Source organism: Thermobia domestica, chromosome 12, assembly GCF_964235325.1.
Source record: "Thermobia domestica chromosome 12, izTheDome1.hap1.1, whole genome shotgun sequence".
Classification (NCBI taxonomy): Eukaryota; Metazoa; Arthropoda; class Insecta; order Zygentoma; family Lepismatidae; genus Thermobia; species Thermobia domestica.
In genome coordinates, this window is record NC_137465.1 from 169847248 (window position 1) to 169919336 (window position 72089).

Consider the following 72089-nt stretch of genomic DNA (forward strand, 5'->3'; position numbering starts at 1 on the left):
AATAGTGTGGAAGATGCTATTTTGTCCATTTGATATTCCATTTTAATGCTTTGAAAAGACAAGAAAGAAAAAAAAATCAAACCAAACTATTTTGTAGAGTAAATAATTCTCTTTTACACACAAACATAGGTTTTGCCAATGCGTTTCACTTCTTTGTACATTTTTAAATTTAAAAAAGGAAAAAAGTTCAGGAATTATTTCTCAACCCAATATAAATATTGCAGGTTATTTAAATAGTATAATATCTCCAACAAATACGCTGCTTTCCACAGAACTTTTATTGACAGGAGGACTTTTTTTTTTCAGCTCCTGTTTCAATGTTTTACTGGTAACTGGTGACCATAACTAGTGATTTCTTCATGAAACAGACGGAACAGCCAGTTTCCTCCCTTTTGTGCATCTCCAAGTAAGACTTACACAACCATTGCATTTTCTAGGGGGAAAAGTCCCATCGCTGCCTTACTTATTTAAACTCAATATCTTCTGTTCTGCAAGGGTGCACGCCGTTCAACATTCAGTTGTTATCAGTAGTGCTAGTAATGTTTTCTTCTGAATAAACCCGATTAGACACGAATATAGCAAGGAACGGTGCAAGCCAGGGGAAACTGTGTGCCTAACCTGTTCCATCCACTGTATTGGGCATAGTGGAATCCAGCGCTTCATACAGTTCAGTTTGTTTATGTAATTTTAATTTCCTAATGAATAAAGGAATTTTTTCATCTTCTTGTATATCGTTATATGTGATATTGTATCACTTATTTTGATACGAATTTGGAAGGCTTAGGTTTCCATACTGTTAGTTCAACTTGTACAAATAAGGCAACAACGGAACAGGTGACTGATAGTTATTCTAGGTTCGCGAATTCGGAAATTTCGTCTTGCACAGAAATGAACCAGTCAGTGTATGGTCGAGCAATTGAAATTGTACCCTTTTTGTTCACTGATGTTTATGATAATGTACGGTTATTTTAAATGGTAGGCCTATCCCTTACTTCACAGAATTTAAAATAAAAATAAAATTTCACACTAGGCATTTTTTAAGCCGTCACCATAATTCTACGAAGTGGTTAACTGAGCATTCATCAAGTCATAAATTGTCATATTAGTCATGTTTATTTTGTTAGAGAAAAGGCGTTTGGAATGTCTCAGACTTGTGATCATTTTTTATGTAAATAGTGGGTGTCATGAATAGTTCCAAAACCATTTCCATCTAAGTATTGGGTAAAGACATTCGATTATACAAGGATTGACGGTCAAATAGATTATCAATACCTCTAGGAAATATTTAAAAATAACAAAAACGTAAAAGCAAACAGAAAAAAAAATCTAATTAGTGCCCAGGGTCTGTTTTAGCAAGAGCAGGAATTTGATTGTAAAAGACATAGAGAAGGTAGCAAGTCAATGAACAAGAGCAACTACATTGAACTGCTGAATTTTATTGTAAGATATGATTAGAGAGTTGCAAACCATTCGTTGGACGCAACTATGTTTGCTAGAATTTCCAATAGAATTCAAATTAACCTAAGTACTCTGTAACAGAAGAAAGTTTAACTAAATAAAGCATCAAATTTTTAGTTCTCCGTTTGTCGTAATATTACTTTTAAAAAATCACAGGCGCACCAACTTTGAATTCTTACAGCTGGAAAAATAATTTCCATGATTCTTAGATGTTACTGGAAATCGATCAACCAGAGTATTAAAAGAGTATTGTGCAAAAGTAAAATGAAGTCTTTAACGTCCCACGTTACGCCATTTAGGCTAAAGAAAACGGATGGATATGAAATAATTCATGGGATAACAATGTAGGAGGAAAAAGGAGAATTCCGGGAAAAACTTATGAACATAATGTTTTCCACGTTAAACGCATGCAAATATTATCTTGTGTTTGACAATGCCAAAGAGTGTATTACTATCCATGACTTGTTGCCCGATCGGAAGCAGCACCGCACGCTACTGGTGAGCATTGTTGTTAATTTATTAGTTAAGTCATGATGATTCCCTTGTTTCTCGTTCCGAAAAGATGTTCAAAATTTCTTGCCGTTCCAGCATTATAATAAATGCTATAAGAGTCAACTACAATTCCAAGGATATGTTTACTAGAACTTTTTTCTTGTTTCTTTGACACATTATCACTGACGATCATAAAACAACTTGGAAGTCAACTGCATAATTGCTTCCACTTTCCGACGTATTCTTTTTATCTTCGTGGGTCTTTGTTGATATTTTCTAGTATGCAAATTACTCGCACGTAGAAAAGAAGTTCTCTCATCTAATGAATAAAAATTGTCACTCGGAGAAGAGTTATATTCTCTCTCTCTCGTATTATGAAACGATCATTTATTTTAGATTTATTATTACCTATATTAGATCGTCGAAAAACTCATGATGTACAAAGTAACCAAAAGAGTTCTTGCCGTCTTAACGTCCTATTTGATGAAGTGCTCCCACAAAAGAAATGAAGTGATTTACGAACCAGAAAAGCGATAGGAAGGGAATTAGTGTGACTATTGTCCTGCACCAATCCAGGCACGTTGCGCGCACACAGAAATCACTGTTTGTTCAATGTCAGAGAGAAATGTAGGTATTGAAGCAGATCGTTCGTGGTTGTTTGCTGTTGGCTTTACAGTGGACTTGTCAGCAGTTGCATCAAGTCGTCGAATGCATCAGGCATTTCGAAAGGATGCCTTCAACGTACGCACTGCCAGGGATTAGTTTCAGAAATTCAGGTAAAAAGATCTGAGCCTTTGTAGGCTCCGCAGCAGGTGACCACAGGTGTTGGAGGTCCTGAATGTAGCCATAGAGAACACCGGTGTGGTAAACTTGTCGAACGTTTCCAGGGTTCTGAGAACCACAATGCTCTAGTTGAGCAAGTGGGTACTTCATACATTGGTCGGCAGCCCACAAGGAACAAGTGATGCTGTCTCGGTACCGCAACATACTCATTTTTGATCAAGTGCTTACGAGTGATGAAAAGCTATTATGACACTTACAAGTGTATTAGACATTAGTTGCCACCAAGTGACCATTGACTTACCGCCAAGTGGTGAATTACGAGCTCTTATCACTAGGCCACATCATCACTGCAAGCCTGTATTCGCTGGAGTTACAATGGATGCAACATGCATTGCAGTAAAAGGAGGCAGGGTTAGTTAATCATTGTCCTGGAAAGAAAATGCGAGGCCACACATGGTAAGGATGCATGGTTGGGAGAGACTGTGCCATCCACTATACTTGCTGATATGGCAATACATTCCATTCAACCTCCAGCGAATTTTAACAAATGATCAAACTTAGGCGTGGTTTCGCGTTGTCGAGATGGAACACAACTCCTTTATAATTAACAAACTCTGGACTTCTTGCATGATGGATTCGTTCAAACAGTACAATTACCAGACATTACATTAGTCGAACTAATTGTCTGGTTCCTTGGCAGGAGATATAAAATGAATCCTTAAAATCCCACCACATTGAGAGCATAATCTTCCTCTGATGAATGTCTGCTTCTGATGTCGTTGGACGCGAATTATCACATCAGGACCAAGACCGATTGCGCATCATATTGTAGTGGTAAACAATATGTTTCTTATCTCCAGTTATCAGTCACTTCATGGTACAGTTTTCCTCATGTTTAACGAACAAAGCGCAGGTGTTCATTAGTGCTGTTAAATGAACTCTGAGCTCGTGAAAATCCAAAACATCGACCTTGTTTGTATCCTAGTTTCAAGTAGGCTTGAACACCTGTATGATTGATTTTCAGTGTTTCTTCAGTCCCTCGTGTTGTGCATCGTGGATTTGTTTCAATCAATGCGTTTATTTTGTTATCATTAATTTAACTTATACTCTTGTATTTCTACAGCAGAAGTACTATTATTTATCAGAAGACAAGGATACAAACCGAGCACTTAAAGTTCCTCTACTTTCTTTATGTAACAAGTACACTGCATACAAGTCACCAAAAGCCGAAAATTCATCAACAAATCGAACGGTTATGGCATCCGAATATAACTTACAGTTTCGCCTTTGAAACTCACAGTCACACTGAATTCTCTCGGGAGAAACAATAATTTTCTTACAGGATATAATCTTACTACATGATCATAATCATCATCATCATAGGTATTCTGCTATTATTGGCAGGCCACTTGCTGCAGCTGAGAAGCTTCCACGCTCCACGGTCTTCCGCTAACCTCTTCGTCTTCACGTATGATTTCTCTGTTTTGATATCGTCCATTAATTGTAGTCTCCTTCGCCCCCTTTCTCTCTCTTTCCTGTGACCGTACCCTCTAAAACATCCCTCATGATATAGTTCCATCTTAGACAATGTCCCACGCAGTTTCTCTTCCTCTTCTTAATAATATCTACAATTGTTTACTCCCCCACCATTAAAATTACTATTACTTACTAGGAAACACGCACATAAATCAAACACTTTAAGTTTCTCTACACCCTTTAACCTTTGTGTAACGAGTATACTGCATAAAAGTTCAGAAGAAGAAAATTCATCAATAAATCGCTGGTGATGCATTCCAATAGCTTTACAGTACTCTTCTTCACACAACAATACGATATAGAACTCACTGAATAAATAAACCAAACTGTTTTACAATTGAAAATTACGGGAATGTGACAAAAGGGATGAAAATAAAACGCAAATACTTAAAAATAACTGAAAAACTATTACATTTATTACATTATAGTAAATCTATTACATACTACATTTATTTTATTTTACAGTAATTTTCTTTTTGCATTTATTTTAATCATTTCAGTGTATTGCTACAAAATTTTATACAAGAGATAGGACCGCTGAGTGTTTACCCTAAATTTTACTAATCTATGACGTATTTTAAAATTTGATTTCATATTCTGTTCTTTTGGGAACAACATTACTACTACCGTAATTTCTAAATAAAATCCTATTTTATTTAGAAATTAAACATTTCTTTTAGATACAAGTATCTCTTTCTCTCTCTTGACGATCAATTGCAAGCAATTTCCTCTAGATCTTAAGATCGATGTTAAGAACCTATTATTTCGTTAATAATTTCGACCTGGATAACTTAATCAACATACAAAATTACATATTTTGCTAATAATCTTTATTTGATCTTTTCGTTGTAAGACACACTGTGCTTAATTTTCCTCCCCAATTTCTCTGCTATACCGCCAAAACATTGATGTTTAGTTTATTACCACCACCGTCATTTCGGCTTTCTAATTGGCTGTTCATTATACAATCTCAAATTAGGATAGCAACGTACGATGGATTCGTTTATGTTCCCATTAAGTTTGGCAGGTGATTTTACCGAGAAGATTTAGCAAGTGAAAATCTTATTTTATAGTTTTGCTAGTAAAATTTCTAAAAGAGTGCGAAATACAGCTGCGGTCAACAGAAAAGCCACGTAATTACTACCTATCGCTCTAAAATTTCTTTGTACACTATTTGTGCAGAAGAGAACTATGTTTCAGTGACAATTTTCCTGCAAAACTAAGTTGATTGATTGATTGATTTTTGAGTTTAACGTCCCTTTCAGCAGCGAGGCTATATGAGACGTGGACCTACTGATTAACGTGGAATCCGAACCACATGGGCTCCCGCCGGGAATCGAACCCGGGTCTCCCACGCCAAAGGCGCGTATGCTAACCGCTTAGCCACGGAGGAGCTCCTGCAAAACTAAGTTGTAAATCTGGGTAGAGTCAAGTGCTAATGGTCGCCATATTGTCAAGATACTCATGTACACTTGATGTCAGGTAGAGGACCTCAATTTGGAAATTTTCTTTATTCTGAGATAGACTGAAAATATTTTTATTAGTACTATTATTAGCATCAACGGTAATCATTTAAAATTGGAATTTTGACCAAAATAGCAATTTTGAAAGGATTTCGTCAGGTATCTTTCTGCTGCCTTTGAAAACCCTGTTGTTGCATCAGATTTATTAAAGAAGCAAGTTTTGTAACCAGAATTTCTCCAAAAACAATTACAATTACAAGTCTACGATAATTTAGATACCCTATGAAGACATTTTTATAATTGAACATTTCCTATCCGTTCTTTTGCCATATCAACGTTTACGTTTTGGACCCCGGCGTCACCCCGTTGTAAAAAAAAAGAGAGCAGACTAAGGTAATAAGAAATCATCTTTATTCTGAACAGTATTTTGCTACCGGTACTAACCTATTTGTATGCATTTGATTGTGGTGAAATATTTTGAAAATGTCAGCACTTAAGACTGACCACGTCATTTTAACTACGTAGGCTGATCTCTTTCCGCCAGGGGATTACCATGACGTATCTGCACCTTAAAACATAGTCTTTAGTCTTCCGCTCGCCCTAATCTAAACTTACGTCCTATATAAAAATGACACTTAAATTTTAGGCACCAGTTTTCAATTTTGATATTATCTTTGCTTCGTACTTCGCATTTGCTTTTGTTTACATTTTGATGATTATTTGTTGGAATTTGCGTCTCCCATTTTGGTATTCATCTTAACCTAATGGCTATAGATAAATTAAAGTTTAAAGTGATTTATTTTCGTTTCATTTAGATATCGTTCAAATACTTCCCGTTTACAGTGACATTTGCAAGGTCAGTACATTGCTGCTTTCTTGTTTTTTCATCATCAGTACAGTGACTTTCTGTATTCGATACCCTATCAATGCTTTTCTTATACCAGTTGTGTGTGTTTGTGGTATGTAGTGTCGATATTTATTTGTGTCATGTGTATCTGTACACACATAGTTGACTCTATTTAGTGATTTACTGAAATTGCGCCTTCATGCTACTTTGTAATGGATTGGAGCTTTATATATAGTTGACTTTGGGTAGGAAAACAACTATTTCCGATTATTTTACTTGCGATCCATTTAAATTTTTGAAATATGGATGTTTATGTATATGCGAAAAAGAGACTGTAATTCCATTGCACACACACAAATACACACGTATCACCAACTTTCTACTTGAAGTTTTAATTGACAAATTGCTATGAAAGTTATATGAATAGTGGAATGAAGAGTTAGTTTGCCCAAAGACAAGCCTGTAAAGCCAACTGTAATTTTAATTTAATCGACATTTGTACTAAAATGTTTACGGTATCAATCTCTTGGAATTTGAGAATTCATCTTGCATTCAGAAATTAGATGATTTTAAGTGAAGAACACTATATTTTGTCCGTATAAATGGCTTCACACATGAACTATGATATCAAAACATACTTTTCATGGATAATTCAATGTAATATTTAGCTAACAAGGCGAAGCAAAATCAGTTGTTCGATATGAATTTATTCACTATTTTGGTTCCTCTTTCTTTCTTCAAATCGTTATACAATAAATACTGTTCTGTATACTCGATTATTATTTAAAGAAATCGAAACTGAATTCCCCTTGTTGAGTTTAAGTAATGTATTTGTTTCAGCATACGAGCTTTCGTTTATTTTTTTAGAGCAGAAAGTAGTTGTTTCTGCGTGCCGTAAGTACGACTGCATTGTGTAAATATTAAAAATGTGGTTCATATATGATCAATTTCGCGCCTTCAAGGTCCCTGATCCAGTAATTAGAATGTTTTCTAAATTTGATTACTTTGATTTTTCTTTTGCGTTATCCAATGCTTTCTTTTAAACTTACTTACGCTTGCTCTTGCGAACATCGGACATATTTTGACATTCACTGTAGTGGTTGTATATGTTTATTTTTTGATATATTTATATAATTTTGAGTTCCTTCAGCATTTGTTTTGTTCTATAGTTTGGCCATTTGTATTACGAACTCAGTATCATTTGTGTAAGTAATCCAACAACGTAAATAATTACAAAATGTAGTCATTTTACAATTAGTTAACTTTTCAATACTTTGACAATAATTTTGTAACCCGCGCTGATAGATACTTTGGCGATTGGTCAGGCTTCGCATCAAAGCTACAATCTGTCAATGAATATATGTTTATATTCTTTCACAGTGTATTTACACTATATATATATTTTTTTTTCTTTCTTTCAACTTTTACACATTCAGTCATTTTAACATTGAAACAACACAACATACACACAAAAGGACATCCTCCAAAGCCATTTTCAGCAACACAACAACCTTTTTTCGACTGCTGGAATATAGTTCCGGGAGAATGCAGAGAACGGCGTATGAAGTGACATGTAGCGACGAAATGCTTCCTGGATCTCTTCTGGTGTAATTGGAGGAAATCCTTCAGCCATAAGACTAGTATCGCTCTGAAAATAATATATATATTACTTGCTTAAGCAGCTGAAATATGAAATCTAACTAGAAGTTACATTTCTACGCAAATAGGTAAGCAATTTTCCTAGTCTATCATTTAAATAAAAGAATTTAACATCAACCTTGTCACTTTTACCTGGAAAATTTGTTTAATTATTTTATTCAATAATCCCGGACAAAGGAAGGTATTCTGTTTAAACCTCTCACTACCTCTTAATTTTTCACCTCGTGCGATTTAGTGACTCTACATCACCATCATCAATAGTTTTTTGCCTGATGGCTACTTTACGCATGCAGCTTCCATGCTCTTCTGTCCTCAGCTCTATATTTCGTCCTCCAGTAGCCCCCATCAACTTTTACACTGTCCAGCAAATCATACCGCTTCCTTCCGTCTTCATTCTTCCTAGAATCTTTCTTCCCACTGTTTAGTTATTGAATATTTTCTTCGCAAGAAGTAGCTTATCCAGTTCTTTTCTTCTGTAAATGACGTCCAGTATTGTCTTCATTTCTTTACTAACTCTTTCCAGTGCTTTCTCACTCTTAATGCTATCACGCTAACTGATTCTCTCCATATCTACATCTAAAATGCCTTCAGACTTTTTTCCTCTTTCGTCAACGTCCAAGTCCCTGTTCGTAAACAGCAACATTGCATACAAAAGCACTCTGCGAGTCTTTTCCTAAGATCTTTGTACAATGGGCGTGCAACCCATTGTATCCTCGGTCACTCGAAGTGAGTAACGTCTGCAACAATTCCATCCGCATTAAAATGACCTCATGAAGATCGGATCTTATAACACCAGACAACTCATTGTGGGAAATAAAACTACATGTCTCTCATCGTCGAATCGGAACTCCAACTTGTAACCTTCGGCGTACCGTGTCAATACATTAACCCTACGATACCCAGTCTGCTTCCTGGTCTAGTCGTCCACTATTTCACTCTTTGTATATCATTGAATTCACACCTAAAGAGGATTTAGTATGTAAAAGTCCCACTGTTTCCGCCTTTCATAAATATATAATAGGGTGGGCCGATTTTCAACTGTTTTCGAAAATCGGTTCGGCGAAACAGTTAATGGGTGTAAGTGGGCAGTGTGTACTATTTTTTTTTTTTCAGAATTTTTAGTCAACGCCTTCATGTGCCGCATCAAGTTTTTATAGAAAAAGTATGCAACATGCACTACATGGTACCATATTTCATGTTTTTGGCTGTGTAAAATGCATATATATATATTAAAAGATTCAACCTTAGGGAAAGCTTGAACTATACATAATTCACCTTCCCAAGACCCACTTATATGCAGTTCTTCACTTAAATTGGCCAAATTTCAACGCTTGATGCAAGAATGTTACATTTTTTAATATGCATGTATAAAAAATGGATTTATTTTTTTAGCCTAAGAGTAGAGTTTATTTTTTGCCTTAATGCAATTCGCAATTCATTATCAACATTCTCGATCATTTATTCTTTGGCCAAAATAATCCAGAACTCTCACGCTCTCTCGCCCTGTTTAATTTTCTGCCATGCCGTTGTTGTGTCCTCACTCGCTTTACTTTTCTAGATGGCATAGTCTTTTTTCGATCCAAATGTTGGGATTTCCTTGCGAGAAACAAGGCACAGCGTATGAATGCGTCGGAACTTACCAGCCCCCACACATGGATTGAGAAGCTTGCGTCATCAAACGCACCATTCGCTCTACTGCTTGGGTATGGCACGGAAACACAGTTATTTCTCTTCCGGGCTGTCGCACTAATCGCTAGTGCAGCACTTCAAGATGCAGGAGACATTTCAACGGGTCACAAAGACCTTGTTATTGATAAAAATAAGATCAGGAGGGAAAAGAGAAAATTCAGCGCAGCTGTTCAAGAAAACGATGACATAGCCGGAAAATCTGTTAAAAGAGTCTTCTTCGATGGACGAAAAGACCAGATCCTAACGCAAGCGAATAAACAAAAACATTAGCATCGACGGCAAATCGAAGAACACATAGCAATAGTGGAAGAACCAGGCTCAAGATATTTGGGCCACGTCGTGCTGAAGTCTCGTAGTGGAGAGGACATCGCCGCGTCCATGTATGAATTTCTGGATGAAAACGGAATTGATCTGTTAACGTTCGAAGCAGCTGCTTGTGACGGTACACCAATCAACACGGGAAAATTTAACGGGGTTCGACCTTGTTTGAAATAATAATAATAATAATAATAATAATAATAATAATAATAATAATAATAATAAATAAATAAATAAATAAATAAATAAATCGAGAACTTCAATGGATCGTATACCTTCTTCACGCAAATGAACTACCGCCTCGTCACTTAATACAGGGTTCCTATTGATCTGGAGAAATCTATTTCCCTGACTTCTCCCTGGCCTTTGGCAGGAAATTCCCTAACTTTCAAGACAGGTGTTGGATGATGTTTACATATAGATAAGGAATAAACAACGATGAATATTTATATATAAGAACATTTATTCTATAGAGACAAATAATAATCAATTGCTCATACGTACATTCCACTTACCACCCATAAAAATCTGAATGACATTCCATACTGTGATGATTAATAGTTGGTTAAGCTGAAATTGGTGTGCAATTAATGTTAGAACAAATATATTTTATAAAATTTCCTTGACTTACCCTGATTTCCAATCTTTTTCCCTGAGCTTCCCTGACGTGCACCATTTTTCCTCATTCTTCCTCATTTTTCCCTGATTCCCTGCCTTCCCTGACCAGAAGGAATCCTGTGATAAGACATCTCGATGGGGGAATATCGGGTCCAAAAACACTTTCCGGATCCATCGGTAAAAAGCTCGACAAGTATGAGGAAGCGCTCTTGTTAAAATACCAAGTAATAAATCTCTTGACTGGTTGGATAACTTCGTAAAAGTTGAAGACCTCAGTGCAGACCAACAATATTTACTAGCAGAGCAATTAACTCAGGATACTGTTCCTCAAACTTGGCGAACAAGAAATCCGATCCAGCGGTAAAGTGACGTTGGCTCACCACGGCATGTCGCATTCTTTGTTTGTACATTAGCACAGAAGACCTTGGGAGGCATTGGTGTGTCTTGTACAATACATCGTCAAGGTGTACGCCTGGGTGTGGTTTGCCATCAAGCAAAAGTCATCGTCCTGCGTAGGACTGTGGCATTTATGGAATTTGGGACGACTAGCCAATTTTCTACCCACGGAACCTAAGCAGATAGTATTCTCCGTATTGCAGACGAATGGTTTCTTCGCGCAACCGGAAAACTTGCTTCTTGGGATGATCACGGACACTAGTCCGAAAATTAGTACACTTCGCTGGAGGAGGATTAAGAAGGCCTGCCACATAAAAAAGAAAATAATAAATCGGAGAATTCATAGTTTCTAAAATAAATTTTCACGCGAACGATTACTACGACATGGTGGAGCGAATGACCTTGTCCTCAACAGAACCTCCACTCACAAAGATGCTCTCCGACGACGAGATTGAAGAAAATATTAAGTCAGCTGCAATGCCCGGAGAAGAAATAACTGCATTTCCATGCCATACCCAAGCAGTAGAGAGAATGGTGCGTTTGGTGACGCAAGCTTCTCAATAAGTGTGTGGGCCGGCAAGTCGCGACGGATTCATACGCTGTGCCTTATTTTCTCGCAAGGAAATACTAACATTTGGACCGAAAAAAGACTGCGTCATCTAGAAAAGTAAAGCAAGTAAGTGAGGCCATGGCACAAAATTAAATAAGGCGAGAGAGTGGAACTCGAAGTGCAGTCACCTCCTCGTGGTGAGTTCTGGGTTATTTTGGCCAAAGAATAAATGATCGAGAATGTTGATAATGATTTGCATTACAGCAAAAAATAAATAAATAAACTCTACTCTTAGGCTAAAACAAATAAATTCATTTTTATATATACATATAAAAGAACGCACGATTCTTGCCTTAAGTGTTGAAATTTGGCCAATTTAAGCGAAGTGCACATGAGAGGGCATTGGGGAGATGAATTACGTATAATTCAAGCTGCCCTAAGGTGCGTTATGGCAGCAATCCAAGCACAGCAGCTAGGTTGCGGTGCGTTATGTGATCTAAGTAAAGAGGACCGACTTCAAGAGGGAGAGAGTATACGGCTTTTCTCGGTCGCGTAGTGGTTAACGCACCAGCACGGCACGCCGAAGATCCTGAGCTCGAGTTCCGGTCCAGTCACCCACTTTTTCTCCTCTTTGTATATACTTGAAAGTTAGTTTGAAAAGTATTTAAATAGTAGTGAAATATATAGGATTGTATGATCCCACATACAAGTATTATGAACATAGTTAACTGCATCACTGATTTATTTCCAAATCAAGAGAAATTAAGGAAAGGTAAAATAAATTAGTAACTGCTAGTATTTCATCATGTTTAGTACCACTTCACCGTTTGATACATTGATTTTCGATATGGCTAACTAAACTAAAATTAGCACTCTTTCCATAAAGAAAAATAAAATGTAGGTAATTTGACTACTACTATACCTTAAAATGTATACAATCTGATCAATCTACATCTACAAATATTAGTTAATAATATGGAAGGAAATAGCTTACTGGAATTTATACTTGAAATCTGTGATTTATGATCGTGGTCTAATTTTAATGTAACATTGGTAGAGCAAAATTATAAATAAAAATATTTCTCATTCATTTTGCGTTATATGAATGAAATAGTGTGGAAACAGAAACACAGAAACCTAGCATCATCTGGTTGTTTCATGAGCAAAAATTGTTTCTTCTTTTTTTCATTTAATTACAAAACAGCACAAATTATTTAATAAAATGATAGTTCAACACGACCTATCTGTTATTTCTTTAGTATGGAACAAAATTTGCTGTTGAATTTATTATTCGATTTTATTTGTATTTGGCATAAAAATTATTCATATTAAGTATAAGATAGTAGTGGGTTTCTCTAGGGTGTAAAGACGTTCTTCGAATATATCTTCCGAATGGTGAAAAATTATCGATTTTTGTCAGATTTCGAAACTAAAGTACGAGTTGTATTGCATATTTATTTTAATAAAATTCTCTTTAGCATTAGTAGGGACACATTCCCCCATGGTTGTTAAATGGCGGTCCGAAACTAACAAGCATTGCCCCAGTTTCAATCCATTTGTTATTATTATTAATAGTAGTAAAGTAGTACTACAGAGAACATTTTTATTCAACTACAATCACTACATTCAACTAAGAGTCACACTCGTATTTTTAGTTGCATTGGCCTTGTGTATGAAAATAGTTAGTCTATGTATTGAAAAAATGTAATGAGCTTAGGGTAATCTTTGGGGGAACGGTCTCCTCCCCCTCCTCCGAGGATCCACAAGTGAATAGAAATACATAGGGAAGCGATTTTCAATTGTCCATATCTTGGAATCAACTGGATAGATCACGTCTATCAACGAACCTGATTCCTTATCTTTGATCCTCCACATCATGGCCAAAATTGATGGGTATTCACAAAGTAGTTGTTGAGATTTGTGTCTCCCGGACGGACTCTCGGACAGACAATAAATATATAAAGGAGTCCCTGGTAAACCAAACACCTTTAAAATTGCAATTTTTGTTTAAATTTCCGAAAGAATAAACTCCATGGAATAAATACATTAAAGATAAAGACGGTAAGAAAACGTATCGCAAATAAAAATTTGAAACACACATCATCTTATGCTTTCTTTTAGCTAGCAGACGTGTTGTTTGAAGAACCTGAAATGTAACTTTTGGAATCTTTCACTTTTGTCGATGCCAGAAAAGCTGACATTACCTGCCTCATCCATTAACTCTCATGCAATAGCTTGTATAAGATTGCTTTGCTTCTCACCTGTTTTCGTTTCAAAGACTTTCCTTTCGAACTAACACTAGATCCAGTAGCTGCCGGGCTTGAAGGGGGACTACTTCTCATAGTCGCAGGTGACGGAGGACACACATCTTGAGATTTCTAACAAAACAGAAAAATAATAATTAGCAATTAAAAAAAAACGAAAACTGATTTTAAAGATTAATACTTACAAATAAAACTTAGACTTTTAAAATAATAATAATTTTAAAACACCTAAATTAGGTGAAAGTATCAAAAACGATATATCTCATTTATTAATATAGATTTTTCATTAGCAAATCTACTCGACCACCTAATTAGCGGAGCATACGTTAGTTCTCAAAATATAATAACGACACCCAATTCCAAAAAAACTGTGTTTAGCATGCCAGCCATAAAACTCTGAACTTACTTCAAAAGGAACATACTATATGGCACCAACTTTCTCAAGCTGGGATTGTTTTGTCCTAAAAAGGAAGACGACAGTGCGACGTGCGTCCTTTAAAATTTGGAATTTTTGGGAAAGTGCCAGTAGTTACTTTCTAAACAGTGAATAATTCAGTTACTACACTACTGAGTAAATTCCAGCAAATAAATATTGAAAATATGCGAGTAAAATCATTATATGTCTTTGTAGTTTCGATAAGTTGCAATGGAATTAATGCTTATAATAAAATATACAATATATTTTTATTTTTATAAATACAAAAGCACGACAATAAAACGTGTGTCTATGTTATCTTCAATGCACACAAGCTACGTATGTATAATTAACAAAATTTAGTACTTATCATTTCCTTCAATCTTTCGGCGAAAAAAAGAACTAGTAGTGAGTAAGAAGTTACTCTCAGTTAAAGCAGTGTGTGGTTTACAGCAGCCTAACAAGAACATAACATGTGAAACAAATTCCGGGTATCATTTATCAACGATAAAGTTATTCATAAGGTATGTCTGAGACAAAAATATTCATTTCGCAAACAATATAACAAAAATATTATTTTGTTAAACAATATTCTTTTATTTCTCTCTTTATTGAAGGTAAATAGAAGTAGTGGATACAGTAACGAAATGTGCATTATCTGCAAATCATTATTCACTTCCATTCTAATGTTGTAAATAAATTCCCAAAGACGACTGAGAACATTATTAATCCTTGTATATATAAAAACGGTATTATGATAATAATCTAATTCATAGGAACAAACGTCTCGTACAATAGCGTTATTGCAGGTATGACTCTCATGTTGTATAACTCTGAAATTGTTAGTAGGAAATTTGTTCTTTATTAATAATAAATCTTGTCGTTCAGTTTTTTGCAAAACAATAATAACAATAAACAACACTGAGTAATGAGTAAGAATTTTCCGCCGGGCTTCACAGCAACTAATGTAGGGTGTTTTCCAGGTATCATTATTCAATAAAAAGCTATTTTTGTAAATTATCTGTGTTATTTAATGCATCATACGCCCTTTTTACATTTTAAGTTTTGTTTGCTCAAGTTTAGCATAACTTATCAGCACTGATGCTGTATGAGTCGTAAACCTTAAATTTAATCTGGAATCAGTACCATCACAATGTATCACTCCCACCGGGAATCGATCACGTGCACCAGAGATGCACACGTTAGCCACTAGTTTTGAAAATGTTGACTTGTATTCAAGATGGTGATTTTTTTTTTTTTAATCTGCTTTCCATTACTGTTCCTACGTCCGCCAGATGAGTACATGCGTATCGTCCTTAATCAATCATACGATTAACTGTCTGATGAAGCCAAAGTGGATAGTTGGCGAAACTGCTACAAGTTAATATTTTTTTTTTACAAAAAACGTATTGTTTTGCTCAGCGAGTAGTTTAAAAATAATTTTAATTTTAAAACTACCGATATTAAATGATAAGTACATTTCGTTACACGGAGCAATTTTCATTATGTTGAGTTTCATTATCTCTGCTATAAGCAGCCAAAACAAAACAGCCTATCACATATACATCTGAAAAAGATTAAAACTTAGTAAATCAATATACAAAGAATACCCACCGTATACATCTGAACTGATGGATAAAAAGGGTTATAACAAACAGGTGCCATCGCTTTACTTATTGGATCCAAAGATTGTGCATTTGCATCTCGTCTTACTAATAAAGCTAAGTCCATAATCTGTGCTACCGTCTCATATGCTAAGTAGCACAGTATATCTAAACTGAGTCCATTCACTTTCACATCATTCATATCTTTGAGCAACCAATCCTTGAATTTGACTCCATATTGCTTGTTAACAAACGAAGCACACCGAGCACGCGCAAATTCCAAATAACGGTTTTCATCTAATGCCTTCGAAGTTTTTTCTGCTCGGAGGTTTCGTTCATATTTTACTTCGTCAAACAAATTTTCTTTGAACAAACTTTCGTATTCACCCATCTCGTCCAAAGACATCAGATAATCATGACATACTTTTCGTCGTTTCCCTAGAATTCCCATGAAGTCTTCGGTAACTAGATTCAGTTCCTGAGTTTCATGAACACCAGAATCATCCAATATGCTTGAAACGCTGGCCTTCATGTCTTTTACAGCTGTAAGAGAAACGAGACAGACTGCTTTAGTTTACGTACAAAGTCTGTTTAAACAATTAAAATAATCGCCTTTTTAAAAGGTTCTTTAATTTACATTTATGAAGAAACATCACAATATATCTTGGTTTCAGGGTTGGCAAAAACCATGGTTTTTATTAAAAAAAAAACAAAAAAACGGTTTTTTTGGTTTAAACCAGGTTTTTATGGTTTAAACCAGGTTTTTATGGTTTAAATAATTTGCTCTATATATTCATATCATATATGGACAGAAATAAGTTTGTTTCGCCTTGATGTTATTATGCAACAACCGATTATGCTGGAAGGGGTCACAAGCTTAAAGCGGAATAAAAACCGCTTCTCAAGTTACATCCGAGAGAAATTGTCCTCCATTTGAACTCGGAACCAGGACTAATTGGCCACAAATGCGATACGTCTGCCGACTCACTCACGAAGGAATCCTGATAAAAAGATACGTTGCACTGATCTTTACATGCTTCTTAATGTAACTGTCAAAAGTCATTTCAGAAGTACAAAAAGATAAACAGTTGCACAAGTGAAACCATTACACAGAATTACATATGAACAATTTCAAAGTACTACGGAGTACACAAGAACTAATTTAGTTCAAGTTAGTTAACAACGGTTTTTATTGGTCCAAATTAAAGAAATACACCGACTTAATCTGCATATCAATAAGAAAAGTGAATAAAGATACGAATTATTTGAGTCCACTTTGGCTCAGACTCATTTATACATAAATAGATACCAAAGATACTTATTTCACTAAATGCCTCTCGTGGGGTCTGTATGACCCCCCACCCCACCCACACACACAAAAAGTACGGCATTTTCGATGTATTTTATCAATAGTAAACATTGACACGCAACAATATTTAGAATTTTTCTTCGAATGCAATTACATAATAACTACAAAAAATCACAAAATAAACATTTATAAACTTATAAAAAAAAGTTGATTTTGTAGTATAATCTTTTTGAGTAATGAATGGGGAATTTAGGTCTGAATATAATACGAATAATATACAGGAGTGAAACGTGATAACCCACAAATGTGTGTTCATCAAGATTTTACAAACACTTACACTTTTACGAACATTTTTTTGTTTTTTGGTTTAAACCAGTTGGTTTTTTTGAAAAAACCGGCTGGTTTAAACCTTGGTTTAAACCATCTTGGTTTAAACCAGCCAACCCTGCTTGGTTTGTTGTATAATCTACAAATAATACATATTTTCTCATTTATCCTTTAATGACTTGACGCAAATTAAAGATTCATCTAATAAAATTTTTATTTATGTGCTTTTTTTTTTTTTTTTTTTTTTAATAACAAACTACGGAAAAACTTGTTGCTGAACTCGCGAGGAACTTAAACACATATGATCTGCCTGGCGGAGCTGCTCTACTATCCCAGGAATGAAAATCAAAGAAGGGAATACTGACATGATAGTATGAACAAAAACGTATTCACGTTGTTATACAGAGACTGAACGTCTTTACATGCAAAAGGGAAAGAGAGAGAGGAGAGAAAAGAATATTAGAGGTGACAGTCTGGTCTTAATGCCATTGTTATAGACTGACAATATTGTAATTTCATTATTATTTTGTAAGAAAGAAACTAAGTGTTTGTCTCAAAATTTGTAATATTCTGTTCTTATGTAATATGTGTGTGTGTGGATGAGTTAGTAGATGCTCATAGCCAAATTTATGTAACGAAAATTCTTTCTTTACAAACATGTATATGTAAACATTTTAGTTTCCATAAAGAAAAAAATTGTAACACTAAATTCTACGAGCTCCAGTCACAGATGAAAATTGTGACAAACGGTTATAAAACAGGTTAAACACCACAGTTTTTATTTTTATATAAAACCCTCCATTATTAACCGAAATAAAGTAAATTTTAAAAATAGTGAGTTAAAACCATTCACGTCGCAAAAGTTCATAAAACTACTATCGACTCTTGACTTAGATCTCGTAGTCAACTATTACTATTCACTATCTCCTAAGTTAGCCCATGCTAACAATTACTAGTAGACTTGCAGCAAGCTATACTGCTACATGATATATATAAACTAAAAAGAAAGCTAACCGACATCATCGAGGTAGTAGCCTGTAAAACTACAAAAATATTATTCTCATTGTGTGCACAAGTCAGTATTATACTTTGTCCACATATATCAATCAGTGCTATAATAACTCACACATACAAACACATGTTACCTTAGATTACATTAAAAACATCTTAATTAAAGCTTGTATTGTAATTCACTAGCTCTGTTCATATTAACTCATCAAAACTTTACAGACATTCAACCGATAATTGTAGGCTCCATTGGTGGTACAGCCTCTCGTATTTAAATATCCTACATTCTTTTAAGAAGTACCACAACGTAGGATCGCGTGGTGGAGATGGTTTTCATGGCTTACGCCTTTGTAACTATTCCAATTTATAGAACCCAATATAACTATTCCAATTTATAGTAAATCCCTAAGATAAAATTTTAGTCACAATCTACAAACCAGTATAAATACGTAAAATTCGATTAATACAAATAAAAATAATTAAAGTGAAGTCGCAGCACTATCAGTCGTATTGAAAATTGTGTTCTAAGTGTTATGACAAAAGACTATATGGCCAGGTTAAGAGAGAACAGGAATAGAAAAATGGAATCAAATTTTTCAGTTTTACGTCCAACGTTTATGCCGGTTAGGCTAAAGGAGACGGTGATTATGAGAAATGAATGAAAATGGTGGAATGAAGAAAGTGGGAGGAAACGGAAGAACCCCGAGAAAACCCACGAGCACGGTGTTTGTCCACCACAAAGTACACACGGCGCGAGCTGGGATCGAACCAGGGACCCCAAGCACCAGAGGTGAGCCCTCTACCAGTGAGTCACCGCGTCACCACTGAGTGCCTTTACACCATATCCTCTAGTTGTGAATTTAATGAAATCCGAAGAATGAAAAATTACAATTGTGCCGATGATCGAAATAAAGTCTCGGGCTTACTTTGGCAGTGCTCCACATGCGATCCCAACTGAATAAAGTAGTATTTGGAACACTAGCATGGTAGGTAAGATATCTGGCTGTGATACCTAGCTTAGTTGCATTTTTCCACTCTGAATTACAAACGAATAGTTTAAGTTGAATGCGAAACTCCACAAAATGTATATATTACTCAATTTGATATGGATAAATTAATTTCAAATTTACTCACTTTCTTGTTCCTAATAACAGTTAAATACATATGAAAGTAAGTGAAGTTGAAGATAATTGAATGTTTCTTACCCTTTTATTAAGTAATTGAAATAAGTAATTAAGCCAAAGATAAGCGGGACATTTCGCTCATACTGAAAACATGTGCTTATTTGACTGAGAAATCTGAGAAAAGAAACGACTTCTTTATATACGTTCAGAATGTGACTAACACAGCTCTTTCTTTGGGGCGGAACATTAACACTTCTTATTAATAGTTGTTTATGATGAGCATAAGATTTGATAGGCTTTTTTGTATATACGATCTGAATTTTCCGAGCTTACAACTTCAACCTTTCAAGAAACACTAGTCAACATTTGTGACGAATGCAAGTAACGAAGAGTGTTGTTGGGATTAAAAGTAGTCAGAAGTTGTGTTTGGCGTTGTCAAGAATTTAGACTACTGAAGGCAGAAAGTGTTTAAAGTGAACTATTAGCCTCGACTGATATTATCGTTGTGGTTTCGTTCTGTGATTGTTAACTTGGTGTTCAAGAATTATAAATATTGGTCAAAGAGATTTATAGAATGGACAAGTTGGAAAATATCCTTTTATATTATGTCTATCCTTGTGCATAGAATTTATATTATATACTAGCTAAAATGCGTGTTCTTCGCACAGGAAAAATAGAAAAGCATTTGAACCCCTTCTCTTTAGGATATGCATTAGGGATGAACTTGGACGTAAATGACATCCGCTTGTCACTATTCATCTCACCAATCCCGAAGACTATGAATTGGATAGTAATACCGCTTGTTTTCGATTATTTTTACATATGAACTTCCCACCCTCATTCTAGCCTCCTACCACGCCAATGAGGGATCAACTTGGACTTAAAACAGGATCGAGTGTCACTATCTCAGCAACACCGAAAACAATGGACTGGACAGTACTATCGGTCATTTTCGATCAATTTTACACGTCACTCTTTTCCACCGTTACCTTTAACCCCTTGCTGATAAAGGGACGAATCTGGACTTCAACGGCATCTGGAATCCCGAAAACTACGGACTGGACACTAATATCGGTCATTTTCAATTAATTTTTTCATGTTATTCTCCCTTAGCCTTCCACACCTCCAACTTGTTGAAAGTGTGCTAACAACGAAAGTTGGGCCATAGTCCGTTCATGTACCAAAAATCATCAGAATCCGCGCAGCGATCGAGAGTTCTTGAGGAAACATCGGATTTAAACAGAATGAATTACGTATCATACAGGACTAGAGTAGTAGATATGAAAAAGTAATTCCTGTTATTATTTTAGGTTAGGACTACTTAGGAAGTATGTTCGTCTTTGATATCATCGTAAGCTTACTCATGATAAATTGAATACTGTTTAGTCAGTACGCTTAGATGGTGGATTATTCCCTTATAAACTAATAATTCAAACGTATCAAGCAGTGTTCTGTGACTGAACGTTTTAAACAGTCAACACCTACGGCAAGAGATGTACGTCAGCACTACTTTGCGGACGGAAGCCTACAGAAGTACAATGATCGAATCTTTCTTCCTCTCGTAGGAAAAAAAAATAAATAACAATTACCTAAATACTTGAGCAATCTTTGTAACTTTACTTTATCCTTCCTCATAAGGAATAAGAGATCTTCTGCTCCAATACATTTAACCCCTCGTAAATTAGCCCGTTCATGGGCTTGAATCACCAATGAATTCATTTGTTGTCGAACAATTTCCTCTATCATCTGAGCTGATGCCAACAATGGTTGAGAACAGTCACCAAATCCGTGCATCATAGACTGAATTTCTGCAATAAATAAACAGCAATAATATATACAAGTTATATTAAATATTCATGAACTTATATTAACTTACAGCGTAATAATATTGTGTGGTAATATTATTTAATGCACAAATATTTTTTGAGAGACCCAACTGAAAAGAAAGATAATCCCTCTTAGTAAAGGAATCCAGAATGGCTACAAAAATGTAGTTTTACTTGATCTTGTTTCAATATACACATATGAAACTATGATACAAAATTGTACAGTAGAATACATGTAAATGAGAAGAATTTACCAGTTGGGACTAGAAGTTACACTAAAGAAATATGTGATATATCTGTCTCTTTTTCACAGAGCCTTTCAACTTAAAATGATTGGGTAAAATTCCTTAAATTATAAGTTATAACTTATCTATATAGGTGAAACCTGTAAATTTGGCTTTTTTATATGTCAATTTACTTTTTTGTTACTTGCAACGCAAACTGTCCTGGGCTGAATTCCTGATTTTTCTATTGCTTTCGCCGGCGGATCTTCCAAGTCATCCCGCTTTATATATATATATATATATATATATATATATAGAGAGAGAGAGAGAGAGAGAGAGAGAGATAGATAGATAGATATAAACTATGCGCTCTTATATATATTTTGAAATATCACATTTTCCTTTTCAGTATCTGATATGGCTTTTAAAAAAAAGAGAAAAAAAGCAATGTTTGTCCACCAGCATTAAAACACATTTGCCTTCCTGAAGAGTCAATTTCGCCCACTTTTTTCCCATATCTAGTACAAAAAGTCACCACATGCTACGGCCAGGGATGCAAATAAGCACTCGCCTACTCACCTGGGGCGTTCATCGTTGTGGGCGAGTACTTAATATCATACCAAAGGTAAGTAAATGATTTCTATTGTGGGATGTGAGCTAGTAGCTTTTTTCGGGCTAGTAAACTTTTGTTGCTTATTTGCATCCCTGTGCTACGCGAATCAGTTTTCAGTTGTTACTACAGTTTTAGCCAATCAAACGTATATTACATGACGTCATGTCGCAAACGTCATAGTTTTATACAGCTTCCGACTATTCGTGGATAAGTTAATCCTTTCTTACTAACAGTTGCTGCAACGATGTAAGGTTCTTATCCAAAGATAAAAATAATCAACGAATTATCTTATCCGATCTTAATCCTCGATTGCTGTAACTGAGCGTAAGTGTATCTGAATATTGTGAAGTCTCCACGTTGCACAGTGTTGTGATAGCTACTTAGTTTTGAGCCTCCGCGTAATTATAATCATAAAAGAAATATAGGAGTACCATTTTCCTAGATAGTTTAGATAAATATCAATAATAAAGAATCATCAATTCCTGAGAAGCTTATAATTTTGTTACTTTAACTTTAGTTGTACATTTTTACAAGTGCAGTGATCTTATTTTCTTTAAGAAGAACCTTCCTTTATTGAGTAGAATCTAGATATTTGTTAGATCTGTGTACATTATCATTTCTCCGCAAGAAATGATAATGTAAATTTTACCCAGTATTAAGATTTCGATAACTTTGAGATGAATGCATCAATTTTAATAGTGTTCTCCAAACTAATGATAATCTACTATAAATGTATGGCGCTTGCAACATTCATGAAGTATTACTACCAAGTAAATCATCACGTTAATTTGAACAGCTTTCCTGTGCAAACAACAGTGGCCAAAAATAGATATATTTCAACGCTGTATCGTTTACAAGTGTTTTTCTTGAATTAAATTTCTTTTAAGAATAGATTCCCAACGAACTTGAACAATTGCCCTAAACCTCTTTGATCTTGACAATATTGACAGGACTGTTTGAAAACATTTAACGATTAATAACTGACTGGCTGATTCATTGCATGAATCGGTGACAGGATAAGACACAGAAATCTGAGTTCCTTCTCAGCTTTTTTACAAAGGTCAATGTAATCCAAATACCGTACATTTATAGCAGATTATCTTTGGTTTGGAGAACACTATTAAAATTGATGGAGTCATCTCAAAGCTGTCGAAATTTTAATACTTGCCAAGCGTTTTACCTACGTTTTCGTTTCTTGCGGAAAATGTTTCGTAACGTATACAGATTTTAACGAATATCTAGATTTTACACAAATAAAGGAAGGTTCTTCATAAGAAAATAAGATCACAGCACTTGTAAATTGTACAACTCAAGTTAAAGTAACACAGTTATAAGTTTCTCATCAATTGCTAAATCTTTCATTGGTATTTATCTAAACTATCTAAGGAAAACGGTACTCTTGTATTTCTTTTGTGTTCATAACTACATGAAAACTCGAAACTAAGTAGCTATCACAACACTCTGTCACGTGGAAACTTCACAATATTGAAATTACACTATAATTAAATATTTTATCTGGGGTGAAATTAGAACTTCTTAGTAGTTTATTTATCATTGACTATGTTTCATCTGATCTGCGCTGGTGTTCATACGAAGACATTAAAGGGATGGAAGAAACTCACAAGGTATGCTGACATCATTCACTCTGTTTATCTAAAGAAAGCAACAGAAAAATATACATCAGGAATAACTGTCTATGGGAATCGAATCAATGACAGTTTTGCGTTATTACGAAGCTATTATTTAGAACATAAGAGGGGTTAAATTCCGCGCCATTTATTTCTTGAGAGAAAAAAAAAAAAAAAGACACCAAATCTTGAGAAAACTTAATCTCGAAGTATTAAACACATCGAAGAAAATTCAAACTTTTGTTAAACTATTCCGTAATGATACTCTGCAAGCTGAAAAATAACGAAATGATAATGAAAGAATAACAATAGTAATAAAAAATAATAGCACAGTAGGAAGAATGAGGGAATAGATGGACAGCGTGTTGTCTACCACAAGTCCAGAAAACCCAGAACCAAATCAGGTGTGCCTACAAACCAGCGCAAAGATGGAAAAATCATTATTGGAGAAATAAATGATACCTTGAAAAGCGATAATCTTATTCTGAAAAAAACAGATAGATAATTTCTACCTAAACCTAGATAATTTCACTAATAGACAGGGTTTTTAAAAAGATAAAATTAAATAATATACCTGTAACGTATGAAAAAGCTGAATTTGACGCCATCTTGGATTTTCAGACGGAGACTTCACAGCTTGCTTTCCTAAAATAATAATAATAATAATAATAATAATAATAATAATAATAATAATAATAATAATAATAATAATAATAATAATAATAATAATAATAATAATAATAATAAATCCTAATAATAAACGGCAACTTAACGATTTGATTTATACTTAGTGTAGTTTAAAATGAAATCTTTAAGTTTTACGTCACACGATTATGCCGACTACGCTAAAGGAGACGGTGATTAGAAATGTATGAAAGGGTGGAATGAAGAAAGTGGGAGGAAACGAGAGAACCCCGAGAAAACCCATGCACACAATGTTTGTCCACCACAAAGCTCAACTGGCGCGAGTTAGGATTGAATCAAGGACCCCATGCACCAGATGCGATCGCTCTACCACTGAGCCACCGTAGCCCCTTAATGGAGTTTAATTTGTATAGTAACACAAATAAAGTCTGGCATATTTTTGTTACGATTACAAACTACTACTTCTTCCCCCCCCCTCCCCCAGGAACCGTAATTGGATGATTACTTCTCCGGTATGATCTCGAAGTGAATATTAATATTTTTATTGAATATTTCTTTCCTCTCTGCACAATATGACTTTAATTTATTGTTCTATATGGTTGTCCCTCAATTCTTTTTTGGCTTTTGTAAACACTAATTCCACTAACAGATTTAACACTTCGCCAACTTTGTGAATTTTACGACTAAAGTGTTGAACACTTCTTTTGGCCTGTGAAGTTTGTCAATGAGGTTTCTTCTGAAAGCTAGTCCTACACTGTTAGATCTGGACATACTGCATTCACTTGCAGTTCAATTGTCAATTGAAACTTATTTCGCAAATTCATACCTGATGCCAACAAAAAGTATAGAACTAGATGTCAGAAGAAATCTCATTGACAAACTACACAAGTCAAAATAAGTGTTTAACCACCTTAGTCCTAACACTCACAGAGCTTGCGAAGTAATGGTGCTGATGACCTTCGCAGAGAGGAAGAAAATGTTCAATTAAAGTAATAAACATGGAGGAACAAGGTAAATCATTTTCCTTGTGATAACTAACAGTTAAAAAGGTGATTGTTGATACTATTATTTTCTTTGAAAAGAGTAAATCAAATAACATACAAAAATCTTTGTGAAGCCTACGTAAATCAGGAAAATATATCATTCAATTTTAAAACCAGTAAATTATCAATATATTTAAAAATTCACTTTTTTAAAACTATTTCAATATGAATCCAATATTATTTTTAAACTAAATAATTCCATCACATTTAAATATACTGAATTATTTAATTTTGGCACCATATTCTAAATATTATCGAAAAACGCACTATTATTGAAAATGATATGTTAGTAGTAAAATTTTAAAAGGAAAAAAAATCTCAAAATAATACTTTTACCGTACGCGGATTGGATAATTACAGATTAGAAAGCAATATTGCCAAACGTGAACGCTCGTTTATGAGCACGTCATTTGTCTTTATAAAAAAGGATACAAAAAAGTTTTACTAAAGACTCGTAATTCAGGATGTGGCTTATCCACCACTTTGAACTTGAAACAAAACAGATTTGAAAACAATGAAAAACACACCTCAAAGCCACTCCCAAAATACTTCATGAGAAATCGTTTGGGCCAGTGTTTTATGAAGCTTTGAAGGCATTCTTCTGATAAACTCTCTACCCAATGGAGATACAGTGACTGGATATACTAATGCGAACTATTAAAACGTCTAAGTGAAATAAATATATAAGACCGTTGTGGAACGTTGTGGAAAGTTGTCTGAAATCGTTTTAATGCACCCAGACCATATCGTTTATAAGTGTAACAGCAAACTACGAAGAAATAAAATGTTTCTTCACTAAATTTAGTACCTTCAAATCTTTTTCTTTTTCTGCTTTTTTAGCTTAATAATAATAATAATAAACTATGTTCTCATAGTAATGAGAGAGTTATTGTAAGTTATGGCGATTTTCTGGATACTAGAACTTTTTTTAAAAAATGAAAACCATACAGATAGTTATAAGAAGTGACTTTTACCAAGGATAAATTGCACTGGGAAATATGAAAAAGGTTTCATGCCTACCAACTTTTATTTTTGATTAGGTTAGAAAGTTGTTAATCAACTCTGTGTATTACGTATGACAAAAATTTGTACGGCAAGAACAGTATAAATGTTAGGAAAAGTATGGTTCACACAGTAGGATACGAACCAGTTCTAAAGTATGAATCCTCACAGAAAGAAACAACTCCACTCGCTTGAATATGGAAACAACTGAAGAGTTTTCCTACAATTATACTGATCGATAACGAACTCCTTAGCAACCTTCCCTGTTTCTTTTACAACTTTAGTTTTGCAAAGCGTGTGTGCTTTCTTTAACTACAACGAAGTTTTCTGCATTTGCCAAGGTATTATTTTCTCCTGAAAAATATCACTGCATTAAATAACACAAGAGGAGATGAATATTTCAAACAGCGAACTGAAAGTTGTGTTCGGAAGTCTCGTTATTATTATTATTATTTTCTATTACTTTGAATGCGTTGTTGCCAAAAATGACAATTTTAAGCGTCTTAGAAAAACTTCAGGCGCACAATTATATTCTAGAGAAGTGTATAAGCTTCTGCTTTATGAATAAATCTGTGTGTGGCAGTTGTTAGCATGGTGTGAACATATAAAAGGAAGCTGGAACCGATTGCAACTATACAGATGAACAGTAGAAAGAAGCTGTAAAATTAGTTGCAAATGATAAACTGAAATTTCGGAACGCCACCGAACAGCAGAAAATTAGTACTGGGATTTTAATGAAATATGTACGGGAATACAAATTAATGAAGAGATTGCTACTGGTAGTACTAGTAGCAATATCAGCACAGAATGATATACCAAATCTGACCAAGATTGTAATGTAAATGAACCAGAATATGGTCCATAACTTCAAACTGAAATAAAAAGACAAAAACAAGACTACCTGTAACTTATGAAATTTTAATTGTTAATTTTATCCCAATTAAGTGAATAGGGATTTCCCTAAAATGTTTTGCAACTGCGTTCAATTGTAAAAGCCTTCTTCGATGTAAAGAGTATTGCTAATAGATTAAACGAAAAATTTGCAGAAAGAGATTGGTCTTTGGCTTTCCTAAAAGGGCACAGAAGCACATTAGGACAAAATATCAAGCAAAAACGAATGTTTCTGATAGCCATATATTGAAATATGATGAAACAAATTTAGTAAACAGTTCTAAAAGTAGGAAACTAATATTTAACGCCTAAGCAAAATAACAAGGCAGAATATACTTTTTCATTATGTTTACTGTCACTGAATTGGCATATGCCTTCCTCTGTACATTGTCCACAAGTCTGAAGCACTATATGGAGTAAACAGACATACAGAGGATCCAAAGGCTGTTGATATAACCGAACAAAAAAAGTGGCTGGTTTGATGCCGTACCTTTAGGGGGTTGGTTTCATACGATTATGATTCCATGGTCCAATGAATTATCACCTGGCTCAAAGTAATCAATCTCTTCACATTTTTCGTAGGCATTTTTAGAAAATGCCAAAAAAAGTAATATTAACTTTATGTTTACCTGCCAATACAATACATTTATACAGCCACTCCAAGTAATATGGTACAATGGAAAAGGTGTGGCAGTTAATTTCAGAAGAATGACGCCTGGGGTCAGGAAGGAACGATGACAGTCTCCTAAAGGAAGTTTTTCCTAAATTTCTTTCCAAGTTTATGGTGGTTTTACAGCCTAAGGTTTATAAAATCCCAGGTGAAAAAGCCATATCAACATCTGTAACTTCTACTGACAGTACAGCAACAATAAACGGTACAAACTGTAAATACTAACTGCAAGGAGCAAATTGAGTAACTACACGCAGCAACTATCGAAATAAAAATAATTTTCTGAAGGGGAAAAACAGCAATAGATTAATATTTTACGATATATTTATAACACTAAAAAGAGGACTTCCTCCAAGAGAAAAAAAGCTCAACATAGCAGCTGGTTGCAGTGTCTCAGTTGAGGATTATGAAGAAATGCTCAACAGTGATGATAGGAAGCAAAAACAACTCTTCTTGACATGAAGATTGCGAAAAAAGTGAAAGTAGCGACGATGAATCTGTCATGGATGTATCTTTTGGGTTTATAGAATCTGAACCAGTAAACATGATGACCTGAAAATAAGTCATCAGTGTATTTTAAAGAAAATTAGAAAGCATTATGTTGGGCAAATCAGGCCAATGTTTAGTTGATGGAGACAGTTTTTTTTTTTTTTTTTTTTTAATCGAAAAAATATTACAACTTCACTAATTTGTTAGTATTAGGTTAGGTTTGATGTTTCAATTACCGTAGCACTTAACCGTCATCTAAATATCTGACCCTTTCATTTCAAAATAAACCCAAATCACTGACGGAGGGAAATATGACTGGAAGTCAAATTGACGCACCGCTAATATGGCATTCTATTGGCACGAAAATAGATAGCCATATTGTTTTTCCTGACCTGAACATATAATTCAGATGCTATCAGAGCTCAATCTTACTTTTTGTTTTTAGAGTAAAGCAGTTTTTGTTTTACGGCATCTCATTTGGTGACCTAAATTTGCAATGATTTCAAACATCATGAAACCATAAATACTGCAACTAGTTCTCCTTCATAATGATAAAAAATATTTTCTTTTAAAAACAATTAACTGTTAATTTCATATGAACATACGGACTTTTTTTTTTCGTATATGACAAAAAACCCTTTGGGAAATAGGAAAACCCATTTTAAAAATCTTTCCTGCTGTCCATTAAGAATATCTATATAAACCTTATATATACATAATCTACATAAACCTTATTAGGTATAAACAATACATCTTAAAATGTTCATTGAACCTGCCTCTTTTTAGTTGAGCTTCATTCTTCAGTTTACAGTAAAGTAGAAACAAGAAATGTCCTCTATAGAACGTCGTACTCCATAAGGAAGACTTGATGAAGTGCTATGTGAAGGCAGTGTACAAAGTGAGGCATATTTTTGGATTGGGGGGAGGGGAAAAGAACTTTTAAGTTACAATTTCTTATTTCCTTGGTATATTTTCTGTATTTCTTGTTGGTCGTAGTTAGATTAGATTAGGTTAACTTAGTACTCCCCCCCCCCAAATCCTAAACCAATGCGATCATACAAATGTCACAAGCACTAGCGCAAATTCCGGGGGGATGAGGGGAACATGTCTCCTCATATCTTAGAACTGGGCACTGTCCCCCAATAATCCGATTTGAAGTGTGTTTTTTGGAGAGAATTGTGATGATTTGTGTCCGATTGGCACAAAGGAAAATTGGCTGAAATTGATGTCCCTCAGAATGTAATGCTCCATTGTACATCTACACCATCGCATTACAGGACATTCGGAAGAAGGGTAAAAAGCGTTCTGGTCCGCATCATATGATGTTAAAATTAAAATGTAAGAAAACTTTTTTCGAATCGTTATTAGAATATAGTCGAATTGAGGATATAATTCGTGTGATATATAAGACGTGTAAATTAGTGTTTTGTGCTGAATAATTTAGATTAAATATGCAGCTCTAAATTAACCAAAGCCTCGGATCGACATGTACATTGCAAAGTCCAACTGTATTGTAACAATATTTTGCCTCTGATACGTATGCTGTTAAGAAGATACATAGATGAGAAACAATATTCTACAATTTCAAGTTATGAGTATATCGAATGTCTAATGTTATCTTTTGGAAACAGCTCGATGGAATCTAATGTTAAGTAATGTTGATGGATTATGAATTATTTTAATGTAATGAAAAGTATTCGACGATTATGAGTGTATAATGAATATTAATGATAATAATACTTGAAATGTTTTAATGTAAAATATAATGTAGAAAAAGCTGTTCAAAAGTTAGAAAGAATTCGATTAAAATAAAGTAATTCTATGTTATTTTGTCTGTACTTATAGTGCGTGATCAGTATGATAAATCATGTGGCTTTATGCATAGATTGACTATCTATTCGCCAATTATCAGAGGGTATGTATCAAATGGTGTAATACTGTACTACACTGTTGGAGTTTCTCATCAGCACACCGAACCACCAAATTTCTTTTACAAGGAAAACACGTACCTGTATGTGTGTGACAAGGTGCATTTCAAGAATAAGCCTCACATCTGCCCGCTTCCCAATGCCGAATACAACTCTGCTCCCCTGATCCTCCACAGCATCGTTTTTTAAACTCACAATTATTTTGAACATCGCTTAAAAAAAAAAAAAAAAAGTATCGGAACTCTTAACCGTCCTCTCCAATCTTGAAGACAGATTTGCGCCGCTGTTCAAAAGGCGTACCGTATGTTTTTAGGCCATGTAAAGTGTTTTCCCACTACTCTCGTTTCTACGTATACTTACCGTCGCTAACGCGATTCCTATCTACAGACGCACCTCCTCACTATCGCGCAGGCCCTTCCTGCTGTCCTGATCCACTCAGGTAGCATTCGTACTTTTGGTCCATGTTCCGTTAGGGGGGTCCAAAACTAACCTAACCTAATCAAATGTAAAGTTATATTATGTAATCAAACGAAAATCAATAGAAAGAAGTGGAGAAATTGCAAATTTTGTGTGGAAGAAATTACTGGACCCCCTTAACGGAACATTGACCGTACTTTTTAGTGGCTACCTAGCACAAGTTTATTGCGTTCTTAAGTTAGTTCTTGTTTTCTAACCAGCCCACATAAAGTAAATGTGCACCCAGTAATGTTACTCCCACTAAGACAGTAAGAGTGCACTACCAGCTATGAGAAGTTACTATCCCATAAATGTGAGTCTGCTTTCCCTAAAATAGAATAGGGGAACTGTTTACAATACACGCTCCAGCTGCGAATCGATAAGTAGGGTCGCTTCAAAAGCGTTAGAGTTGGCCCTCCAAGTTCAATTCTAGAAAAAAGCTGTAAAAACACTAAAACATATATTTTTACTATACAAATCCAAAGTATAAGTAGTAGTAGGGGGTTCACTCCAGCAGACGGTTGTATCGATATATATATATATATATATATATATATATATATATATATATATATATATATATGTGTGTGTGTGTGTGTGTGTGTTTGTGTGTGCGTGTAAGGAAAGATATCAAACACATTTCGTAAAAGAGCAGTGTGAATATAAGTAATCTCAATCAGTGGATATCATATTGAAATATATTTCGAATGGTAGTGAACGTATTCTAAGTGTAACTATTTACTGAACCGGATGGCAGAAGAATACAAGAATGCGGAAATAAATGGCGAGAATGTCCTGTTCGTATTAGCAATTGACGTTTGTGATGGATGTAATGCGGACATACGGTTTTATTACAAAAATTGTGTGATAAAGAGCGACCTAAGTTTTTGCAGCGTCATGGTATGTTGAAACGTAAAATAAATTGTGCAAAGTGTGGAAAAGAAGTAAAACTCAAAACAGACTAATTTCTCTTCGCAGCGGGCCACTTGTATCCGGGAAAGCAGTGAAGGCATATTGAAGGTAAGAATTATTACGATTATTTAAGTGTTTTTGAATGTTAAAATTATTGCGGATATTTTATGTATTTTTCCACTATCCTCGTATACGCGTATGCCCACCGTCGCTGACGCGCTCCCTACAGACGCACCACTCGGGCCCCCTACTGCGTTCTTGCCCTGACTCGGTTGGATAGCATTCGTGCTTTGTAGTAGCCACCTAGCCCAAGTTGGTTCGTGATTTATGCACTAGCTCATTTAGTGGATGTTCTGCAAAAAGGAACCGGAAAATCCAATTAATGTGGGAAAATATGGTAGAACTGTCTACTCGAGTAATGCTGCGGTAGGAGTAATAGTGGTGGTGGTGGTAGTAGTAGGAATGGGTTAGGTACCCCGTAGGGATTCGTTGGGTTTTCTCGACATAAAATGTGCATGCTACTGAATCATGAAATCTTACGCGTCTTACAAATAGTACCAATTTCCACATATCTTTAATTGTATTATACGTAACTTTCCTGTTAACTTACACACCTGAACATTACATAGGAACCCCAAATCATAACTTCTTACCTCATTTCTTCCGTCAATTTTATTAATTTTGGTAATAGTTAAGAACAGCTACTTCTCATCTCCCGTGCACGAGGATACATCTTACTGTTGCACTACCTAAACACCCTAAGTACAAGGGCAAGAACTCAGTCTATTACCTACTTTTTAACATCCTAGATAGTCATTGAATAATTCCTGAAAGTATGGCGTTTCTCGTCCTTCCCTAAATGGGAAGTACGGCTCCTTAACTATAACCTTAATTTTTATTTTAAAAAAAACAGAGGGGCAACTCTAAACCCGGGTAGAGTAAGGTAGTGATAATTAGGGTAGGGTAGGTACGGATTAGCTTAGGGTTATGGAAGTTTCCATTCATTTTCATAACCTTAATAGTGTAATTTCTCGTTTCTGAGTATACCAGGTTGAGCGGGCATTCTAAAGTTAATCCTAGCGTAGTACTGGAACTTCAAATATCCCATTAATGTGTGACTTCCCTTAAGTAGGATACGGAATAATTACCAAAAAACAAATATTCCTACTTTTAAAGAGGAATTTCAGGTTACATTGCTTCCACCTGACTCCACTGCTTAGATTACGATTCAACTCCCGCTAGAAATTGACAATTACAATTAATCAATTCTATATTCAATTTCAATTATTCAATGATGCCATGTGCCGCCAACAACACCCTCTGAAAACAAGGTATATAAACTCTGAAAAGTTAATCAACAATGCCAGGTACATAGCAGCGTTGCCAGACTACGGAAACAAATTTATTGTCACAATATCTAAAAATTATCGAATATTGGTATTTCTCGTATATATATGTAGCATCCTTGTTTATTCCCTCTTTTTTTTTTTGTTCCTGTTTATCTCCACCCAAACCGTTGTTCTTCCTTATACAAAAAGAAAATACCAATGGAAAATGTATATTCTACCCAATCCTAAAATTATCGTACGTTTTATAATTATTATTTTCTATCAATCGGAGCACAAAATTATCGTATGTTTTGATAATAATCGTACACTGTGGCAACGCTGGTACATAGTCTAAACTTTCCCTCAAGGAAGCACAGAATTTCCCATATAGCTATGATTTCTCACACATCCTATATAGTTTTATACTGGGCATTACTGGCAGAGTCGTTCCGATGTATGATTAGCGTCATACTAAAAACTTGACTACTCCAGGAAAGATGCTAGTGGAACTCTTTAGTATGGCACTAATCCGCGTCAGAACGACTCTGCATAAGACCCATTGTCTTCTTTCAGACAAAGTTTTATGGCATTTGAATAAGCACACATATTATCGATATGAATGTAATTACAGTGCTGATGACGTAAATTTAATAGGTGATGATAGGAAAACAATAGAAAGAAATGCAGAGATCTTATTAAACGTTTGCAGGGACATGGGTTTAGAAGTAAATGCAGAGAAAACTAAATACATGGAAGTGCGTCGGGACCGTAATACAGCAAATTATGGATGCGTTAAAATATTAAATAATACTTTTGATAAAGTGGATACTTTCAAATACCTAGGATCAATATTAACAGAGGAAAATCATATTCACGGAGAAATTAAATGTCGACTAAAAGCAGGGAATTCGTGTTACTATTCGGTTCGAAATCTCTTATCGTCGCGAATTCTGTCGAGAAATTTGAAACTTAAAATATAAAATACAAAACGGTAATCATGCCTGTTGTTTTGTATGGCTGCGAAACATGGTCACTTACTCTGAGGGAAGAACATAGACTGAAAGTATTTGAGAACAAGATCCTGAGACGAATATTCGGACCCAAGAGGAACGGGAATGTGGAATGGCGGAAACTTCATAACGAGGAACTACATAATTTATATGGTTTACCCAACATTGTTAGGGTCGTCAAGTCTAGGAGGCTTAGGTGGGCGGGTCATGTAGCTAGAATGGAAGAAAGTAGAAACGCTTTCAAAGTCTTGACAGGAAGACCAATCGGAAAACGACCATTAGGAAGACCTAGGCGCAGATGGGAGGACAATATTAAGATGGATCTCGCAGAGATTGGGATACAAAGTAGAAATTTGATGCAGTTAGCTGAGGATAGAAGTCAGTGGAGAGCTTTTCTGAACGCGGCATTGAACCTCCGGGTTCCATAGGCCATAGAGTTAGTTAGTTAGTTATGTAATTACAGTATAAACTCGTTAACACGAACTCGCTTAAGCCGAATACTCTGTTAGGACGAACAAAATTTCGGTCCCGGCATTGCTGTACGTTATCTTATAGGAAGTTTTATCGGTTAACACGAATTTCGGTTCGCACGAATTACGAACTAATTTTTAGTCCCTTGAGACAGCAAATGTTTTCATTTAACGCGAACTTTCAATCTTTTCTTTTTTTTGCCAAATCATTTTTCTTATTTTAGATTTCACTCCAGATCAGTTTTTGTCATACAGTATTTATGCAGACGAAAATTGCCTTGTAAATAAGAGAAAAAACAGAAATGGGTATCTTTCCTTTCTTATGAGGTGTTGATTCTGTCCTCCTTCAAACGCTGAACTTGCAGGCGCTTGGCAGACGAACTGGCGACAGCTCGAGACAAAACATCTCTCCCCTGTAACTTCAAACTGGTGACCGGTCATAAATACCTTCCCGTTACTAGCGGTACCCACCCTGCTAGCGGAGTTATCAATTTTATAACTTGACCTTGATTTTCTACGTGGAAATTCCATTTGCTGAAGGCGCTTATGCTAGCTGTTTCCACCACTTGACCTTTCGGGAGTGGGCACTATTGGCGCTATTTTTTCCCGTGAGTGCGGACATTTTTCGAGCGAATGCGGTAACAAGTACAGTTCTGTGTTGCTACGTACCGTTTCCCTCGGGTGCTGGCTTCCGTAGAACTCCCTAAGAAAACAGCTGATAACAATTCTGGTCCAGGCTCATACCTTGTTCAGATTGACAATGTTGAAATATAACAAGTGATTTGGCATGAGCAACGTTGGTGCTTTTGAGGCTCAGGTTGTAGTATACTTACTTTTGCATATGCATACGTATACATATATGTAACTGGCAAGCCGAATGCTCGCAGGAATTCATACACACATGAATGAAGACGATAATATTTCCCCACGTGAACTCTTATTTATTGAATATGAATATATGTGGATACGGAACGGAATAAGAAATATAAGACCTCGGGTGTAAAAGGTGATAACCCACATTTCATGAAAATTTTAGTTCTGTGCATTAACAAGGCGACAAACCTCTTCTCCGTCTGTTCAAGATGAGAGATCTTTGATTTTCGTATGTAGATGGCAGGAAAGGGCACGTGACATGCCACTTTGTCGAAGTTTACGCACGCAAAAGGTGACAGCCTGTAGTGAAACATGGCGTCGTGCGCAAGGCAGCATGCTGTTCTATCAAAAGAAATTGCCGATATGGTGGACATTTTAAGTGACATTAGTGGTGTGAGTGATCCAGACGATGCGGATTATGTTCCTGAGATGAAAGCGGAATCATTAGCATCATCTGAAGCGAATTCAGTAAATATTATTGCAAATCTTATATAATGTGGATTATCACAGTTTACATGCACGAACTGTGATGGTTATCTCCTTGTACATGCAGAATATGTAGCTAGCATACGCCCCAGTTATTGGCATATAAAGATCATTACATTTTTGTTATTTTAAATCGCGTACAAACATTAGCTATGAACATACGTGTAGATGCATAATGAAAATACATTGTTGTATTCTACCTTTTTATAATTTCTTTGCAATGTAGGGGGGCGCGGTGGCTCAGTGGTAGAGCGTTCACCTCTGGTGCTTGGGGTTCCGGGTTCGATCCTAGCCTCCGCCAAGTGAACTTTGTGGTGGACAAACACCGTGCTCGTGGGTTTTCTCGGGGTTCTCCCGTTTCCTCCCCATCATCATCGTCTCCTTTAGCCTAATCGGCATAACCGTGGGACGTAAAACTCAAAGATTTCATTTCATTTTTCATTTTCTTTGCAATGTAGAATTTCTCATAGGAGAACGTGCTGGGGTCTGCCAAAGATTATACGTAGTATAGGGCAAGTGGTATGTTCAGTAGCATTCAACTGTTGGTATGTTTCCCCTTGGTCCCTCTGTAACGTGTCGATCTCAAATCTAGCCCACGAAACGAAAAATATGAAGCAATGACGTCATTGAAACATCATAGGAGGAAGTCATTGTCTTGCGGTTGAAACTACGTGGGCTATTATACGAGCTATGTGCTGTTTAATTTTTAAAGAATCACAATCAGCTATTTGTAGGTCTTGATTTGGTTATTACATGATAAACGCGTTTTATTTCACACTTGCAATCAATGATTTTTGTTCTTGTGGGGGTAAGAGAGGAGAAAGTGAGACAGGGGAACAGTGAACAAAGGTAATAAATATCCGAATGATCTTAAGAAGCAACATGTGAGATGGATATGGTTGTCTGAAAATTTTCTTCCCCTCCAACTAGGTTATGCTTCTCTGTTGACAAAGAAATAGAATGAGAGAGGTAGAAAAGGGTCTCTTTCTGAGAGCCGCACTTCCTTCTTGCGTGGGCAAATAATGCTTGCTTGCTTGTTTGTAGAAACGATTCAGTTTCAGTACAAGAATGATTATTGCAACGTGTAAAGTGCATGCAGTTATGTTTGGTACAATAGGATTACATTTATTGCACTGTTTCCGAGTTAGGAACTCTCATTGGGGTCACTCCAAAATGGAATTTGTAACTATTTCTAACGTTTTCGTTTCTTTTACTTTATCTCCATTTTTACGAGATACGCAATGTAGTATTCTTGATATCTGATGGCCTTGCTATAAAAATAAGGTATGATTCATTATTTTGTACGTTAATTACTGTTGCAGCTGTGAATTTTATTTTACAAAATGGAAGTATTGTAAAAAAAAAAAAACGCTGGAAAATAAAACTCCGCCAATCTTTGCAAAATATATTTTTAACCCTTGCGGTGCGAGGTCGGTTCGTTGAGCTCACAACCAATTGATTTGCGAGTTGTGCTTTTGTGCTTCAACAACAAAAATTCTAATAATAATAATAATAATAATAATAATAATAATAATAATAATAATAATAATAATAATAATAATAATAATAATAATAATAATAATAATAATAATGTTTGTGAGAATGAATGTTAAGAACAGAATCCTACTTCAATTTTATCTAAATGACTATTGGTTCACTGAGGGTTTTTAGGGTTTCACTCAGTCTAATCAGTCAAATGACGGGTTTATACCCACAAAACTAGGGTTTATACCCACTCGGCACATCAAGTAAATGCCGAGATAGACCTTCAAATAGATCAAAGCTGATTCCTTCCTCCTCTCTATCCCGATCTGTGTCACAGGTACTTTCAAGCGTTAAATAAAACTTCGAATTGAAACATCAATAAAAGTACTTTTCTTATAAAAGATAATAACTAACAATGCATATGCACGTAAATGGTGTTAACCATAAATAAGTACAAACAAACTATTTTAATTTTCTTTTTGTATAATCCATAATTCGAATGCTAAATTGACAAAAATTTAGAATAAGCAGAAGAGATATATGTTCTTGAGGAAGCTGTAAACTGAGTACTTTTTTGCAGCAGATTAAGTACATGCAATGCTCTTAAACATTCAATTCCATTTTTCCAAAAATAAGGAAACTGTGGGTTATCGCCTTATACAGCTGTAAAATCTTTGCTATGATGCGCGTTCACAGATTTAATTCAGAAGTTTGTATAGTAAAATGTTACGTGGAGTAGTTTTATGGAAAGTAAATTACATTCAAGCAAAGTGCAACAGAGGTAAAGAAAAGAAAGTAAAAAGAAAGAAAGAAAACTTCATGGACAGTTGACAAGAATTTGGAAAAAAAAAACTAAAGACTTTTTAATACATTAAGGGCTCGGGAAAAGATAATGGTAAGCACCACTTCCACAGAGGCGACTGTACCTTGACATCTTAAGCGAGAAATATTTCGGTGTCGCCTGTGATATTTCAGAGTTCCCTGATTTAATAATATTACTCTTTTTTCTTTAGGTAAAGGACTTTTACCTGAACATAAAATACCCTCCTGATCTAAACATAATAAGTTAACGTCATTTCTACTTCAATTACATATGCACTGCAAAGCTTGCTACCATAATAGTAATAAACTTTAGTGTTTTCCTATAACTTCTTGTAATCATGGGCGTCTCTGGCGGGGGGGGACGGGGGGGGACGCGTCCCCCCAATATTTTGAAGTGACATAATCTAAAATTCCGCTGAGATATTAGCAGTTAGATCATTTCCTTTGATGTCCCCCCCAAATTTTACATGCCAGAGACGCCAATGCTTGTAATGATTGTTCACCCGATTAATGGTACAAATTCGCAAAGTAAAAGAAAAATCACCGTCGCCCTGCCCTAGATGGTTTTCTAGTTTGTCTATATTAAGGAGTCGGGCCTACAACTCCATCAAAATAGAGTTATTAGATGGAATGGTTTGGAATCGGATCACAGAACAGTATGTAGGTATATATATTTCGGAGTGTTCGCGCAGATGACAGCAAAAGCTTGCTTTGTGTATGCTACTCCATTGTTTTGCATAGGATGTTGAATTTTCTTTTCCAACTTACTGCTGCTATTATCATACTTCAAGCTTCTCAAATGTGAAACAAGACAGTTTTCGAAAATAATCTAGATTTTAAGTTTTATGTTACTCCGTAAATTAAAGTGCAGACAGAAGTAGGAAATTGAACACAAGAATACATGTATTACAAATTGGATGAACCAGATTGCAATTGGTGAAAACCAATGAGAGAATTGCGAGATTTTGTCAAACATAATATGAGAAATCAGTTTTGAGTTCCTTAAAGTTGCAATAGGTTAATATACAAACAATGTATAGAACATAATAACAATAGAAAAGTACAAAATATCTATCACTCAGTGATATGTGAGATTATACTCGAGAAAACAGGGATAAAATGGCGCGTATATGACGTATTCCCACCTAATATATTTTACAGTTCAGCGTATACTCACCATAAATTTACGAAAGGAGCTTTACGGAGTGATTATACTCTATATCTTTTTTTTTTTTAAGTTGAGCGTATACTTACTAAAATTATAATATTACTTAAATGGGAAAAATTTGTATTTGTTAGTTTCCACTGTTTTCTCCTCTTTCCACCATATATATATATATATATATATATATATATATATATATATATATATATATATATATATATATATATATATATACAGGAGGTAGACAAAAAATCTAAAAACACTTCATACAGGACACGTAAGTTTGGCCCTTCACTGTACAACACGTGTTGCGGTTGCCGATCGTTTTTTTTTTTTTCAATGTGTCATGTGGACCTTTCTCTTCCGTCAGCAGTAACCAATTCACCTGTGAGTGTCGTGGTGTGAAAGTGGTGCGGTAAAATGGGCGACCTGACAGACTTCCAAAGAGGCATGATCGTTGGAGCTTCAGTGGCAACAGTGGCGAACAATGTGGGAGTATCGAAAGGCACTGTGTCTAATGTCACGAGGGCATACACAATTCATGGGCAAACGACGTCTGCAAAGCACAACACTGGTCGAAAGACAATCCTTTTAGATAGGGACTGGAGGGCACTAAAACGGATTGTAGCAGCTAAAAAGAACACCACTGCAATGAAAATTACGTCTGAACTCAATTCCGGCCTACAGAACCCGGTTTCATCGAAAACAGCACGACGGGAACTTCATAAAATGAAAATTCATGGCAGGGCCGCTATCGCCAAACCCCTGGTCACAGCAGTAAATGCGAAGAGCCGTATCCACTGGTGCAAGGACCACAAGTCGTGGCCTCATGAGCAGTGGAAACACGTAATGTGGTCCGATGAATCGACCTTCACTTTGTTTCCAACAACCGGTCGTGTTTACGTATGGAGAACACCGTCGCAGGCCTATGATACAGACTGTCTGCTCCCAACTGTAAAGCATAGGGGTGGTTCTGTTACAGTATGTACGGTGATATCGTGTTTTTCTGCAGGTCCCGCCATAGCCCTGCATTGAATGATGAATGCTAAGGCGTATGAGGTCATTTAGGGGGACCAGGTTCTACCCATGGTCCAAATATTGTTCCCTAATGGTGATGGCATCTATCAAGATGATTTAGCATCCTGCCACGCTGCAAAAACGGTGAAATCATGATTTGAGAAGCATGACCAGGAGCTATCACACCTCCCCTGGGTCCTACAATCACCAGATCTGAACATCATTGAGCCATTGTGGTCTGAGTTAGAAATGTGTGTTCGGTCTCATTACCCTCCACCAGCATCCCTTAAGGAACTGGAGCATGTTTTGGAGGAACAATGGTGCAAAATTCCACACAACACGATTCAGGAGCTCTATACGTCCATTCCACGTCGGATCGAAGCTTTTTTGGACGCAAAAGGAGGCCCCAAGCCATACTAAGTATGATTTTCACATTTTTGCAAACGTTTTAGATTTTTTGTCCAACCCATATATATATGTATATATATAACATTCATTTTCGTTATCTGTGCTGTTTTGCTTGCAGAGATTTACCGTTGAATACAGAACTAAAGAGTATATTTAGTTTCACTATTATTTGAAAAATAGAATTGGTGTACATAAAAAATAATATTAGCAATATCGCTAAAACATGTATTCAATGTTTCGTGATTCATTAAGATTTGTACGGAAAGCACCAATTGTTAAACCTCGGGTTTCCGTACTAATCTTAAAGGATCACGAAATATTGAATACATGTTTATGTATTGTAATATCCCATGTGAAGTTGTTTACAAACAAATCCACGCATCAAGTGTTTATAAACACCACCACGTGCTTCATCAAGAGGAACTTCCACCAGGGGGACCTGCAATCAACTGCAGACGACATTTAGCCCCTCCCACGGAGCAGAAGACGAAATTGAAGCAGCAGCGCCACCGCCACCCAAGGGACGCTATAAATTGGACAGAAGAATCCAGCTCAGGACCAGTTTTCTGGTGACCCTCCTTTAGTCTGCTACGGGACTCTTGGAGTAACCTAACCCCAGGCCTGTAGTCTGCTACGGGACTATGCCTATCCTATCTCCTGGCTTAGCCTGCTACGGGGCTCTGTCTGGGAATCCCAACCTCAGCCCCTTAGCCTGCTACGGGGCTCTATTGGCAACTTAACCTGCCTCTGCTTGCTACGGAGCATTGGTTCCTTAATTCCACTCCTCTTAGCCTGCTACGGGGCTCTGTTGGAGATCCTGTCTGCGACCACTCGGTCAAAGACTACCTTTTACTTACCTTTTGAAATAGAGATCAGATTGTATAGTATTTTGTACAAATACTTTATAGTGGATTTTATAATAAAACTGGTAGTGGGAGTCGATTCCGGACGCTCTTTTTATTAACAGCTCTACCTCTTCCTTATATATGAGACAAAAATACACAAAGTTTTACAATATATATATATATATATATATATATATATATATATATTATTATTATTATTATTATTATTATTTGAAATAATGTTTTCAACACCGTTATTATTACGACTAGCAATACAGTGTTCCTTTCCATGACATAACAGACAAATGCTTAAGCATTTCAAGATTTTGTCTATATAATTTATTATCTTGATTCCAGGCTCATCTAAAGATGTACTCTTCGAACATTGTAAACACTCAGCTTTTATAATGTAGAAATAAATCGAAGAGAAAATGAAATGTTTATTAAATAAAACAAAACAGTCAGAATTGCTTTTCTTTCTTATTCACCAACGCCTTCAGGGAAATAATTCCTACAATCTTAGTTACAGTCGAAACAGGATTTTCTCGCGTGTGTATTATTTTTGGAGGAAATGTAGCACATTGATATCATGGAATTTGTAAGAATGCTTTAAGCTCATCGGTTAACGCGAGAGTAATGTTTAAGATCAAACGTTAATTCGGTTGAGTTGCAAAGTAGTTACACTTAATAAATGAGGCAGGAGAAGACTCTTGGCAGTAGCAGCGTATAACAGTTTCTGCTAAGGGTTTTCTCAGTTGGTTAAATTAGGCACGCCTTTTATCTTATGCCCTTCTAAAAAGTTACCAAGTGAAGCTATGAGGCTAAAAGACGAAAAACGGAATAGCATGAAAGATTTAAATTCAATACCTCTACGATCAATACAAAACTCAGAAAGAACATTATAAGACATTGATTTATAATTAAACATATAATATTTTAGAAAGAAAGTGAAATAGAATGTCACATTCCCTTATTTACTGCAAAGCAGAGCATATATTCGCTGCAATATTTTTAAACCGTCTTCTGAAGTGTTGCTAATAATACTATGTAGCAATTTTATCGATATCAATTGCTTTCATAAGCTTATATTTGAACATTTATATTGTAAGTCCAAATATAAATTAGACCCTATTAGTTTCGTTTTTCTTGGAGGGGGGGTACAGAGCTTTAAAACAGGAAGAAGACTTAATTCTAGGGATCTTACTATCTATTAAGCATTATATACGAATATATATAGAGAGCGGGCCTATATATCACTTGAATGCATGTAGTTAATAATATAACCTATGGTCAATAGTATAAAATCAGTTTAGAGACGTTACCGTAGACGTTAAGTAATTCAATATTTCAATGTTAAATTTTAGCTACGATGTCTTTTGATGCTACGATTACAAAAATTTTGAAATATTACAGGTCATCTCCTCTGCATTCTTTGTATTTACCTTTTCCCATTTACCATCTCATCTTGAGTCTTTTCATTTTCCTTTTACCTGTTACCTCCAGCTTTCCCATTCTCTTTCCAACATAGTCATCGTTTCTTCTTTCTACATGTCTCAAGCATCTCAGTCTCCATTATTGAAACTTTCTACTCAAGGATCCTACCTTAACAGTGCCTCTTATATGATCATTTCTTTTTCTATCTTTCTTGTCACTCCACACATCCACTTTAACATTCTCATTTCCACTGCTGCTCAGATTTCACTACTGTGTATCATGGCTGGTCTTCTTACCGTTTTATATGTCCAGTCTTTTAACCTACAACTTACTTTCTGATCACACAGCGTCCGTTCGTCCTTCTCCAGTTTAGCCAGTCAGATTGTATTTTGCGTGCGTTTCTTTGTGCAATCCACCATCCTAGACGAGGTACGATCCAAGGTACGTAAATTTTGAGGAAGGTAATAGCTTTTCTCGTTGTAGTCAAAGGAAGCTTCCTTGTTGAGCACCATAAGTGCCTCTCACTTCCAATACATTTTTCAATTTTTCCAGTTTCTTCCCTGTCTTATCTTTGGATGTTTCGCATATAATGACACCATCTGCCAACAGTATACCCCATCTTCCTCACCAAAACACCCATTATCAAATAGAACAAATATGGACTGAGAGCTGATACCAGATGGAGATCAACTTCCAAAAGCAAAATGCACTACTCTTCTCTTAGGTCTCTGCTCCCTCGGGGCCACGGTGGCTCAGTCGTAGAGCGTTCACCTCTGCTGCTTGGGGTTCCGGGTTCGATCCCGGCCCCCGCCAAGTGAACTTTGTGGTGGACAAACACCGTGTGCGTGGGTTCTCCCGTTTCCTCCCACTTTCTTCATTCCACCATTTCATTCATTACTCATCATCACCGTCTCCTTTAGCCTAACCGGCATAACCGTGGGACGTAAAACTCAAATATTTCATTTCATTTTCTCTGCTCTCTCGTATACATGTCCCTTATCAACCACACACATTTTTCAGAAACCTCCTTCTCTATCATAGTTCTTGTTTGGTTACTCTGTCGTACACCTTTTCCACTTCTATCAAAACGAAGTGCAATTTCGCTTGCATTTCCCTGTATCGTTCCATAAAATGTCTCAAAGCAAAGATCACGTGAGTTGTTCCTCTTCTTAGCATGAAACTAAGCTGTTTTTCTTCAACAATCATCACTTCTATTCTTTCTTCAATTATTTATTATTTTCCAATCTTCATGATAAAGTACGTTAATTTGATTCCTCTGTATAGAATTCCAAATATGCTGAAATTGATCCGTGTTCTTTTTATTTTTATTTTTCCTAAGTAGAATTATCATTTCAGAAGATATTGAAACATATGAAGATATTCTGTAGGGAATATTTAAAATGTAATAGTATCGAGTCATTGAGATTTCCCCGTTACTGTCATAGTCTAAGTAAAATAGCTTTCTTTGGCAGAATAGAGTGGGTAGATTAATAAAGTAAAAATGCTTATGATCAAATGTTGTGACATATGTTTCTAAAAATACAGGTATCAGGAGGAACGAACATTTTAAAGAGCGTGTGCTAACAAAGATGATTTAGTAAGTAAAGTAGCAGCTCAGTGGCAAGAAATTATCAAAATAATTGTTCAGTTTCATTAAAACTGAAAGAATATAAAGTATCAATAATTGTAATGGAAAATTGTTTAATTTAAGAACAATGAGTGAAATATTTTTAACAGTTGAATGTTCTCCTCTGAAAATCCCTTTAAACACTAATTCACTCATTACAGTTACCCCAAGAATGATGATTACAAGTTGAAACCAAATAGCTTTTTTCGCTTCTTGTGATGTGTGAATCAGGTTCTCAAAAACTATGTTCTCGAGAATTTTTATGCAAGAGTATGAATTCTTAGGTATATGCACACATGTAGAAACACATTCTGATGGAAAGACAATAAGTCATTACATTGGAAAAGGACGATAATATTACATATTAATAGCAGGTGGTCAGTTTGTAGATAGTCATTTTTGTTCTCGAGATACATGCATACAGACGGACGAATGTACAGACTGTCGGATGTAATATATTCGACGTGGCTAGTCAAACGAGAATTATTGGGGCTCTGAAGTCTGTTTAACAGATAGCATTTGTTTTGTATTTTTATATACATATACACTGCGTGACACATATATCAAATCCGAAACTTGTCTCTTTTTAACCTCTTGAAGATGAAAAAGAATTTAGAAAACAGAAAGTTACTACATGAATTTAAAGTAAATATAAAAAAGCACGATAACAAATTATACCTGACGCATTATATATAAATTGCATTAGGGCGTGATTTACTAATAATAATAATTGGATTTAAGAAAAGTAATCAGATGTACTGTACTTATAACTAGGAAAGTTTGTTTTAGCACCTAAACTTAATCATTTGTGTCAGTTTTATGGAAAGTCAATTATTTCTTGAAACAAGTGAAAATAGATAACTTAAGTAACGAAATCAAGATAGTAAATGACTATTAATAGAGCAATTCATAATTTGTCAGTAACCATGATGGTACTTTTAAAATATGTTTTAATGCTAAACACAACACTGTAAATTAAGGAAAGAATTTTAATGTTTTACTTAGAAACATAGGTGGGAAAAATAGAAATTCATTTAGGATTATTAAATAAAAATGTTTTCTGTATTGCGAACTATTATTTTAGCCTTGCAAGTATCGCATACAACATAAATTATATTTCCATTCCTAGCGGTATCAGCCCATGTAACGTACCGATGCAACTACAAATAGGTACGAGCTTGGGGGAATAACACCACCTTAAGGTTCTTTGATTTTTCACACTATTATTTAAATATTTAGAAAAATGGAAAAGGCATTCAGCAATAGAATAGTTTTTGCACCGTTCGAGAAAAAAGTATCGTCTCACTCTTTGCAATAATAAACTGTGATGAAACCATTTTGTGAAATGGGACTTTTTGGCATTATTACCCACATGTATGGGTAATAAAGCTAGTGGTACCTGGGTAATAACGCCATGGAAGTAATTTCTTACAACCTGAAGTACAACATGATATTAATTACTTGGCATACACATGAACATTATTTACGCTATGATTAATTATAATGAGTACTCAACTTGAAGATAAACACTAAATAGAAAGTAAAATGATTGAAAAAAAAAAAAAAAAAAGAGAGAAACACTGACATATAATGATTTTATTAATTGATACCTGGTTCTTTGTTACTTATAACATTTCAAAGTTTTAATAAGCGTAGTTCAAACTTGAATGCTAAATAAATGACATGTAAATGAAATCAAGAAAACAAAACAAAACAATAATAATAATAATAATAATAATAATAATAATAAAAGAAAACATAATAAACTTTTAAAAAGGCCAAAGTTGAATTAATTCATTCAAATTTTTCTAACAAGGAGAAACTGCCAACCGTGAGAGCTGGATTTAGTTCAAACTTTGTGAAATAGGTATGATAGTCGTTGGATGCACTGCTACTTTGTTATGGACGACTATCATCACCGATCTCAGTGACGTTGAAATACCTATTTCGCAAAGTTTGAACTCAATTCAGCTCTCACGATTGGGATCTTTCCTTGTAATGTAACTTCCAAGAATATTGAAGATTGCAAATAATGTAATGTAAACATTAGATGTTAGATAATAATATAAATTATTACACGTAAAAGTCACGAAGGGAAGTAAGTTATGAATTTATACTTTCAAACTAGCACACATTTTGGACACACAAATATTTCTTTGTCATATTTGGTTAAGCCTATACATTCTTTATGTACATATGTTGCACAAATAACACTCATTCGCACGTCTATTATTCTATCTTCATCGCAAATTGAGCAATACCAAGATTATTCTTCCTGTCTTTTCTATTTCATTGCAATCGATTTCTTCATTACTGCTTGCTTCGATAAGTTTTCCTTGGAAGTTGATGGGATATCATCCAAACTTTTTGAAGTCCATAGTTGTTTTCCTTTTGTATCCTTTCCAAGTTCTTTTGTAGGCCGAAAAAGTTATTTTCGCAACACTGTTTATGGCTTTTGCGGGTCGTTTACGGGTTGTTGATGTTTTAGAAGGCGTTTAAAGTAATTCATGGAATGAAGCTGTTGATGATTCATCTTCATTTGGATCTTTTCTGGTTCCGCAGTTTCAAGATCTTCTTGTGTTGTAATCGGTCCTGCCGTTGACGTAGAGTCTTGAACCAGTAGCATCACCGTCATTAGCAGCAACATCACGCGGTAAATCTGAGCATCTGGATGAATCTGGCATGAGGCTAGGAGCAAACGCGTGGTCAGGAATATCTGGACGAAAAGGAAAACTACCCGTTGCACGAAACCCGGATTTTAAGTTCGAGGATGTGACAGCTCTGTCCCAAGCTCTACTGAAGATTACTCCAAAACGTTGTTTGGTTATCCCACTGCCTGTATTTTGTTTGGGGAGGATAACTTCCTGGTCCCCGTAAGTTTCGAATGGACCAAACACAGGCTTGTCCATGGGTTGCAATTCATGTGTTGTTTGACTTCGTAAACAAAATAGCGTTATTTTATACCTCTCTGCAGCGTCTACAACCGAAACATCTAAATGACTTGGCACCATCAAAAATCATAAGACAATTTCCGGCTGCTTTGTACGAAGAGAAATGGGCAAGCCATTCGATGAACATTTCACATGTCATACTGCCTTTCGGCGTTGTACCTACAGCACTCCCAGCAGATAAGTTATCCACCCAATCAGGCTTCATACGAACACCTCTGAATAAAATAACTGGAAGAATTATTTATCCAATCGCATTACCACAGGCAACAATGGATACACTTTTACCATGTTCTTGCCCTACGATTTTTTTTTTTTTTTTTTTTTTGTGCATATACGTATGATCCACGATGTAAATTTAGACAATCACCCTTATTCGTCCATATTTTAAATAAGCTCAGGTTTATTCATTATATACAATTCCGTCATAACTTTCTCAAACAACAACCTTCTCAAGCTATACGTAGATTGCGTTTCTTGTACTTCCTTGGCATCTGTAACATAAAACAGACTCACAACACAAAGTACCAATAATAATAACAATTTAGTATTTAGAATTTCGAATAATAATGATAATAATAACAAAATACTTGACGTTGTTACCTCGCTTTGGAAAATACGTTATTGTCCCAACCATTCATGTTTCTCTTTCGAAATGTGAATCATATATTGCACGAGAGGATGATAATTAGTCACAATTAATGACCCACACTAACAACTTACCTTTCCAAGTTTACAACAGACGTTGCGAACGTTCTCCTAGCACACTGTTGAGCTCCTTTGTGGCTAAGCGGTTAGTTTACTCATTTTTGGCGTGGGAGACCCGGGTTCGATTCCCGGTGGGAGCTCATGTGATTCGAATTCCACGTTAATCAATACGTCCCGCCTCATATAGCTTCGCTGCTGAAAGAGACGTTGAACTCGAAACCAACTCAACTCAACTCGTAACACACTCTTTCCACACTCACGCTCGACACAATGGCGTCTATATACTCCAGACTCACCATGTGGTTTCACTAGTAACGATGCATGTACTGCATGTGCCTCCTAGCAGATTATTGTAAACTGTGTGATATGGGTGTATGGCGTTATTATCTCGTCCGGCGTTATTCCCCCGAAGGACCTTATAATAATAATGAGAAATACATTAAGGCCAGATTTGTTTCTTTTCATTAAAGAGACCATGCATATTCTTTGGTGTGTGTAGTGGTGCTATTCAGCCTGTTCGCTAGAACCGGTTGTTAAAATATTTCGAGTTTGCAGAACCGTTGTTATACCTAGACATAACACTAAATTTTACCCAGATATATCCAGGAACAGTACAGTTTAATTGGGGTGCTTTCTTAACATCTCCATATGAGACGTTCGAATTTTGTACAAGACTTCGTAGTCAGACGAATTCTATATGAAAGGTACAGAAAGAAGATTGGAACATATTGTCCGCAGTAACATGTGGAGGCATTTGCTAGTGTATATATATATATATATATATATATATATATATATATATATATATACAATCCAAATTAAAGCTGAAAAATACAGAGGCTGATATGTTTCCATCCGAACAAATTTAAGTTTTTGTTTACTGAAATAACTTCGTTACAGATGTACAGTCCGCAGCAAAAACCTGCAACATGAGCATGTAAGTATATTGTGAAACTACGCTTAACAGCGCAGGGAATCAACATAACGTCTATGTGGCACGAATCACGCCAGGAGAAACCTCGGTATCCTCCCCTGCACACTTATTTTGGAGCAAAAGACTTCGTCGTTTCACAATAAATTTATATGCATATGTTGCAGGTTTTTTTGCTGCGGACTGTACCAGAAGTAGCTTGTGGACTTTCGAGAAGATTTTTACCATGCAATGATGAAAGGCGTCGTTTGAAAAGTCTATAAGCACAGTAATCTATAGGACTAGCATCTGGACTCTTAACGGGAATATAGTATGGATACCAGTTGCACCTGCCATGCTTCGGTAAAAGGTCATCGATGTTTTGGCCGTGTAATTTTAAGCTTTGTCTTGGTGCACTTCCGCATAATGGGAGGATAGGACATGTTCTTGGTAATAACCAGTATTGATTTTGACACTTTTTCGACCTTAAGTTTCCCTCTGTGGCAAATGCCATTAACTAAAAAGCTATCGAGAGGATGCTCAGTGTCTTTCCACTGATACATAAAGCTACATCAGTCGTCTTCCTGAACACCTATGTATGATGTAATAGTCCGAATTTTTTCACAGTCATTTAGGTAGACAAGCTTCATGCATTGGGTGATATCAATAAAAATAAGTAACTACTCCTGAGAAGTCCTGCTCGAGAATCGGAGTAACTACACCTGAAGTAATCTCCTCCCTCAATTTCGTATCAATAAAACAAGCCACTACTCAGGTCTAGTCTGCTCCAGATTTATGAACGTTTACTCGCGCTTCCTCTGCACGTAGCACTGAGTCGTATCAATAAAAGAAGTAGTTACTCATTTCTCCCATCCGTCGCGCGGTCATTTCGTTGTTTTTAACTTATGGCGTAATATCCTAAACGCCATGGAAGGGACAAGTAGCAACGACAGTTTCAATTAAAGTGCATTTGTGGATATTATAAAAATTCCAGTGGTACTTTCAAAGTCACAGTTACCAGAAAGTAAACGAAGGAAAGCCGAAGCTTTGAAGGCAATTACAGTGAAATGCAACGAAATATCAAATACATCTACAAATGAGAGACAAATCCAAAAGAGAATCTTTAATATCCGAGCGAGCATTAAGAAAAAAAAAAAAAAAAAAAAAAAAAAAACTAATTTGAAAAAGAAAACGGGAAACAAGAAAGTAATACTGAAACCACGGGAACGAACTTCTTGGAACTGATGGATGTTGATTGGAATCCAGAAGTGCATATCACGTGTTGTCCAAGGTCTTTGTAGATTGTTTGGCTTGAAGAACGAAATCAGACACTTGGTCCCTTTGTTTCCTTTTTTAAATAGTCCAGCCAGTCACGTCATAAAGCACATCCATCTGATTGCGTTTTCCACACCATACGCGTCCCCTTTCACCTTGGCATAAAAAAATATACATTCTCATGTATACAACCTTCCTATCAGCGTTGAGTTGAGTTGATTTTGAGTTTAATGTCCTTTTCAGTAGCGAGGCTATATGGACGGATGAGTAACTTGGAATCCGAACCATATGAACTCCCACCGGGAATCGAACGCGTGTCTCTCATGCCAAAGGCATGTACGCTATCCGCTTAGCCACGAAGGAGCTCTTCCTATTAGCGTATTCGTCTCCAAAATACTAGGTTTCTTTATTGCCACGTGTTTATAGTCAAATGCTCCGATAGCACCCGGAAATGTATATTGTTCTTGCCACTCTGCCTTTGCTGTTTGAATATTACACACACCTCCGGAAACAATCAATTTTCAGATTTCGCAATAATCGCATCCATTACACTTGTAGTAGTCATAGACACAGTACTTTGAGCCACAACAGAATCCCCTGACATTCAATTCAGACCTGGAATCCCGGATCACTCACGTAAAGCAAGAAAACCCGCATCTTTTTGCCATTACGTAGTGCACCATCCCAAATTTCCGTTGATTCTCCTAAAAAATGTTGTGCTAACTACTTTACATTTTCTTTCATGAACCTATGTTTTTTGTAATCTCCATTTGCAACATTTCTATGCAATTTATAAGTTTTACTACATAGCAAAACAATCATATACTCTGAAATATTTCGCACGGAGTCACCTATTTAGCTTGCTCCACAAATTTGGAGAAGTTACTAGCATCACAGAAGAGTCTTGATTTTTATTGATATCAAACGCGGAGTAGTTATTCGACTCGAGAATAGAGGTGTGGTTATTCAAAAGGGCGGGGCTTCTCCGAGGTCAGCCGAGACGACTAGTGCTCAGTTCTCTTTTTATTGATACCAATGCGAGTAACTACTTCAAAATTGGGCGTAATGAGTAACTTCTCCGTTTTATTGATATCACCCATTATCACAACAAAATTCCAGCGGCATCAAATAGGTAGTCGTGATATACTGTATGTGGATTGCGGACAATTCGCAGCCTTCATTTGTGATGGATTGCACGATTCACTGCTGATTGGGCAGCATGTATACATGTAATAGTTTGGCCACAACATACTGTGGTACACGGATATTCCAAACCTTCCTTATCATATGCCTTGTGAGTTTCACTGATGTCCTTTTTGGATGTTGTTTCGTTGGTTATGTGGGTTGTGAAAGAGGCTACTATGTACGAAGTAACGTTTAATAGTAACACTAGTGGCCCATCCTACAAACAAGCCATTGTTGTAACCCAGTTTCCTTAAACGTTTTGGCTGATTTCCTAATACACGATGAAAGAAAGGGAAGGTCATGATTCTACCATCAAACATAAATTAAGTATAGGTATTCTAAAATACAATAAACTGAAGTTTCATTAAATAATTGTATATTTACCAGCATTTCTAAATGATACAACGACATGCTCTATGTACATATTATGTTCCCTTAAAACTTACATGCTGTGTACAAGAAACTTAAAGCTTGGGAAATATACACGATTTCTTTTTGGAAGCATGTTTCAATACCTGAACCACAAGGACAATATTTACTTATTCTAATGAGTATTTTCGCTCCCTTACCACGCATAAATACTTTATTGTTCAAAAAATTAAAAATCAAATCTAAAATTTAAAGGCATTTTTTTCTATGTTGAGCATTCAAACTATTTACAAATTTAATTATTGCCATACTGGATGTACAGAATTCGTAATTTCGTATAATTATTTCACAGCTTAGCTACAGCATCTTGGTCAGCATGTGATATTTTTAAAGCTTTACAATCTCAAAATTAAAAGTATAATACATAATACTGAAGTATTTCTTGGACAATGCATTGTTTTGCATACCTATTACAGGTGAGGAATGTTGATACCACATAATTAATAATATATTCACAAAATTGATTAGCTGAAGTCACCATTCATCAGGAAAGCGAGATTGTTAACTGAGTTATACGTTTAAATAGTTTTCTTTTTACCCCATTTTCTTCTTATGAACCTTATTGACAAATATCTATCAAATTTGCCTTTTGGTTCTATGCATGCATAATGTTATATTTACAACATACAATAACAATATATTAATTTCTTTTCAATGTACCTACATAAAGGCACATGAAACAATTTCTTAATTGTAGAAGTAATTTTTAAATGCTCGCTTCGTTTATATTATATAAGGTAAAGGGAATTGGAAGCATATTATTTGCATCTAAAAAATTACATTTATTGATTTGATCTTCCAGCAACGTTTAGAAATATGCTTAGTTATATTTTTCATTTAATTCATTTAGCGACAAACAAATTCTGGTATTTTTAACATACAACAATCTTTTACCTTTTGCCTTGTAACGTCAGCAACAAACGTTATGTCTATCCAACAAAAAATCTATTGTTAACTAATTCACAATGTATTAAAAAAAAAAAAAAAAAATCACGCTTCCATCTTCTAGACAATATAATACTCTCAAACTATATACAGAGTAACACAAACTGCCAAAGATTCTGTTTCTTTCTTTGTTCCAGTCATTTGTACTTGGCTTGAAATAAAAATCTCTATTGGCCGAAGACGATTCACTATTAATGAAATACTAACCTTAAACTTCACTTAAGCACCCGTTTTTATTAACTTAATCGTATGCGTTTCGATTTCTCTTTGTCATCATCATAGGTACATGACTATTAAGTACCGTAATTTTGACATTGGCTCGTTCACATAATGATAAATTTTTCAGTCCTTAGGGAAAAAAAATAAATAAATAAATAAAAAATTTTATACTTCGTCAACAGCAGAAACACACTGTGAATTTGAGCTTCAATAAACTACTTAAAGAGTTGATGAAATTCCGCGTCACACAATGCGTGGTTTTGGTAAAATAATTCGTAAATGAAGAACAAACTTTCATAAATCCTGTGCCTATATTCTAAACGCTTACCTAGCTTTGATTGCCTAAAATAGCAATTACTGCCAATTTTAAATTCTTCAATTTTCAACATTCGTTATTCGATTAATTAACCTTCAAGAAGACTGGACTTTGAAAATTCTCTAGAAAACTTTGAAGCCTTCCGGAAGAGAAGGGCGAATCCGCCGAGTTCATCCCTATGAATAATCACTCTCGGTGCGTTGAGAAATGAACATTTTTACTGAAGAAATGAACATTACAGACTACATTAATGGTAACATATATAATTCTTGGTACAGTCAGATGATAATATTAGCTTTTCCAATTAAGGATCTTCAAGGCAAAACTAAAGATGGTAATATAAAAGCTGATGGTAGCTTGATTGCGATGAGAAGTCTCTGAGGATCCACCGAAGAAAGAGTGAAAGTGCCAAAGATGCTACTGTAGAAAAGTAATATGAAGTTCCTTATAGATGGATGCATGAAGAGGTCCATGATTTAAAAAATGTTCGAAGCGGAACAATTGAGCATGGTAAATTAATCCATGATCACGGAAGAAGAAGAGGAAATTGAAGATAATACAACTATCAGACTGTACTATCAGCAAGGAGACAGCTACTCAGAAAACGAGTGAAGAATGCAAATCAGGAACTAGTGAATCATACTTAGGTATACTGCAACGACCAGATGACATATGACTGTTTTCATTAAAGAAAAAATCTGAAAGAAAGTACGTCAGATTTATTTAAGGAAAGAGAAAAGAAAGAAAAGATCTTTAAGATCACAAGGAATGAAGAAATACTTTTTTAACTGAGGAAGTTTTGTTTTCGGCAACTTGATTTCTACAGAAAAAACAGAATACCTAAAGTTCTTATAGTATACATTTAACAATGGTATTAAAGTTAAAATTGATACGCAAGTGAATTTAAAATAAAAAAAAAAAATCATTGTATTAACATGGAATAACGAGCTTCGAAGATTGAAGAGTAACCCGAAGACTTGTTAGTTTAGTTATTCAGTCCAAGTAAGCGTTTAGTTACTATTTCGGTATGACAAGTCAATTGTGATCCATAAAATGACAAATGTGAAGAAATAAGCGAACTTCTGCAACGCGGAAGATATGATCTGACGTATCAGAAAGCACAGGAATTGGGAGGGAAAACTAAAAGTATGCGCAAGTTTGGAATCTATTGAGTTGATTTTTAGTTTAGCGTTCTTTTCAGCAGCGAGGCAATATGAGACGTGGACTTATAGCTTAATGTAGAATTCGAACAACATGAACTCCCGCCGGGAATCGAACCCGGTTCTCCCATGTCAAAAGTACATACGCTAATTCCTTCGCCACGAGGAAACTCACGTTGCAATCGAAGATCGACAAGGTTATGTAGTCAATGACCATGAACGCATCCTTAGGATCTGGGTGGGATATACAAAGGATCTATATGACTAAAAGATATTGCGATCGAAGCAGAGGAAGAGATAAAAGAAAGAGGATGCAGTTTATTGAGAAGTAAGTAGTACAAGCCATCAGAGATATGAGAAGGTAACATATCTCGACGATAACATATCAACGGATTTGCTCAAGGGGTTAGGAGACAATGTAACGAAAATACTTAGTACATCACTTACAAGATCTACCTAAGTGGAGAATAGTAAAATGATTTTCTAGACGTTGCAATGACTGCATTACCTAGAAAAATTTGGTAAAGATATGCAGTGATCACAGAACCTTTCCACATTGGAAAGATTATTGCGCACATGCTGAATAGGTGGCTGGAAAGCAAAAGAGAAAAGATGTTGGAGAAAGATACATTCGGATTCCGAGAAAGAAAAGGCACCAGAGATATTATTGGGTTGATAAGGATTATATCTGAACGAGTTTTTGACGTAAGGGAAGAGTTGTGTTTGTGCTCCATCGACTGGCAAAAAGCTCTCGACCGAATAAGTTGGATCAAACATCTGAAAATCGATAAAGAAATCGGGGTCAACTGGAGGTATCGTCGACTCATTCACAACCTGTACACAAGATAAAGAGTAAAGCTGTGCTTGGATTAAGGAGAAACTAATAGTGTAGAGACTGGGAGACCAGTCAGACAACGATGTAGTATGTCACCTATTCAACGCGTACAGTGAATGCTTCATGAAGGAAACGTCAACGGAAGTTGGATATTTCAAGATTGAGGCGCAGATCATTAACAAGGTCAGGTATACGGATGACATGGTTATTACAGCTACACCGGAAACAATATGGAATGGAATTCAACATTGAAAAGTCGAAAGTCAAATACGTCCTTACGCATCAAAGCAGAACAAAGAGAACTTGAAGAGGTCGATCAGTTTAAATGTACCTGGGAAGTCTTTTGAGGACGCCTATTGAACCAAAGAAATCAGGTCAAGTACTGCCGCAGCGAAAGAGGCATTCAACAAGAAAAGGTCACTCCTAACTAGCAGGCTTAACATTTGATTAAGCAAAAAGCTGGTTAATTGTTATATATGGAGTATTGCACTGTGTGGTTCGGAGACTTTGACATTACGGAAGTTAGAAAAGAAATATTTAGAGAGCTTCTAAAGGTGTTGGAGGAAGCTGGAGATCATGAAATGGACAGAGACAGTAAAAAACAAAGATGTTAAAGAAACGGTAGAAAAGATGACGGTATTAGCTATCATCCTTCGTAGGAAGGCAGGATTGGACATATTTTGCGGGAAAAAAAAAAGTCTTCTTCATACCGTCATAAAGGGAAAGATGGAAGGAAAGCGAGAAGTACGAAGAACACAACTGATCAATACTTTGAAACACATATAGAACATTGAGAGTTAAAAGTGGGAACTGAAGATCCAGAAACGTCGAAGAAACATTTCCACACCCGAATATAAGAAAGAAAAAGGAAGAAAAACTTCGTTAATCCCAGGACATGTCGACAGGCAGAATAAATGATAATAATAATAATAATAATAATAATAATAATAATAATAATAATAATAATAATAATAATAATAATATAATAAATTTCAGTTTAATGCCCATTAGGCTAAGAAACATAGATGATTAAGACAAGTGAATGATGATGTGGAAGGAAACGGGAGTACCTCAATAAAACCCACGGACACGATGCTGCCCTCAACAAACTTACTTGGCCGGGGATCGAACCAGAGACCCCATGCACCAGGGACAAGCGCTCTACCACTGGGTCAATAATAATAATAATAATAATAATAATAATAATAATAATAATAATAATAATAATAATAACATACTTCTTCACAAGAACATTTCTGAAAATTCCTCATTCCGAAATAGATATGAGGGAAAAGCTTGTATACCAATTCACGCTTTCCCCTAATACCTATTCTGTCTATCAATACAAATTTTGGTACAGTTATTTCTTATCCCTTATAGTATTTTTTTGAGATTTGGATTGCATGATTTTACCTGGGGCCACTCCAGAGGAGTTCAAAGTTGATGGGAGGGAATTCTGGAGGGAATTTTCCCGACATTCTCCCAATTTTCCCTGTACAAGTACGTTATGGACCCCAATACACATCAATTCTGGAAAACTTGTTTCATGCTGAAGAGAATGAACTATAAACCATGACTTTCCAAAGAACAGTATTGATGCAATAGCTATTTCACTACCAGTCTACGATTTTCTTTATACTAACAGGCTTAATGAGCCCCAGGGACTTACTCCGATGTCCATGGCACCTAATTTTTTGTGCATGAACATATCTTTGTTATTAACAAAAAATTGGCTACTTACCAATGAATCCTTCCTTGAAAAATTTAAAGATTTTGATGTTTCGGAAAGCAAAAACTTGGATTGGAAATCTTTATTTTCCACAACTTTCAACAAAAATTCAACGTATTCTTGCAAAGCATAACATATCTGCTTCAAGTATTCCCCCCAAAAGTTTACAAAAACATCTCACTGGATTTAAAAGCTATTTTGTAGATCCATTAAATAAAGCAGGTATTTACCGCGTCCATTGCGAATGTGATTCCTCATACATTGGCCAAACTGAACGTAATATTAACACGCGTGTGAAGGAACATGTTAGACAATCAAAAACGTCACAGAAAGAAGGCATGTCGGGTTTAGCGCTTCATCTAAAACAACATTTACATAATATAAAACAGGTTAAGGTAATAAGTTCAGCAAAATCAAAAACAACGGGAAATTAAAGAATCGTTCTTTATTCATAAATACAAACCTGCATTGAACCTTGATACTGGCAACATTGATCGAACTTGGGTACCTACCTTTGATGCATACTTTGGATCTGGCAATAGTAACCTAACATAGGCACCGCGTTCTTTTTTATTAAGTTCATTCTTTTTCTCACTCTGCTCTGTTCGTCTCAGGAGCTTTTTTTGCACGTTACTTTTATATAGTGGTATCTATTCCTAGTATCCGTTATCTCCTTTTATCTCCTTTCCGTTTTAATCCTTTTTACTTTGCCACTGAGGAAGGAACCAGTTGAGAGTTCCGAAACGTCAAAATCTTTAAATTTTTCAGGGGAGGATTCATTGGTAAGTAGCCAATTTTTTTGTTAATTTTGAATATTTCCCCCCCCCCATGCACCCATGTAATTAAAATATCTTTGTTATGTTTATCGAATGAACTTGGTTTGATTCGGGTGTCCGAATAACAGATTCATGTCCGTTTCTTGTCAGATCATAGCATTTTGTTTAAACTAAAATTTTAATATCAAAACCTTTGTCATATTAAAACAAAAAGCTGTTCGCATCGATTCCCTTTCCCATGATTTCTGGCTTTCTAGATGAAGCACGTTACTTCTTCATTCAAGTGGCTCCTCAATGACCTCGTGAAGCTAGATCAATACCAAAAATTCCATTTTTCACCGGAAATCGAACTCGGATCTCCTGCGCCAAAGACATATACGCTGACATTATTATTATTATTATTATTATTATTATTATTATTATTATTATTGTTGTTGTTGTTGTTGTTGTTGTTGTTGTAGTAGTAGTAGTAGTAGTAGTAGTAGTAGTAGTAGTAGTAGTAGTAGTAGTAGTAGTAGTAGTAGTAGTAGTAGTAGTAGTAGTAGTAGTAGTAGTAGTAGTAGTAGTAGTAGTAGTAGTAGTAGTAGTAGTAGTAGTAGTAGTAGTAGTAGTAGTAGTAGTAGTAGTAGTAGTAGTAGTAGTAGTAGTAGTAGTAGTAGTAGTAGTAGTAGTAGTAGTAGTAGTAGTAGTAGTAGTAGTAGTAGTAGTAGTAGTAGTAGTAGTAGTAGTAGTAGTAGTAGTAGTAGTAGTAGTAGTAGTAGTAGTAGTAGTAGTAGTAGTAGTAGTAGTAGTAGTAGTAGTAGTAGTAGTATACTGTAAAACAGACGTCTCTGAATTTTTCGGAAGGATTATCGAACTTGATTTGTGGGAGATCACATTTCGTAAGCATCTCGAGAGTGGTGCGAACAGTAACTTTATCAAACTTTGTCAGTTAGTGTTACTTTGCAAGAAGAAATCAAAAGCATCACGAAAAATCATTTGTGTGAAAATTAACTTCATGTCACCCACTATTATAAAACACATATATAATAGCCAAACATGAAAAATTATCTAAAAACTATAATTCTAACAGATTTGATGTTTAACTGAAAGGCGCTTCTTTTCAAGATTATTTCACACACTATATACATCCATATATGTGTGTAGTGTCTCTAATCTTCACAAAACCACGTCTTCCAGATACATTATTTCCTGATACAAGTAAATAGGGAAAACAGATTTTCCAATATGGAATTTTTCACGTTATTTGACTGCAATATATACTGAAAAGAAAAAGCGAAACCATGATGAGTCCTTCATAATACTATTGCATTATATGATTATTTCGCCTCTTTGATCAGAAAATTTATAATATGGGCACAGTGCTCGTCACTGCTTTTACAGCAAGAGTATCATGTAATTATAGAAAAAGCCTCCAAGTACTACTTACACTGTTATGCTTTTACAATACTGTATGAAAGACTAGATTTCTTTTGAGTTTATGTAATTAAGTACTACTCAGAGAATAATAAAATAACAACATCAAAAAGGGCGGCGATTGTTTCAAACGAACGAAAAGCAAGCTGTAATAAGCACATGGAAAGAACTTCTACACAAAAATATAATTTGCCAGAAGTTCGAAAAATAATTTTTATTAGAAGTCTAAGTTTGGAAATTATGAGACCAAGCTCAAATGATTTGATATATTACATAGAAACTACTACAATTTCTAATAATCTATGTTCGTGAACCACGTTGTACCTGCACAACGAATTTGTGGAAGTTTGGTAAGTGTTCAAAGTACTTCTGATATAGGTACGGTAGGTTCACGAATATTGATATTTATACATAGATCTTGTTCTTGTGCTTGCATACTTTTTCGAAATCAAATAGTTCCTTGGGCTAGGTCTCATAATTTTCAAGCAAGGAAGAGTCAAAACTTAATTTTACGAACTTTCGGTAACTTATAGATGTAAAACGAGGAGTTTTCAACGCATATTTTTCAGCTATTTATTTTGCTCATTTATTTCCATATGATATCAAGAATCGCCTCCCGAAGTTTGATGTCTATTTTCGGCAGGTTGTAGTTTTCACTTCTACATTTAGCTATTTTTTTTACTAAGGAACAACCAACCGAGCAGATAAAAATAGTTTGTTCTGCTGACTTGCAAGTATTATAGCTCAAAACGAAACAGAATGTGTATACTCTGGATCAAGTTTCTCAGGAACAATACCAAGATCAAACTCTAAAAAATATTTCAACTACTAATTAATGAAACAAAAAAAAAAAAAATAGTTTAGTCTTTCCAAATACAAGAATATTTTGTACAGAATGCGAATTAACAACAACAATGATATTTATAATAAGTATGACATCTACATTCACACAATTTTATTATTTATTTATTTATTTTTTACACGAAATATAATTAGCTTAAGCTAACTAAAATTTACATGTATAAATTTTATAATACAGGGTGGGCCACATTGATGGGATACATTTAAAATTCATTTGTGGAGCATGTTGAACACAACATTTATTACCAACTACGTGGATGGTATTTGCCAAAGGATGAAAGTTTTGCACTGTGTTCAGTATTTGGTGATTACATCCCTTAGATGGGTATCACCTTGACGAGAACATTCTTTGGCACTAACAATCAAGTTCAGTATAGTTTGGCGCAGGGTTTCGGCAAGAATGGCTACTATCTCCGTTCGGATGCTGTCTTTCAGTTTACTGATAGTTTTTCATTTTCAAGATGAGACGGCTTGGCCTAAGGGACATGAGGATGCAGCAGGATGGTGCCACCAGTTATACTGCTATAGTGTCAATGACAACCCTTCGACGATACTTCCCGGGACGCCTCATCTCCAGATTTTCGGTGATACCCATTGGGCACCCAGATCCCAAACTAACTCCACTGGACTATTTTCCTGTAGTGTTATCTAAAGACGAATGTGTACACCAGAAAGCCCACTACCATCAATGAAGTGAAGGACGGAATTTGAAGGAAGATAGCAGCGATCCTTACTGAAACTCTGCTTCAAATTATGCTGAACATGACTGTTACGCCCAAAAAATGTTCTCGTCAAGGTGGTGTCCATCTAAGGGATGTAATCTTCAAACACTGAACACACTGCAAAACTCCCGTCCTTTTGCAATATGTTCCATGTAGTTGATAATAAATGTTGTGTTCAGTATGCTCCATAAATGCATTTTTAATGTGTTCTATCAACATGAAACACGTAATCAACACGTTGGCATCTCTCGCATAGATTAACTAATACATCATGTACAAAATTAATCTAGTTTGTATTTCTCGAAATATTTAGGAAAAGCTCTAATTGCCTCTACAAGTTTAAGCAATGAAGTATTTTAAACAAGCAGATACCACAAAGCTTTAGGCTGGGAAAGCAGGAGATTTAAGATACGTATGACTAATTTCTAACAGGACAGTACTCCTGTAAGGTCTCAAGAACTTTAACAGTTTAGTTCATACAATAAACATTCTAGAAAAGAAAGGAATTAATAATCTGTCACTTGTCTGCCAAATATCGGAATGATTAAATGTTCCTTCAATCAGAAACAACTACACCTGCTTTTGGATATGTTCCCATATTATCAAAAATTGTAGAAATTTAACTTCTTACAATCCGTAAGAACTGCAGTATTTAAGTAACACAAGAACTAATTACAATATCTACCCTGCCGGGCATTAACGATAACATCATTATAATAGGATTGTTGCAAATCATTAATATCTCAACAAGAAGGAATGAATCGCTGGTATGCCTGGTTTCTAGCTGAGCAAAGCGCAATCATATGCTTCTGAGTAATGAACAGGTTCAATGAACAAACATACAAGCACACGTTTTATTACCATCCACATCCAATACAGTTGGATAAATTATAATTACATTCTGAAAGATCAATGTTCCTTTGTATCTTAAACCTTCGACTTTCAACAAGTGTGGGGAAACTATCATACGTTTACATATAATAGGATACCGTATTTGATGTATGTTGTTAAACGAACAAAATAGACGCCCACCAAAGTAGTCTTCGCTTACAAGATTCAATATGGTTTCCGTGAATACTACCACTTTTATTAAATGGCAAAACATCGTGCTAAATGGTTCAACATATAATGCCCATTAGAATACCAATTCTAGTAACTTCATCAAACTCCGCATATACACAGTTGGATCTGACAACGTTGACACAAGATGAACATTTTTAACGAGTTTGTAGTTGTTATGTTAATAGCGTAGTTATTTACTCGTGATTTCTGTATATTCTCTAATCAAGCAAGATTATTTCAATTAGTATAATTGAAAGAAGAAGATATCATGCTCAACTTGAGCTCATGTGAACACCTCGTTTACACATTCAATAGTTTAGTTAAGTGTCTTTAATCTACAACTGTGATGAAGATATTAATATATGAATTTAGGATGTGAGAAGGATTTTGCGTAAAGTACTCCGACTGAAGAAAGTGATAGTATTCACGAATCTGCAACGGATTTCAAAAAATTAAGACCTTTTAGATAAGCGTCCATTCTGTCGATTATCGTATATTTTTAAAATAATTTGAACAAAGAGAAAAAAATATCAGCCTTCTTCAAGATACTCTCTGTTTTATGAACAAGTGTATCGATTCAAAATAATCTAAAATATAATTAATATTCGCTAAGTTATTCACACCACATTTAACAGTGATACTTTAAAAACATGGAGCTTTATCTGTTGTTATAACTAAATATTTTATGCACGACAAAATACACACATACCATAACAATTTCATTTGAAATATATTATAGTGCATTACTGAAAAGTATCTTAGTAACCTCCTCTAAGCTGAAAGATGAATAAAAGGAAATATTTCAAACGTATCTTCTAAGAACACATAGATTTATACTTTAACTTTGAAACACTGGAATGTTTGTTTATTTTCAAACATAATTACCTAGTCAGAAATGAAATCTATGGCTGCAAGCCTTCGACCAAACACAGTAAGTTATACTTTAATCATCATCATATACACCCATTACATTATAATACCAGTCTATTTGCAACAACGTGTTATATTTCCACAGGAAAAAAAAAAAAGTTTATTTTCCTAGTAACTTCAACTATAGTGATACTTCTACCTGTAAATTCATAAAACTTTCTAGCAAGTGCATACAACTTTTCCATTTACTTAATTATAGTCATATCGGATATTTCATTGTGTTTTACTTTAATGCAGGCAGGGAAAACTATTAAAGTAGCATCAGAATAAAAAACATAAAACCATTTTACACCCAAGTCACAATGGATTTTTTTTATTACAAAAAATTAAAAATGCAGTTGCCAACTAAACACTGATTAGACATTCATAAAATCAAATTATAAAGAACATGAAATAGACTTGTAAAACAATACATACTCACTTAGACTACGATGTACCATCTACTAATTTTTCTCAATCTAAATCTGTGGGCTATTGCTTTTCTACTAACAAAGAATGATAACACAGCAAATAATGAGAACAGAAAAGAAGACATATGTCAGCAAACGTTAATGAGTGATTGTTCCACGATACCAAGAGATAAAGAAACTATGTTCAGGTTTATTAGTTACTAGACAAGATAGCCAATTCTAGTTGAAACTAGAAACACAGAAACAGGACGTTACTACATGGTCCCGTATAATTTAAGAGAGTTCACTATTAACAGAAAATACATTTTAAATGTGACTGTAACTAGTAACTCCTGAAAGAGTTGAGACAATAATACCAAACTAATTCTATCGTGAAAACAAATATAGAGCAAATATAAATTCTATGTGTAAAGCAAACGATAAATGGAACTAAACCTTATAAACTAGTAAAACCGCACCAAGGTAGATTAGCGGTTATCGACAGTTTAACATGCAGTAAAAAGGTGAGGATCTCACTACGACAAATCAAAATATAGTGAAAGAATACGCACGTTTATTGGATGATTATGTAGAAAACATTTTGATTGATTAGAGCATTTACTGTTTGGCTGTAAATTTCAGAAGCCGGTAACTAGCAAAGATTTAACCATAATTTTAACATGAATAATTTACATTTGCCATTTTCTACAAATATACAAATACTGCACTAATTTTGAGCTCTCCAAATGATAAATTCTTGCATCTAGCTAGAATCATTTATATTATAATTACACAAATACATGATTTTATTCTTTCACAATTAGATTATTAATTCAGTATTTGATGTGCTATATATAAGTTAATTTTAATTTTTCTCAAAGACCATGCCTTCTTGAAATAAAGCTGTCAATAAAAAGAAAAATACCGAACATATGCATAATTATATGCACATAATCAACAAAACGTTGGGAAAGATTCAATATTTACTAACTATTTCTACATGCAATACGAACATTTTTTTTTTTTTTTCGCTTTGCAAGCAAGGAATGGATAATACCATTTTGGCGACTGCAGTATTACTTATCAAAGCAATAATTTATTACTTCTTGCTTTAGGGTTTGAAATTAACATTACTCTCTTAATTTGTGTATGCTACTGTTCCACTTCGAATATAGCAAGTACATTTGTATTTGGTAGCACATTTTTTTTTCCTACAACAGTTTCAAACCTTGAATTTGTTTAAAAAAACTGAACATGGTTTACTATACTCTTGAATATGTTCCTATTAAACATAAGCATTCGTACACCCACCACACATGGATATAATTGGCCAAATGCTTAACTATTTATCAAAATATAATGTATAAAATAGTAAGCTGTGCTAAATACAAAGCATTGTACTAACGTAAGAATATATTAATACAAGGATGTATTACGAGAAGTACGTGACAAATAAGTGCACAACAATTCTAATATTCATTTACACACACTTTCATGTAGTGATATGTTTATCATATTTAGAAAAATATTCAAATGAAACATCTACACAACAAACAATGCATACAACTTGATAAATTCACTTGTATATTTATTTATTTTCTCCCCTTCCCAAAATCTGGCAACAATAATATAATTTAACATATTTATCGTTTTCAACACTGATTTATCAGTTACAATATATCTCATCTACAGTTTTATGTATATAAAATACTATTACACAGCTTCCACATAAAGAAAAGAAAAGAAATAATAAAAAAAAAGAAATACTACAAAATAGTAATTTCTCAAAACGAAAATATACGTTTTATGTCTTAACTGCCTCTTTGGTTTAGTTTCTACATTTGACTAGAAAGGTAATTTTTATAATAAGATAAAAATAAGATATGCTGTTTACATAAGATATATTATATCACACTGAGTAGTCACAAGGAAAAGCGAAATACATAAATAATTAAAGCATTTATGTAGTATTTAAATCGTATATCACCTTTATCTTTTATTTCTATCAAACGAATAAATATATTTGCAGCAAACTATTAAGAAATAAAGAAATTTAGATCACATTTGCTTAACTGAAACTTTTTTTTTTTTTTTTTTTGTTTTTGTTTTTGTTTTATCCATACACTTCACGTATACTTCAATGGGGAAATATACAACGAAACTTGTGTTATCAAATGTGTTGTATTTGTCGGAAAAGCCTGTAATGAATGGTTGTTATGGGATTGTTGAAGCTGTATTTAATTTTGTGTAATTTCATTTATATTGTGTGAAATTATTTTTACTGGTTGCGAATTCTGTCGTATATTCTGTACCTACTTCATGTTATACAATCATACTTTATTTCATAAAAAAACAATTGATGGAGCAAAAATTAATTCTTACTTAATTATTAACGAATGAGAGTGTATTATCTTAATAATAATAATAAATCTCAATTTTTTGCAAAAAGAAATTGCATATTTTTAGCACGGTACTTTTAAGCAAACATAGTACACCACACAAGAAGAAATGTTTGAAGAAAATGGCTATTTTCTATTATGCAAGAATTCCTTTGAGTACTAGGTTAAGAAATAAAATTCTCAAGAGCTGCAAGTTCTAATATTGCTATAATTCTTAAGATTACACTTTAAAAATAATCGTGATAAGAGGGCTCATAGTGGTCTGGTCTCCTGTAAATAGTTGAAAAGTGACCAAAAGCACACGAAAATGTGACCAAAAAAAGACCAAAATCTCATCATGCCCCTTTTTTACTTTGTCAATTTCTCCATCCCTCTCTCTTTGTTTGTTGTTTTGTTTCTTCTTTGCTACTTCTTTCTGAGCTTCTTCCTTTCTTAGGTTTTCCAAGTATGCTTTGTACTTACGGTAAGCAGACTTAGCAGATGTAAGAAGCTTCTGAGTAAGTGGAACCAGTTCTGGCCTATTTCCGAATTTCTTCATCCCAGATATTATATTTAACTTAGCATTGAGAGTTTTCAAAGCCATGAAATATTCAAATTCATCACCTACTCGTAAGAACATACAAGAAGTATAATACAAGACGAACATGATGAACCACACAAATACACATACACAACGTTGAGCGGAGTGTTAACTATTACGAGAGAAAACTAAAAGACTATTATGATAGAAGAAAGAATAGACAAAGAAAGGTTCTCATCCCCACAAGAGCTTAAGCATCCACCAACCATCCACTGTGCTTTAGAAAGAATAAAAGCTGAAGTGAGAGTAAAGCTGACTGTTTCACATGTGGCAGCAAGTACTGAAGCTTTCAGAAGAGTAATGAGTAACAAGTTTCTGCCTTTTTCCATTTATAATATTTTTCTTAGAAAACTGCCAATTCAAAACATAAATCACACGAAAAAGTCACTTTACCTCCCAAACAAATAACTTTTAGTGACAAAAGTAACTTTTAGTGACCAACTTGAAGAAAAGAAACTTTTAGTTAAAAATGTGACGCGCTATGAGCCCTGTGATAAACTAAATGTTTCAAAATGTAAATTTATTTAGCGCGCACAATTAAACCCGCACATACAAAATCAAAAATACTCAAATTTATGTGAACTATGCAATATAATATGATGGATATTGTACAGGTACATTGTTATTACGGATGAATATAATGAGTCAAAAGTTAGTACAACTTGTCGTAACTGGGAGTTGTACATTACTGAAATAAAACATGGCACCACACGACTTAACTAAAACTAAGTTTCGCTGTATATTATAACCATATCAACACACATTCATACTTTAACGTTATCTTCTGCCGTACTTGTAGAAAGTACTGGTGTCTAGTACAATGATGATGATGCCGCATAATTAAATATAACTTAACCACATTGACTCAAGCCGTGTTACTACACAGTACTACACATAAACACAGTATTTCTGTACCCAATTTAGTACACAGTTATTAATCCCTTGAATGTATCTTCTAGTGATGAAGTAAAAGAACTAACTTCTAGTATTTATATTTTAAGCCCAACCGTAATAAATATATTTATAATATTGATATTATGCATTCAAACTACATAACAATAAATTAAAAAAAATACATAAATATTATTTTCTGCTGGTTATTTCTGCTACTGATTATTTCATGCGCTTAATTTGTTTTACAATGCTAATAAATGTTATTTTTACATAAAAAGTACACACTACAGAAACAAAGGAAAACCTGTTAAGTTGGCCACTTTGCATATCGGCAACTTAATTTAGTCGCAAAAGTTGGACATTTTCAATAGAGACAAAGGTAGTCAACTTAAGACAGGTTTCGTTGCACTAATTAAGCATCTTGAATTTAAAATATTTCAGATATATTGAATTGTATGTACTACCCAGAAAAAACGTTAAAAAATTTGAAGTGGGACAAAAAATAATAATGTTTCTAATGACGAATCACAAATGTGCACATTCTGATAAAATATACACACTCAAAAATACTGATATATAAGGAACCTCATAAATACATGGAAACTACATCAATATAGCTTAAAAATAGAAAAAAATAAGTTTTTTTAATATAAAATATGTCTATTTGAAATTAAATTAATTCACAGAAGCTGCCCATTTCAGTGAACAAAGCTATATTATTTCTGTGCAATTTTGCTATTTTGTAAAGTAGTTCTCAACATACCAGTATTCATGGCACATGCAGAAATGGAATTTTTAATAAAATAATAACTATCTTTATAATTAGCCGTGGCACGAAGATCTATATTGTATGGGTAGGTGTATAAGTGCATGCTCCTCTCCTAACACAGGAACGATACACATTATATCAATAACTTACGGGCAAATGAGCGGATTTGGGTATTATTTTCTAAGATGTATTTTTCTTAGCTCTAATACATTTAACACTAAAATATAACTGTTCAACTTATTCAAAGAATACCAATAAAAAAACTGTACTACTGAATTGAATATGTATTTCTGATGCTAAGTATACAGCCGATGACAAAAAAAATTAAATAGTGTTTGAGAATAAACTCAGGGAAATCTCATGTCAATTCTTTTTTATAAACTTCGTTAATAATATACAGCGGGACCACACACAAGTCCTAGATTTCAATATGTCTTAAAATAAGTTGATAAATGTGTTATCCTAGTTAACTATTGTTGTTTCTTATTCTAACTCAGATTTTTTCTTCTTCTTTCAGAATATATAGACATGACTCCTACCGCTCGAGAGCAAGGACATCAAAAATGGCCTTTATCCTACAGAAACGAGGCTGGTGCGTGTTACAACGTCCAAAAACAATGTTGTTAGTGTGCATGTACGTCCAAACGAAACTGATTTGATACACAGACGCACAAATCCATTTCGAAGAGGAATACTCGATTTAGTGAGACAACAAGCATAAGGACATTTTGACCGATCTTTTTTCTCAGAGATTATTGGATCACGTGAAAGAAGCCTTTTCGAGCAGCCAGAAGTCAACACGTAGAGCTACCAGAGACTTATAGATTTTATGCACGTATTTGCAGTTTCACCCGTACAAACTGGAACTGATGAAGAAGTTATACCCACAACGCAAGATTGGGTGACATGAGTTTTGTGACACTATCCAGACTTCAATGGACGAAGAAACCTAGCTGACGAATATCATTTTCAGCAATGAGAAGACCTTCCACTTATTGGTAAGGTGAACAAGTACGATGTTAAAATCTGAGAAATTGACAATCCACGTGTCACACTGGTTGTGCAACCTAATTTCCCCAAAATTGACGCGTTTTGTGCTGCACCAGAGCATCGAATGTACGGTTCGTTCTCTTATGAGAAACGATTACAGGTGAAAGTTACTTATGGATTCGCGAATAGCTGATTTCTCAACTAACAGCCAAGAGATATTACACTCTACAAGGTGGAGCGCCGCCACATTGGCATATCACTGTATGCATGTTTCTAAACACGAATTTCCCAAATCGATCGGCTGTGCTGGGTCCAACGATCAAGTCGTTTGCAAGTAGTCTCTAAAATCACCTGACTGCTTGTTTTGACTTTTTTCTGTGGGAGTTTGTTAAGGAAAAATTGTACGTTTCTCCATTATCGGATCTCTAAGAACGTACCAGCAGTGTTTCAACTTTACCACAACGTGCGGTTGGAGCTGGATTACTGTATCGATGTTTCCAGCGTTAAGAGAAAGCACAAACATTGAACATTGTAATTCAAACAAATACCATCAAGAACTTACATAACTGGGGGGGAAAAAGTAATTTCAGTATTACAGTCATACTCTTTCAAAACCCTAGAGTGCTTTTGTGTTTATATGATGAAGAGAAAACCAGCAACACTGCAAACGTGCGGTATAAAGATGCATTATTAACGTAATACATTCAATACAAAAAAATATTATATCTACATAATGCTTGTGTCTCAAACTGGAATCATGTCCGAATAATGTAACTGTTAAATTTTTTCCCTTTCTTTTTAATTCTCACCTAATCTGTGGACACAACGCAGTCATGGGTAGCGTATATATATATATTTCTTTATTGAGTATTTATTAAGTAACTTTTGGGCATAGATAGTCTCTTTACAAAGTAAACATTAACAAAAAACATGAGGCGGAATTTTGAACGGAACAGACCATAGTCTGCGTATTAAAATGAATTATTTCAATACTTGTACCGGGAATTTCACGAACGAGAAGTTCGATTGTTGTCCTAATAGGGCTAATTAAGCTATTGAATTATGAAACAAGTGACTCCGGTACATAAAGACTCTTAGTACTGAGTATCTTGAGCACATTTAACTTAATTAAGGATGTAACTTTTTACTGGCCCATATGGAACTGTAAAGCCCAAGTGTTTAGATTCTAGCAGAATCATGTTTATCTAATATTGGTTACACATTTCTTCTTCATTTTACTTAGATAATCGTTTCATTTATGTTAAACCTCATAGCTTATCCTGTACTCCATAATATATATTCAGTCACAAAATTGTATAGCTTTCCAACTTTACATTCAGTAAGTTGTCATAATTTTGTTCCTATGCAAGTGCCAGAATTCTTCAGTTAAGAACCACTTCACTGGAAACGTTATAAGTTGATTACATGCAAAACCACGTACTAGAAATTACTGATTCTTTACGTAACATGTAAACATAAACTAAGTTAATTAAAGCAGAGACAACCTGCAATACTCTAAGTCCAGCTATACTCCAATTGACAAGAACTTAAAATCTGATATTAAAGCTAGTTTTTGTTTGTTAATAACAAGATAGTTTATAAATAGATGGATAGATTTTTATTTAAATTAAAATCAAAAGTTTATTATAATTGACCGTTTCTGGGATGTACAACGTAGATTCAAATAGAATTTTAACAGCACTATGAATTGTCGTGAATTTTATGCGTTCTACTGAGAGAAAATTTTTGCCTTTCATGTTGTATCTAATTTCCATTAAAAATTTTACGCACAACTAAGCTTCAGAGAACAAACGCGTGGCACAGCGATACTGCAACAAAAAAAGGAAGCATAATATTTACAGAGAAGTGACTGCTGTCACGATATTTTATATGGAAAAATTGACATTTACATGGTTCAATGTTACGTTATAATCAATGGTTGTAGCTTTTCTGCGTTGAATCTACTTTGTACATAATTAACCCTCAATTAATCCTATTTCCTGTAATGGAATTTAGCATTCGTGACACTGCTACTATTATATTATATTATATATATCTATATATATGTATATATATATATATATTGTATATAATACTGATAAATGCTATGGAAATAATGATCTTTTTAATTGACTTAACAAGGTAGCCAGGAGCCAAAGTCGTCTAAAGTGACAGAAATATGAGCATTGAAAGCAGAAACGATTTAAAATTACTTCTAATATGTACACAAAATAGGGTAGTGAATTATTTCAAATTGTTCCCAAAGACATTGCGCAACAAGTTCAAACTTTATTGCATTATTTACAATTAATAAATTACTTAGTGATAAAATAAAGCATTTTGTAAATTTACAAGCGAAATTATGTATTATTCTATGGGTAAACTGTCTTTTTTTTTAAATACAACAGTAAAATATAAAGTTTGTTGATTATTATGCACATTTTTCTTTACAAAGCAATTAGCCTCGTGTTACAGTTTTTCCATT

General features: G+C 34.8%; 2 protein-coding genes across 5 annotated transcripts in view; both read right to left on the reverse strand.

Moving 5' to 3' along the window:
- Nucleotides 1-4663: 4663 nt before the first annotated feature.
- Spt3 (Transcription initiation protein Spt3) lies at nucleotides 4664-33543 on the reverse strand. Of its 3 annotated transcripts, none has more exons than XM_081734385.1 (6): nucleotides 33356-33543; nucleotides 24726-24796; nucleotides 21450-21668; nucleotides 16103-16635; nucleotides 14071-14187; nucleotides 4664-8227 (listed from the first exon to the last, which is right to left on the reverse strand). In XM_081734385.1, the coding sequence occupies exons 2-6, from the start codon at nucleotides 24757-24759 to the stop codon at nucleotides 8075-8077; spliced, it is 1056 nt and encodes a 351-aa protein (XP_081590511.1). In that variant the 5' UTR covers nucleotides 24760-24796; nucleotides 33356-33543; the 3' UTR covers nucleotides 4664-8074. The 3 variants fall into 3 exon arrangements, with proteins under 3 accessions (XP_081590511.1, XP_081590510.1, XP_081590513.1); XM_081734384.1 differs by having other exon boundaries at nucleotides 33336-33543; XM_081734387.1 differs by lacking the exon at nucleotides 33356-33543 and adding an exon at nucleotides 32841-33104.
- Nucleotides 33544-67370: 33827 nt separating this feature from the next.
- The window catches only part of sp3 (phosphatidylinositide phosphatase spermathreecae), a 240709-nt gene continuing 235990 nt past the window's right edge, over nucleotides 67371-72089 (reverse strand). For both annotated transcript variants that reach the window (XM_081734389.1, XM_081734388.1), the window contains one exon: nucleotides 67371-72089. This exon is cut by the window's right edge and continues 901 nt beyond it. In XM_081734389.1, coding sequence (XP_081590515.1) covers nucleotides 72052-72089 — 38 coding nt within the window. In that variant the 3' untranslated portion in view covers nucleotides 67371-72051.

Bases quoted from the DNA above. Each gene is read 5' to 3' on its own strand.
- Spt3 (XM_081734385.1), bottom strand. From the start codon at position 24,759: ATGGCGTCAAATTCAGCTTTTTCATACGTTACAG. The intron at 14,188-16,102 runs GTGGGTATTCTT...CTGTTTTGTTAG, and splicing joins CATCAGTTCAGATGTATACG to AAATCTCAAGATGTGTGTCC. The intron at 8,228-14,070 runs GTGAGAAGCAAA...TATTATTTTCAG, and splicing joins AGTCTTTGAAACGAAAACAG to AGCGATACTAGTCTTATGGC.